At 34.8% G+C, this 62,558-nt stretch overlaps 5 protein-coding genes and 1 long non-coding RNA gene across 8 annotated transcripts; 4 read left to right on the top strand and 2 right to left on the bottom strand.

Moving 5' to 3' along the window:
- The first annotated feature begins 2,858 nt into the window (after nucleotides 1–2,858).
- Nucleotides 2,859–13,391, top strand: LOC110802691 (uncharacterized). 2 transcript variants are annotated; one of them, XM_022008142.2, is made up of 10 exons: nucleotides 2,859–3,101; nucleotides 3,306–3,472; nucleotides 3,575–3,677; nucleotides 9,685–9,785; nucleotides 10,219–10,287; nucleotides 11,371–11,486; nucleotides 11,569–11,623; nucleotides 12,473–12,593; nucleotides 12,778–12,920; nucleotides 13,013–13,391. In XM_022008142.2, exons 2-10 carry the CDS (start codon nucleotides 3,326–3,328, stop codon nucleotides 13,112–13,114), a joined length of 957 nt encoding a protein of 318 aa, XP_021863834.1. In that variant the 5' UTR covers nucleotides 2,859–3,101; nucleotides 3,306–3,325; the 3' UTR covers nucleotides 13,115–13,391. The 2 variants fall into 2 exon arrangements, with proteins under 2 accessions (XP_021863834.1, XP_021863830.1); XM_022008138.2 differs by having other exon boundaries at nucleotides 2,861–3,101; nucleotides 3,284–3,472.
- Nucleotides 13,392–16,083: 2,692 nt separating this feature from the next.
- LOC110802690 (protein DETOXIFICATION 24) lies at nucleotides 16,084–20,550 on the bottom strand. Its single transcript, XM_022008137.2, has 9 exons — nucleotides 20,414–20,550; nucleotides 19,448–19,797; nucleotides 18,711–19,252; nucleotides 17,990–18,076; nucleotides 17,854–17,910; nucleotides 17,530–17,768; nucleotides 16,896–17,014; nucleotides 16,428–16,514; nucleotides 16,084–16,334 (listed from the first exon to the last, which is right to left on the bottom strand). Exons 2-9 carry the CDS (start codon nucleotides 19,694–19,696, stop codon nucleotides 16,296–16,298), a joined length of 1,419 nt encoding a protein of 472 aa, XP_021863829.1. The 5' UTR covers nucleotides 19,697–19,797; nucleotides 20,414–20,550; the 3' UTR covers nucleotides 16,084–16,295.
- LOC110802692 (uncharacterized) lies at nucleotides 20,441–29,917 on the top strand. The gene is made up of 7 exons (XM_022008143.2): nucleotides 20,441–20,578; nucleotides 21,786–23,607; nucleotides 26,025–26,220; nucleotides 26,409–26,481; nucleotides 27,225–27,274; nucleotides 28,570–28,683; nucleotides 29,601–29,917. Exons 2-7 carry the CDS (start codon nucleotides 23,286–23,288, stop codon nucleotides 29,728–29,730), a joined length of 885 nt encoding a protein of 294 aa, XP_021863835.2. The 5' UTR covers nucleotides 20,441–20,578; nucleotides 21,786–23,285; the 3' UTR covers nucleotides 29,731–29,917.
- A 2,198-nt stretch (nucleotides 29,918–32,115) lies between these two features.
- On the top strand, nucleotides 32,116–39,257 carry LOC110802694 (lipoyl synthase, chloroplastic). The gene is made up of 8 exons (XM_022008146.2): nucleotides 32,116–32,600; nucleotides 33,976–34,389; nucleotides 34,742–34,905; nucleotides 36,643–36,733; nucleotides 36,866–37,023; nucleotides 38,099–38,270; nucleotides 38,441–38,551; nucleotides 38,958–39,257. The coding sequence occupies exons 2-8, from the start codon at nucleotides 34,021–34,023 to the stop codon at nucleotides 39,042–39,044; spliced, it is 1,152 nt and encodes a 383-aa protein (XP_021863838.1). The 5' UTR covers nucleotides 32,116–32,600; nucleotides 33,976–34,020; the 3' UTR covers nucleotides 39,045–39,257.
- A 2,467-nt stretch (nucleotides 39,258–41,724) lies between these two features.
- On the top strand, nucleotides 41,725–55,063 carry LOC110802693 (importin beta-like SAD2). Of its 2 annotated transcripts, XM_022008145.2 has the most exons (23): nucleotides 41,725–42,116; nucleotides 42,367–42,502; nucleotides 42,606–42,693; nucleotides 42,785–42,934; nucleotides 43,748–43,910; nucleotides 44,098–44,282; nucleotides 44,414–44,587; nucleotides 45,557–45,702; nucleotides 45,824–45,947; nucleotides 46,056–46,236; nucleotides 46,844–47,003; nucleotides 47,110–47,151; nucleotides 47,231–47,349; nucleotides 47,439–47,640; nucleotides 49,204–49,335; nucleotides 50,809–50,912; nucleotides 51,096–51,275; nucleotides 51,587–51,726; nucleotides 51,858–51,997; nucleotides 52,498–52,655; nucleotides 54,054–54,180; nucleotides 54,272–54,443; nucleotides 54,534–55,063. In XM_022008145.2, exons 1-22 carry the CDS (start codon nucleotides 42,027–42,029, stop codon nucleotides 54,427–54,429), a joined length of 3,099 nt encoding a protein of 1,032 aa, XP_021863837.1. In that variant the 5' UTR covers nucleotides 41,725–42,026; the 3' UTR covers nucleotides 54,430–54,443; nucleotides 54,534–55,063. The 2 variants fall into 2 exon arrangements, with proteins under 2 accessions (XP_021863837.1, XP_021863836.1); XM_022008144.2 differs by having other exon boundaries at nucleotides 54,272–55,063.
- A 1,186-nt stretch (nucleotides 55,064–56,249) lies between these two features.
- LOC130460994 (uncharacterized) lies at nucleotides 56,250–59,068 on the bottom strand. The gene is made up of 3 exons (XR_008921276.1): nucleotides 58,603–59,068; nucleotides 57,542–58,514; nucleotides 56,250–56,588 (listed from the first exon to the last, which is right to left on the bottom strand). It is a non-coding gene; the product is annotated as an uncharacterized lncRNA (long non-coding RNA).
- Nucleotides 59,069–62,558: the final 3,490 nt, after the last annotated feature.

The following is a 62,558-nucleotide window of genomic DNA, read 5'->3' as shown; positions in this document are numbered from 1 at the left end:
TTCTTCCAACCAAGGAAGATAGAATTCCTTTCAAGTTTGAATCATCTTTTATCTCAAGAAAAACAATGTACATGTGAAGTAAAAATTATAAAAAGTTATAAAAAGTTGATATATTTTTTCGTAAGTATAAATCATAAAAGGAAGTTAAAGGAGTTTGTGTCAATAGTATCAAAAACTCAATTGTGTCATGTAAATAAATAAGAACGAAGGAAGTATTATTTTACAACCACTAGCCTCCCTACTACTAATATGGAACGTGATAAGTGCTTTTAAGAATAATGTTATTCATACCAGGAAGTACACCATGTAGGAAATACTACTAAAAAGTGCACTCCAAGAAGTACTATCTCCCAAAAACTACTATTACGATTAAGAGATGGTATAATATGTCATTGTCCAAACAATGCGACAACAACCTTGTTAAGACGAGCCTTCGGGTAAGGTAAATAATATACGGAGTATGACCAATTTTCATAGGACGCCATTTTAGTAATTATGTCAATTAGGGTCTACATTTCTAACGTTCGACGTTTTTTTAAACGACGACAACTTCTTTCCAAAAATGATTATCTTATTTCTTGTCTAGTATGACATAAAATATACTCCCTCCGTCCCAGAATACTCGAAACGCTTTCCTTATAAGGTCGTCCCGGATTACTTGCAACGTTTCTAAAAATGGAAACTTTTAGTAATATTGGAGTTGGAGTATCAATTTCTCACTTACCCAAGGATCCACTTACATCCCTACTCCCTAAAAAACATTAAAAAATTCCACTACCCCACCCCAACCCCCTACCCCTTTAAAAGTTGACACACATTCCGCTACCTATATTAAAACAATACTCCACTACCAACTATCATCTAATTAAATAATAAGTCAATTATAATGCATTAAACTTTGTGTCGATCAAACCGTTTCGAGTATTCCGGGACGGAGGGAGTATTATTTAGTTGACGATGCTAATGACCTTCATTTCCCCCTAAGACGTGCACCTCGTATCGACCGTTTGAGCATCCTGGCAATGTAATTTACCAATTTGCCAATAAAACGAAAGCGGCTAGAGGTTAATCAAGTCATGGTTAATCAAATTTATTTATTTATTTACAAAATCCTCCTACTAATCTATATTTCTTTCTTATAACATTGAGGTGCCCCGTATTTGCAATAGTCCTTTCTCACCCCTATAAATACTACCCATTTTTCTCACTTACAAACCCCCTCCAATCCTCTACTAATCCCCCTCTATTGCTCTCCCTCTCTAGTTTTCTACGTTTATGGATAAACATTTTAAATGGTCAAATGATTACCTTTATCCATTTTTAGTAATTTTTAAAAAATACTACTCCCTCCGTTTCTTTTTGTTTGTTACGTATTCCTTTTAAGGTGTTTCACAATGTTTGTTACGTGGGGAAATATTTCCTTTTATAAACTTATTATACTATCATTTTTTGTGCCATCTTTTAATTTTAATTGGTCCAATTTTTTCAACTCATTAAATATATGTGCAATTTCCCAAGTATGTTAAGTTAGCAATGTTTGAGCTTTTCCATTATTGGTTCATTTTAATAAATAAAACAATCTTATTGGTTGTTGTAATGATTAGTGGATTGAGATTTTACTTGGGTTTATTTTTTCATAAAAAAGAAAAAAAAATCTTTATTATACGTTAAAACGTGCAAAAGTCTAAACATAACAAACAAAAAGAAACGGAGGGAGTACTATACTTTTTATTAAGTGATACTCCCTCCGAATCTAAATGTTTTTCCCAATTTCTTTTGGCACACATGCCAATGCACATTTACATCGTTAATATCTCAAATTACATGTTATTAAAAATTATAAAATTTTCATATTATTAAAGTATTCGTTAAGACGAATCAAACAAGACCCCACATGACTATGTTTTTTTCTTATATATTGAACGTAATTTATAAGATTCTCTTCCATCGTGAATAATGTCAAGGTTCTAAATGGGAAAAACATTTAGATTCGAAGGGAGTAACATTTATCACTAAATTAGATAACTTTTATATTATACTGGGCTAACTTTTAAGTACTTTTTAGATTAAATATTTACCCATATATACAATACTAGTTTTTAGCCCGTGCGATGCACGAATCTATTAAATTGTTAAGTTCAAATAAAACTTCTCTATATATACTAACTGTTATATTTTATATATTATATTAGATTAGTTTTTGATTTTTGATTAAATTTCATTTTAGATTTATTTTTTTAATTATTAAAGTGTTTGATTTCGGATTAGTTGTATATACGTAATATTAGTAATTAATCAATAAAAATATATACGTGGCACTCGACTTTTTTATTCAAAAACAATTTTGAAATCTTATTTTTCATTGGCCGAAACCATTAGTGTTTCTACGTGGTGCTCTGATATTGAATTAGTGTTTGATTTTGGATTTAATTTGTTTTAGATTAGTGTTTAACTTTGGATGAATTTTATTTTTTAGATTAGTGTTTTATTTTTGGATGAATTTTATTTTAGATTTATTTTTTAATTATTAGAGTGTTTGATTTCGAAAGGAATTATACATATTAATTAGTAATTAATTAATTAAAATATCTACGTGACACCTAATTAATTATCTACGTGGCACTTGATTTTTTAAAATCAAAAATAAATTAAAAATCTTATTTTACATTAGCCGAAACCAATAGTAATCCCAGGTGGCGCTTTAATATTTCAGCAAATATGCCTCCTTTATTTATATAATATATATTAGATTAGATTTTATTGTCATCACGGATAAATACATTGGAAAAAGAGACCGTGTTTTCATTGGAAAATGAGTAAATAAAATGACCAGTCAGCTCTTAAAACTAAACTACAAGAAAGTAACACAAATAAAAATTTAATGAAGAAATTACATCGTCAACTCCAATTTGAAAAGTACTTAACAATTTGAGCAAAAACGTCAGTTATCCAATTACAATTTCAGAATCCCCAATAGTCGAGCTTCCGATTTATTCAAACACTTAATCATTCAATCACCTTCTTCCTACCTCTTTGCTTGCTTCTGAAGATTTTCAATTATTTGCGTTATTTAAAGGAAACTGGAAATCAAGCCAAGCAAGGTATAAGATACTGTTTCAGAAATTCATTTTTATTTTTTTTGCGAATCCTTTATTTTTAGGTAATTTTCATTTTTGAAACTACAATTTTTTGTTTCTGATCATGGGGTTTTTAGGAGATTTTTCTTGATTAGTTAATTTTCATTAGAATTGATGATTTTCATGCCCAATTTGACGCAATTTAGGTCTATTTGATTGCAAGAGAAGAATTTGGAGTTAATTTGGTTATGTCACCGTCGACTACTTTGAGGAGAAGGCTTCATCATGGGGATGTTGATGGTAGAAGGCGTGAGCATTACGATTCATCGGATTTCGGGAGTTTAGGGGAGCCATTGCTTGGGAATCATCGTGAGTATGGTGATAGACATAGTGAGGTGAATTGTTTTCTTCTTGTAAAACGTTATTCGTATTGCTTTCTGGGATTTTTGGTGAATGATGATTATGGTTTGATCTCTAAATGTTGTATTAAATTTTAGCAATATTCATTGGAAGAGCTACTGGATGATCAAGGGAGGAAGGTCAATCTTCATTGGTCGTTTATATTTTCGCAGCTGCTCGCGCAGTGGGCTCAGTGGCTAGGTACTTCATGTGCAACTCATTAACCTTTTTGTTTACGTATTGCCACTTAAGATGAATTAATTAATTTGTGCAAAGCAAGTGTTTCTTTACTGCATTGAACTGATTGTGGAACTTTCTATTGCAATTTCAATCACATCACATGTGACTATGTGAGTAGTTAGAATCTGATGCACATATAAAACCTGCCACAATGTAGGAGGTAGACAAGGATGTTTCTTTTTCGGGAATTAAGAGGGGTGCGAAGCATAGATAATCAACAACTACAACAAAGCAGATAAATAAATTTGAAGTTACTGCTATTTTCCTTCGATTGGCATTATTCAAATGCTTCACCTAAGCTATAAAACTAAAAACACAACAATGATATTCCTATGAAATCTTAAGTATACAAGTGACGAATTATGTAGAACTTAAGGTGACCTTGGTAGGTAAAATGGCCTTCAGAATGGTATAGTTTTGTGTTTATATTTTCTATACTATGTGTCAGTGCCGATATCCACCAACTCTTTGAATATCTTCACCTAGGTCTATTATGTCAATATCTACTAACTCTTTGATTCTCTTCACCTAGATCTATTAATCATTATCCAAGCTTTTTTCAACTGATTTTAACAAATAGCCCCGAACTTTACTTATTTAAACTTATTACGGCTTATCTAAACTTATCTGAAATATAACTTATTGTAGTTGTGAAGTGAACCTGGGGAGCTCTTATTTTCCCTGAACCAATGTATAAAAAGCTCAATGTGCATGTAGGCACGCCTGGTTGAAGTGAGGCACACTTGGTAAATATTAAAAACAAAATGGTGTAAAAAAAGAAAAGTTGCACCTCGTGCGTGGTGCGCCTTTTTGAAGCCACTTCACCTTGTACTTAACTTATTTGAAATATCTAAACTTGTGGCCTTGAACTGAACTTCTAAGCTTGTTTCTCCTGAAACAAGTGGAAATCAAGTGAGGTGAAAAAGGCCTGAAGGTCAAGTATATAGGTGTGCAAGATCATGTACAATTTCTCCTTCTTGCTTCGCCAAGGATCAAACCTAGTAAGGAGTATGGTGTGCTAGACTGTGAGTTATTGTTTCCTTTAGGTTTTTTTTCTTGCCCTAATACTTCCTATTCTATAGTTGACAACTTCCTTCTATTAAGTTTATCTCACTAAAGCACCAGGGCTTATCTTTTTTGTGTCATAATAACCACTCAAATATCCCTGCTGCATCTTACCATTTTAGCTGTCATTGTGCATAACATGTATGATAACAACCTCTATTATTAGGCTTCAATTGAAGGTTGATATCATGGATGTTGTAGTTACAATAGTGATGAATAGAATACTCGGTGAAAAGATTGTTATGGGTCTTCGTTTGACATGGTAGCTTCCATCCGTGGGCACAGATAGCCTGTAGGACCATTTTCAAGATTCTTGGATCTCTCAATTTCCGTATTATGTTGTCGTGGGCACGAACATTGGTCATCAATATGTTCAAACTCGAGTGGGGAAACATGTGAGAGAAGATTTGGTTGAGAAATACTTCCTAGAAGACACGCTAGATGATCTGCAGCAACAAAAAGTATCATCGTGATTTAGTAAAGGGGAGGTGTTCCATCAATGTGTGCCCCAGGCCCAACAAGACCTCATTAAACGGGGATACAAATGAAAAGAACTCAAGCCGAAAACTCGTGAAGATCTTGTCGATAATTATGCAAGTACGAAAACATGAGGTAAATTGAGTACAACTGTTGAATACAAATGTATAACAATTACTGCAAAATTCAGTCTCAATTTTCCTCAACTCTTTGATGTAAAACTCGGTTAAACCTGGATGTACAAAGTCCATGCTATTCTCTCTGCCTAATCAGAGAGTTTGTTAAGGTCACCACGTTTTCCTTTGTTTCTTGAACATAATAGTCAATCTATAGTATCAAATAAGACTTGAGTCTTTGAAATCTCAATAATTACACATGAAGTTCCTTCAACAGAACACGAGTTTGTAAATCTTGATCCCTTAATGTAATGTGAAGATGCAGAAGCAAAGATCATGATACCTTTGACTCTTGATTAGCTTGATCAACGTGCCAAAACACCATTACACTAGGACCTTTGGTTCCATGGAGTGATTTGCGTGGAACATCCTTGGATAACAAGCATCAGAATATTGTGATAAGTTTTACAAACAATGAATTACCTATTTATCCATACCATAATCACGCCCTGCATATAACATTGTTTCGTAGCATCGGCTACATAAACAATATTCTGGTTGATAATGGATCATCAATCAACATAAGTTTACGAAACTACATATGGTCTAAGTTATGAAGCAGATGAAATAAGCCAATATTCGGGGTTTTCTTTTGGTTTTGATAATACTTCAAGGGAGATAACTGTGACTATAGTTCTGAGTTTGAAATATAGGTCAATCAAGTACAAGGTGAAGTCTTATGTGATAAACTGTGGGACTTCATATAATCTCCTCCTAGGACGACCATGACTACCTAAGAATCAGGTGGTTGCATCAATATTACATCAAAAAGCCAAAGGAATATTGGTGTTTCCATGAGACGTGTACACGATTCCCGAAGATGTTCATGGAACATCACAATATGCCAATGTAAATCAGTTCGAAGAGATTAATCTCACAGAAAATAAAGAAGATTACTTGTATGATAACGAGATCACAACATGGTAGACTTCGGTTATGAAACAAACATGCATCCATTGGTCTATTTCTGAATCAGAAGGTGACCAAACAAACTGGATCCCAGATTAGATTAAGGCGCAAAGGTTGCGCAAACGACTTGAATGACTCTACTGAGAGGAACACCATGTCCATTGTGAAAGAATATTGACATCCGCTAATGAGGTGGTTTCTTTCCATTCTATTATGGAGCCCCATATCTTCTTAGGCAAAATTGATCTGGTTACACTAGCTTCATGTCAAGTAGTGTGCAAAGCATGGGCATCATGACTCCTGGATCGAGAAGACAACCTGTTGTACGTTGTCAAGCGCAAAAAAGATTGGGAACAACGCATAGGAAAATTTGTTATGCGCATCATGACTCCTGGATCGAAAAGTCAACTCGGTGTATGTTGCCAAGCGCAAAGAAGATTGGAAACAACATAGGGAGATTGTGGAATTTGTTACTTGGTGTTACGATTAATGAACACATTCATGACCCGGAGACCGGGGAGTTTGTTACTTGCCGTTAGGATTAATGATAGTGCACTCCCTCTTCTTTGCGCTTGGCAACATACAACTGGTTGTCTTCTCGATCCAAGAGTCATGATGTCCATGCTTTGCACACTACGTGACATGAGGCTAGTGTTACCGGATTAATTTCGCATAAAGATGTGAGGCTCCATAATGGAGTGGATATAAACCACCTCATTAGCAGCTGTCAATATTCTTTCACAATGGACATGGTGTTCCTCTCAGTAGAGTCATTCAAGCCGTTTGCGCAACCTTTGCGCCTTGATCTTATCTGGGATCCAGTTTGGTTGGTTTCGTTCTGATTCAGACATAGGCCAACACATGCGTGTTTGTTTCATCACCGGAGTCGGCCATGTTGTGATCTCGTTGTCATAAAAGTAATCTTCTTTATTTTCTATGAGATTAAACTCTTCGAATTGATTTACTTTGGCATATTGCGATGTTCCATGAACATCCCCGTAAATCGTGTATACGCCCGATGGAAACGCCAACATTCCTTTGGCTTTTTGATGTAACGTTGATGCAACCACCTAATTCTCACGTAGCCATGGTCGTCCTAGGAGGAGATTGTATGAAGTCTCACATATTATCACATAAGATTTCACCTTGTACTTGATTGGCGCATACTTCAAACTCATAACTATAATCACAATTATCTCCCTTGGAGTATTATCAAAACCAAAAGAAACCCCGAGTAATGGCTTATTTGATCTGCTTCATAACGTAGATCATAAAGGTAGTTCCGTGAACTTATGTTAATTGATGATCCAACCAGAATATTGTTTATGTAGCCGCGGCTATGAAACAATGTTATATGCAGGGCATGATTATGGTATGGATAAATAGGTAATTCATCGTTTGTGAAGCTTATCCCAATATTCCGATGCCTGTTATCCAGGGATGTTCTACGCAGATCACTCCATGGAACCGTAGATCTTAATGTAGTGGTGTTTTGGCAGGGTATGTGTCGGCTAAATAAGTAAACTCATCTTCACATGGCATTAAGGGATCAAGATTTGTAAACTCATGTTCTGTCGAAAGAACTTCATATAGTTAAGATTTCAAAGACTTAAGTCTTATTTGATATTATAGAATGACTATTATTTTCAGGAAACATAGAATAACATGGTGACCTTAATAAACTCCATGGACTTTGAACATCCAAGTTTGATCGAGTTTTACATCAAAGAGTTAGGGAAAATTGAGGACTGAATTTTGTAGTAATTGTATACCTTTGTGTTCAACAGTAATACTCAATTTACCCCATGTTTTCGACTTGCATAATCATCGCCAAGATCTTCACGAGTTGTCGGCTTGAGTTCTTCTCTTTTGTATCCCCATTTAATGAAGGTCTTGTTGAGACACACATTGATGGAACACCCTCCCTTTACTAAAACACGATGATACTTTTCGTTGTTGCAGATCATAAAAATGATTTAATGTGTCTTCTAGGAAGTCTTTCTCAACCAAATCTTCTCTGACATGTTTCTTTACTCGAGTTTGATCATTTTATGTTGTCGTGACCGGTGTATGAAAAGTTGGCGTGCCTATGCAATAGGGGAAAGCGTTTTCTTAGTTCTAGGCGAAGCACATTCAAAGATGTAGCACACGTGAGGTGCATAAAACTCACTTAAAGCGCAAGTTCTCAGCCAAGAGGCGCACTTCAGTGAGATTTTTTGAACTTATACAATGCCGTTCACTTCAATGAAGCATGCCCAAGGCGCTTCTAGGTACAACAAGCTCCCTGATGACTTTGAGCTTTTCTATACACTGGTCGTGACTAAGCCCATGTTTTGGATCACGTCTCTTTTATGATGGTTTGTAAAGAAATTGGGAAATAAGCCATCATTAGCGATTCACCTACTCCTCCCAGAAAGTGATATAATTTATTTTGGATAATCTCTTATGTTGATGTACTTTTATGATCTTGTGACCAAATACTCGTGGTTGTATCCTTTTCATCATAATGCAAATTATCCACATATGGCAATGTTTGGAATTCTTGGAGCTAAAGATGTGCTCAGCTTATACGTTAATCAGTCTTCGTGATGGAACGAATACTTTATCCAAATATCAAAATGGACAAAGTACCGGTATTGTGCTCCCTCCGTTCCCTTTTCTTCTCTCCGGTTGGAATCGGGGAAGGAATTAAGAAAGTTGGAATCTGTAATGATTGGGTGTAAGAAAAAATATTAAAGAAATAAGATTATACTTTATGAATAAAGGAAAGAGAGAGAAATGAATAAACTAAGTAAGTGGAGATATTTGATGAAAAAAATCAGAAAATAAGGTGGTGAATGAATTGGCTCATTGGGGGGAGGGGGGGGGGGGGTGAATGAATTAAATAAGATGGGTGGGGAAATCAATGGGAATAATTGGGTAGGTGAATGGAATAAAGGTAAAATATGGTAGGATATTAAATCGTAAAATGAGGGTATTTTTTGGGGAAAAAAGTTTCCCAAAAAAAAAAAGATTCATAGTGGAGAAGAACAAAAAGGAACGCCAATTAACAGGAAGAACTTTCATTAACGGAGGGAATAGCATTCTTTTTTGCTTTGTTCTAAAAGGGGCATGAGTTGATTGTAGTCTATTATGAATTTATGATATTTTATGAAGTGATAATCGATTAATTGTGTCTTTCTTGAATGAGTTGTCAACTAAAAGCTTGACATTGTGAAATTTTGGGAATGTAGGAAGCTTGATCAGAGCAGGATATGTTATACCATTGTTATCATATGGCAGTTGTCTCTGTCCTTTATGGCTTTATCTAATGTATGTTTAAAATTGTTATTGCCATCCAGCAAATATCATCCTTGGTTCGAGGTCACTTCTTGGACGTCTTGTGGGTCCTGCATTCACATCGCAGACACCTATCCTTGCACCAGCTCTTACATCTTTACAGGTATAGTCAGTGTTCAGGATGCTTTACTTTTCCTCAGTTGACCTATGTTTTCTTGATTTTACGAAGTAGAGAATGGCATTCCTGTAACAAATTGAATCAATTTCGAACCTCTAATGTTTTTTGTGAAGTGTTTCCTTTTCCAATCTAAGAGTATCCAATATTCTCATAAATAACTGGCATTTCATCTGCATTAGGGGGGCTACTTTTTTTAGTACACTTTGTTTTCCTGAAGGTGCGTGCCTTTTCTTCCTTTTGACACATTTTACATGACACCGATCTTTTATTTCTATTCACGGAATGCAAGGAGAATAAAGGAAATGGGGAGGGGGTGTGAGAAATGGTTTTATTTCTACCATTATTTTTCACTTGCTTTTACTTTGATTCAAATTTTCTTAAATTGCATAATTGATGCGCTGTCATGTTGCTGTTTTAGGAAGAAAGACTCAGACAGCTTCAAAGCAGGTTGAAAGTTCCTTTTGATGGAAGCCGGATAGAGCATCAGGTTGATCTTCATTTCATGGTCATTTAGACAGTTTTATTGCATGGTCTATGAAAGTATGAAACAATGCAATTTTGTGAAATTTTGATTAGCAGCAGTATCACTGCAGTGAAAATTGCATTGACATGTTATTCCTTCAAGACACCGAGGGAAGATCATGAGATATATTTCATGGTCGGGTAAACCTAGTGAAAACATTAAGATTCAATAAGATCCACACTAGTAGGATGTTTGGTTTAACTTATCGAACAGGTTGGGTTTTCTCAAATTCAACCCCCCCCCCCCAACCAAATGCTGCTAACATAAACGCTAATTTATTTGCTGCCGTTCTGATAGATGTAATAGTCAGCAATGCTATGAACCGCATGGAAATCCCCCTCGTCTATAACTTAGCATACGGTCTGAAAAAAACATTAAGATTCTGATAAGCTGTAGACTAGTAGGAATATCTAGGTTTAACTTATTAAACAGCTTTTTTGTTCTTTTTTTTTTTTACAAATGCTGCCAACATACAGCTAATTTCGTTCCTGCCTTTTTAATATATAAGTAGTTGTCAACAATGCTCTGTTATTGAGTTGCATGTGTGTCATGTCATGTCGATACCTGACTGTTCGTTTTGGAGAGTTTTGCTTCAAAGTTTATGATTTGTAGTTGTTAATGCTTATTGTGTTTGCTGTATACTTGTATTTCAGCAATTTCCTGAGCTTTACATTGCTAACGATTGGACATTTATATTTAATTCTACACGGACTGCATTTGATTATTACTATACAGTATACACCCATATTAATATTAGAAACAATTCAATTGATTTTCTGGATGAGCAGCTGATGATGATCAGAATCTAGAATTTATTCACGCTGTGATTTCCATTTCTTCACACCTTCTCTAGTCTCTAAGTGATGATGGAAAGCTCATTACTCAGGCACTTCTTTCCCTTATAATTGTTAGTTTGTTACATAATTTCTAAATGGATTATCGTATTTCTAGTGCGCGAGTGTGTGTGTGTTTTAAAGTTGGATCTTTTTATGTATATTAATGCATATATTCTAGTATCAAATTGGGAAAGAAAATATTTTGTTCCAGGATGCTCTTAAGCAGCTTTGGAGGTTGGCTTTTCCCAACAGGGAGCTCCCACCTCTTAAATCAGAACTATGGAAGGAAATGGGCTGGCAAGGAACCGATCCCTCAACAGATTTTAGGTATGAATTTCTGTTCGACACTACACCTTACATAAAAAACCATCCTACATCTTCCCAGAATTTGATTATCTTTTTATGCTAGGGGTGGCGGATACATATCACTTGAGAATCTCATATATTTTGCTGAGAAATATCCGGTACGTATCCAACTATCTAATATTTTAATTTTTTTTTTTAACTCTTGACCACTTTGCTTTCAAATGTGTGACTAATTTGATAAATTTGAACATTCTTTTTCACTCGCATTTCTTTCCCTAATCTGCCTGACAATGAAATCGACGAGATGTTTATTTTAGAAAACAATTTTTAAAATCTAACAGTGGTTGTGTGTGTGATATGTGATAATGCAAGATCTGCTGATCCATTTTCGGCACCAGAGGAACATTTTTGTCAATTATTTCTCACTGCCTATCCTGATACTTCCATCAGCACTCTTGCAGTGTTGCTGTATTACATCTGCCCACTCCTTTACATCTCCATATGTCATCCTAGCAGCAGCATGTTCACTGCCTATCCGGATTCTTCCATCAAACTTGACACGAGCTTTCTTCTCATTCCATGCACGAAACATTAACTGCATTAAAATTGTCTGTATCTTATTGGACTGTTGCAATCTGACACGTGGACCTGTCACCATTAAGGCTAACACAATCCAAATAGCTTTTCCATACCTCTTTCCTTTGCTTTTGGCGTTCATGGCTGTAACTCTGCTGCTCCTCATTTTTTATGGTCCACTTTTATTTGATGTCGATGCAGTAGAAGTTTCCTGTTCCACTTATGTTTTTGCACATGACTTTCTCAGCATGTCACTGTATTCTTTTAATAGTTGGCGGTCTTTGTAAAATTGAGACATTATGGTGAGGAGCATTTATTATCTATTGTAGCCTTGTAGGTACAGAAATTTTTGTACAATTTTGATAATGTGGAACGTTTTGGTCAAGATGGAGTTGAAACGTACGAACTGATGAATCTTCTCACTTTTCCAGGATTCTTTCCAGTGTTTGTTGCACAAGAAAGATGGACAGAGGGCTGAGTGGGAATATCCTTTTGCTGTAGCTGGCATCAACATTTCGTTCATGTTGGCACAAATGCTGGATCTCCAATCTGGTTAGTGACTCAATAATTTTTCTTGTACCTTGTCAAATTTGGAAAACATGGCAACTCTCATTAAATGCCTTCATTCCCTAGTCCCTGGAGAAGGCTGAGGAAGAAGAAACGTAAGATAACATGTACTCCGTAGTAGCTTAAAGCAAAATTATAACAAGCAGCGGAGTCCAAATTTTTAATGCAGGAAAGCCAACTTCTAGAGCAGGGGCACGATTTCTAGAATTACTTGCACAGGATGAGATGGCATTTGACAATCTGTATTGTATAGCCTTTTTGATGATGGACGCGCAATGGCTTGCCAAACGTGCATCATATATGGAGTTTAATGTAAGCCCTTATTCTTCCCTTGTCTTTTATCTGTGGGATAAGAAACAGTTGACGTTCCTTTTGAGTAATTTTGTGTGAGAATAATTTATCAGGATGTTCTGAAATCTACGAGAACTCAACTAGAACGGGAGCTTGGGTTGGAAGATGTCTGCAGCGTAAAAGATTTGCCTGCATACAACCTATTGAGAAGATAAGCCCTGAGGTGACCAAATTTTACGTCGTCAACAACTATTTGGGTTTTACGTAAAATGTCAACAGTGTAGTTATTTTACTATATGTCAATAGGAACTGGATCATGCACAAAGATGTACAATTTTATGTTAGAATTTGTACTTTATGAGCATAGTGATCGTGAACCTTGTGCCTAGAGACTACAGTAAATAAATTTAGTTCAAAAGTTCATATAATGTATACAGTGTTTGTTACGATAAGGAGCTTGTTTCTGGATAGAAATTTCGGATTTTTTTTAAATCTGTGTGTTTTAACTTTTAAGTTGGTTTGCAGACATGGTGATGCAATAATTAAGAGTGATGTTTTAACTGAACAAAGACTCAACATCATAAATAATTAAATACCTTAATGCAGTTGATAGAGTTGCACTACTAAGTTTTAAAGCAGAAGGTAACTCTCTTGTAGCCTTGTAGGACATATGCCTATAAATACATTGGAGCTAAATTGTGTGTTCTCAAATCTCAACAACCTATGTAGGATTTGAACCTACATTCATGCGCAATGGCACATTGCTCTACCACTTTAGCTAATAGGTTTTAAATAAATATTCAAGAAAATAATGCATGTCGTACTATCTATAGAAAATACAACAATTAGAACATATGCATCAATAATTAGAACATACGCAACGATAATTAGAACATACGCAATGAGGATAAATTTAGTATCTGCATTGGATTCAGGCATCATGAAACACAAAATTTATACGAGTTGCAGTATTGTGAAATCAAGTTGCATCCCCTGTAACTCAAGAATGAGATACTTTTGTCAATTACTCACTGAATCAGTAAGATTATAACTCACTGACAAGAGAAACTGCTTCACATAGTAGTCAAACTCAATTGCTATGCACGTAGTATAAGAAATGACAATGGAGGTTGTTAATAATAAAAGATCAGTATTCATACTGTGCATGCACTTTGATTGTACTCAATATAATGTGCTCAACAATTAAATGGTAAGTTCGTACTTTCAGCAAAATCAATTGTTTTAGTTTCCACACTTTCTAGACTATGACCCATCTTCAGACTCTAGAACGCCATGGAAATTGGCAAATTGATCATCCCAGTAGCAGTCAAAAACACCTCTTAGAATACAAAAACTTCTTTTAATCAACAAATATTCTCAAATGTGAAATTAACTAAAACAATCTTATCTAATAGTATTATCACATTGTTTTGCAAAAATGAGATTCCAAAATAAAATGCAAGAAAATACAAACTTTTACATATCTAACAGATGGTTTTCGCAATGTTCCCCTATTTAGACCATAAGCGACACTGATTTAGAACATAAGCAAGGGTGATTTAGAACCTAACACACTTGGCGCGAATTTAATTGAATCTAAGGTCTTTTTCAACAAAATTTTCTTCCTTTATTTTCAGAAACTTATAAAAAAAATAACAAAAGAAACTCAATGAATTTTCAGATCATGAAAAACAAATTAACAGTGAAATTAATTGTTAAGTTTTTGTATTCTAAGTAGCAGTAAAAAACAACTCTTATAATACAAAAACTTATTTTAATCAACAAATATTCTCAAAGGTGAAATTAACTAAAATAATCTTATCTAATAGTATTATCACATTGTTTTGCAAAAATGAGATTCCAAAATAAAATGCAAGAAAAATACAAACCTTTACATATCTAACAGATGATTTTCGCAATGTTCCCTATTTAGAACATAAGCAACATTGATTTAGAACATAATACACTTGGCACGAATTTAATTAAATCTACATGTCTTTTTCAACAAATGTTCCCTATGTTTGTATTCGTTTTTTCCACTGTTCCCTATGGTGGAGAATGTGTTGATATGTTACTCGGTGTGAGTAATATTATTTTTAGTTTTTCCAACTTTACTCTCTAGGTGGTTGACTATTAACCTTGTTATATTGCTAGAATACGATCAAATACTAACATTTTTTCGTCACATAAGACAATGTTTTCAAATCAAAACCCCACAACGTTATGAATTCTACATTTCTACACTAAATCATATCGTGTGTTTGCTATTCGAATCTTCATTTTAAAAAACTAAATTCTTTGATGCAGAATCTTGAATCTTTAGTACCACAATACGTGCTATGTTTTTTCTATTTTTATATTTAGTAGTTCGTATATAATCTTGCAACCCCATTTCGTTGGCAGTATGTGCTCTATTCTTTTTTTTTTATTCTTTTTTTAATTTTAATATACTCCTGCAACCCTAACTTTTATGAAATTTTTGGTTCTTCAATTTCTGAAGTTTCTTATGAGGTTCCTAAATCGAGTAAAATGAAACTTGTTTGTCGTCAGTGATCCGAGGACTCTCTCATAATACAAGAGATTGACGGCCAACATCTACTTGAAGTGATGCCAACGACTTTTCCAAATGATATGAGTTTTGATGTTCTTGATACCTCACTGGATGTTAATACTGTGGAGATGAAAATAGAATCTGGCTTGGCTGCTAATGATAGTGTGGTGACAAAAAAATTGTGAAAATAGAATCTGAATTGGCTGCTAATGATAGTGTGGTGACAAAAATTGTGAAAATAGAATCTGGCTTGGCTGCTAATGATAGTGTGGTGACAAAAATTGCTGAGTACTTTTGATAGTAGATGAGTTGTTCTGTTTCTTTCCTTTATCTCTCTGAAGTTTGAACCACAAACTAAGAGGAGAGAGAACATGAGACTTGACTTTTTAGCACATGGACGAAAAAGGCTTATTTTAAATTACCTTACTTTCAGCTCTTTTGATGCACCTGAACCACAATCCATTGCTGGTTATTTTCCTCTATTTAGCCATGGTCAATTAAAAACATTTATTGAATCAGATGTTTGTTGTGGATTCTTACACTGATTTGGAATGAAAGTGTATAGGATGGATAAAGAATGGGGGAAGTGGGTTCATGTCGAACACTGATAAATCGAGTTTATATTGTTGGGAATGCTACGAACCTGTGTCATTTGATATCAGCAGTAAAACCCAGGCCTTACTCTTGTAAGTTTGTGAAATTGACCTTTTTATTCTTTGTAAACGAGAAACACTGAACCAAAACTACATACACAGAATACAGCCTTTCTTTCTGCAAGCCCCCTGCTCTACAATGTAACAATGAGTCGGTGAGCTGCTTGCACTGACAGTATTCATAATGGTCTTTCAGGAAAGATGATACAGACGTTTTGATGCCTTTTTAACCTGTAAGTTGAGAAGATACATGTTGATAAATCAGCTAAATATGATTACGACCTAAGGAACCTTACTTCATACGAGTAATAAAATTGGCGTTACCTCATCCGCCCAATCAATTTTCCATGTAAGGTATAGAAGTGCCACTGTTTGTGTCACCATTCCACACATCATTCCTATCCAAATTCCCTATAACACAAGGTAAGAACAGGTTAATGAAATAAAGAAATATATCATCCTGTCTCTAGTTAATATTTTAGTCGCGAGTACTATTTCTGAATTTCAGAAATGGTAATCTGTAAGTCTGTAGAAATGGCCATTCCAAAGACAAGTCAAGGTGAAATGTTGTAATGCCAAATGTTTCAGACATTTCAGGAAATGTCCACAGTAATATTGAACTTTTAGTTGAAAACTAAAAGCTGCTTTCTGTTTATAAGCAGAGCTATTGCACTCTATTCTCGGTCCTCTCTTTAAGTCAGAGAAGCAGCAAAAATATTTCAGTCTCAGACAGAATCGATCAGAAACTGTGTCGAATGTTATCAGTTATTGGTAGAGTCTAGAGATTCTTACCTTAACCTCCATATGACCAGCATATGCCAGTAAAACTCCAATTGGTATCCCGATTACATAATATGAACACACATTAACAATCGCTACCACTCCTTGGGATCCACAGCCAATTGCTACCCCTGTATGGAAAGAAATGTCATAAAACAATTAGGAAAACTTCATCTTTGCTTTTGCCAAGTGACAAGATCAAACAATGAACAACAATCCTGAAAAGTTCTAGTTCACAGTGTAATTTCACTGCACCTGTCAGAAAAAAACAATGTAATTTCACTACAGTTTGAAACGAGACAACCAAAAACAGTAAAGTTAAGACAATCTAAGTTCGGACTCTTCATTGCAGCTCATGCACACATGTTGGAAGGTTAATAGTCCAACTGGGTATGGAAACTTCATTTTTTTGCCATAAACAACTTTCCTACTCGTAATACATAACAAGGATAGTATACATGATTCTGTATCATATTGCCTACAAAATAAGAACTTTTGCATTATAGTCTTTGACCGTACCTGATTATGACTGTCGAATATTTTGTCTAAGCATTATAACAGGCCACAATGATAGAAGAAAATAAAATCTTTACAAAAACATAAGCAAAATAGGCAACTCTTTGTCACGGGAGAATAACAGTATTACCTGATAGAACTGGTCCAACATTATTTAACAGGATTGAGAACGCAAGTGGGACAGAAAGGTCAGACACAGCCTTCGCAACTTGCTCACTACTTGTAAACAGGTAAGAAATTTGATGGCCAAATGCCAAACATAAAATCCAAAAGAATATGCCAATTATAACCGAAGTGTATAAGATCACTTCAACTGAAAATTTTGCTGCCTTGCCATTTCCTCTTCCTAGTTCATTTGAAACACGGACACTACAGAGAAAATTTATCCAGTGAGTAATGCTCCTCCTAAAACATAAGCATAAGCTAAGTAAAATGTAAATAGTAAGAGGCTTACCATACAGAACCTAGAAAGCCAAGGCATATCATGAGTTCCCATGTACTCACATTTAGGCTGAAGATAAGTTATCGTCAGTAAGATTAAAAAGCAAAATTACCAGAAGAAAAGAGATGATTCTGCCAAAAACCCTTACCAAATTGAGAAGGCGGAAATGGCAACTGTTGCGTACTTCATGTATCCTGCTAATATAACTAGAATAGCATTGTACCACACCTGGATGCTATGGAAGGTATTGGAAAAAAGTAACCAATTAGTAAAATTAGATGAAAACTCATCAATGAGAATCCCCCTAGAGGAAAGGGTAGTGGGAGAGCAGAGGGAAAAAAATAAAAGCGAGATCTTCTATTGTCTGTCAACTTTAAGGATAAGCAATTTCTTTTATTATATGTTGAATTGCATTATACTTTGATGAATTTGTATAGTTACTATCTCAAATAAGAAAGAACTTGAAATTCGTGAAAGTATATACAAACAACATGCTTCACATAATAATCTAAATGAGCTTTATCTGAACTGACATTATGACAACTAAATTAAGACAGAGAGTCGGAGTAAGTTTAACTATAATGACTATACAAGGGATCTGTATACAGAAAATGGTCAAATTTGTCGCTATTTTTTGAAGATGCCAGATTATTGAAAGAGGAAATAAGTTAGCAGTTGTAACACATTTTAACCATTCATAATCAAGCACCAATTCCACTACAGTAAGATGATCACATTTCTTTGTCATTTTTATTATGAAAGCTTGAAATGCTGTGGTATATGTCAAAACAATCTTATTCCTTACTAAAATTTGGTTGATTGCACGCAGAAACTGTTCCGCAGTTAGTGTAAAGAGAGTGAAATTTTACCAGAGCATTACGCCTGAAGAAGTGGAGGACTTGAGGACAGGCATAAGACCAGTGAAAGCAGCTCTATCAAATCCTCTCCATGTAAGTGGACACCAACCTCCAAAAATGTAAACAGCCTCACCGAGCACCTTCACTCCAAATGCTATGATGAGTGCAATCATTACCCCAGGTAGCCCCCAATCCATTATGTAGACAAAAATCCATGACAGTATGGCATGTACGAAAAACAATATCGCAAATAACCATGTAACCACCATGTTCTTATTTTGTGCTTGCAAATACATTTGCATAGTCATGCCATAAACATTTAGATACATAATGGGAATGAACCACAAAGATATGTTTCCAGCAGCCACAGCAATGTCTTCCTCTTGTCCTAGAAGTCTAAGGAAAGGTGTGGCGTAAACATAGAATGGCACCATCAGGGTTGCTACAGCAGTATTTACAATCCATGATCTTTGTAAGTGCACTCCCATCATCTCATATTGTTTGGCTCCATAAGATTCTCCACAATAAGTCTCTGTTACACTTGCCATCCCTAGCTGAAAAGTAACTAAATCATAAACATATTGCCTATACTATACCTTTTCCATAAATGCTATGTTATTTTGTCTGAAATAAGTCAAAATAAGGCTAACAGAACAAACCCAAAGCATCAAATTGCGTAAAGATTATAATTTGCAGAAGAATACTTGTAGAATATGCAAAGTAATATTAATGGCAAGGAGATTACTTACCAAGATACCATTGGCAAAACGCACTAGTATAGTTTGAACAAGAGCATAGGCAGCAAGATCTACTTCTCTTATATGCCCAAATGAAGCTTGTGAAACTACATAAGCTCCATAAGTGGTTACACGACACACCATTGCAGGAAATGCAATCGCCCATACCTTTTTTGATTCTTCCCAAACTCTTTGCTTAAAGTGATCAACATTTTCATCTTGGCGTACAATGAGCCTGGTTTCTGGACTTGAGTCCTCCATCTTCTTCTACAAACAGATTTTGTTTACTAACTCAAAACATTCATATTCCTTTCCCTTTTTGTTTACTTGTAAATACACCTGTTGGCTCCTTCAACGACAAACTACAGAAGCAGTCTCTCATTAGCCCGTTTAGACAATGATATTATATGCAGTTTTGTGAAGGAAGTCTTATGATAATAGACATCAATCCCCAACATGTATTTATTTTTATTTTTTTTTTATAATCTCCGGTTGTCCGTCGCCACTTCATACTGGTTCCAGTGTGGTAACAGATGGTAATGAAAATTTACGAAGAAAGCCCACATATTTGGAAATAAACAATTTCATTTCTGACAATCAAATCAATCATAGACAACAAAAAAAACAATAGAATTAGATCTGAAAACGTGATTGAGTAAAGCTGAAACTGTCAAGTTGACATAGATTCGTGTAAATTAGTTTGATATTACGGAGTATGAATTAATAAATCGATTGGAGTATAAAACACAAGTCAAAGATGAACACTGCACTCGATGAGCTAACATAATACTCCGTACTTGGTATATTTAAAAATGACCATAAAAGGAAACAAACGCACGCACTGACGCATACCATTACCAAATACCAACTAAACATGCCTTTTAAACAACTTGAAAAGACAATATCTGAATGAAAATGAACTTCCTCCAAAAAGGGTATGAAACTGTCTCCATGATTTGAGATATGAAATTGTCTTACCGTTGTTTAGTGGAAATCCCATAATTAAGTACGGAGTATGAAGCAGATACATGCGGATGTTTGGCGCCACAAATGTCCACTGCATTGCTACTCGATAATTAAAAAAAAAACAAGAAAATACTTGGCCCTGTTTGGTGAGCTTTTAGATATTGGGCATTGTTAAAGGTTTGATTTCTAAACCCGCTAATTTCAGATTGGCTTCGGCATTGTTTAGTGTTTGGTTGGAAATTGGAAGCGGTTCAAGACACAAACCCGCTAATTTTAGAAACGCTGGATATAGGGATGTTTCGTGTTTGGTTAACGAGGTTTGGAGGAAAAAAGATTATTTTATAATTAAAGGTTTGAGAAAGTAAAAGTAATGATTCTTTTGTCATAATATTGCACAAAACTATACCAAGGTTAGCACCTCATGGATTACATTATTTTCTTCCTAAAAACATTACTCTCGCCTCCTTCTTCCTTTCACCCCTTTTGCTACTCATTTCTTGTTGGAGTATATTTTATATTAGTATTTTGAAGCACTTGAAAACTATTGCAAATTTGTAATCATGCTTGTAACATCATTCAATTAAGAATAATTTTTTAAAAAAATATATTTTATTTTCTTTAAGGGAAAATAAATTTGTTTTATTCAATGTTTATTCAAAAAAATTAGCATAATAAACTATTTGTCTAATATTAATGAGAAATACCCTTCAAAATATATATATATATATATATATATATATATTAATAAGAAACAAACAATTAACATCTTATTTACCAAACACTTTTACGCAAGTAGTAAATTCGAGAGCTACTCAAACCATCTAACATCTAACAAAAAGGCAAACCAGTTGTCCTCTATAAGGAAATCACCACCAACAGTTGAAATGGAAACTAGAAAGCATTGGTAATATATTCTTCGGCACGCTAGCACCTACCAGGTGTTGTGAGCTAAGTCTTATCAGCACTCAAGACCACAGAAGAAGAATTTACTACCTTTATTACCATGTTTCTAAGTTGGTTTCTAAATGGACCTAGTAGTTTAGTTTGTTTTAGTTTGTTGGTGTAATAAGTGAACTTTGTTTAAATTAATGCAAATTGAGCTTATGTAAAAATAGAAAATAAACATAAAAGTAAACTTAGTTGTGTTTGAATTAGTAAAACTACATGATTTATAACTCACATTATAACTTAATTTAGAAATTAAACCCTAAATAAATAAATAGAAAATTCTAAAATTTAATCATTATACTTAACTGAATTGGAAAATATAGAAAATTGATTGCATTATTTAATACTATGTACATGTGTTGATTGCAATTGAATTTTTTCGTTGGGTTGGCGTAATGACATTACAATTATTGTTGTTGACTCTTGAGTGTTTCAGGATGAAGACGAAGAAGTTCAGAAACCAAAAGTACAAAGTTGAAAAAGCATGACAAATATTATATTGAGGATTTGGGTTTTATTTTTAATTTCTTTTTAATAAGGTTGGATTTAGTATTTAGGAGATATTGAACAAGGGAGTCATGTGATTCATCTGACCTCTACGTTTTCATTTTAGGGGGGGGGGGGGGGACCAATCATATTTTGTTTTCTTTTTCCTCAATTGTCACTGGGTTGGGGTTACTTTTCTTAGTTTTGCCAAATTTAGTTGGCAGAGACCATGGGTCCCCCCATTTTCGGTGATAAATTTATACTTCGTAATACACTAGAGAAGACGCAAATTTAGAGGGATCGGTGAGGGTCAGAAGTACATAAGATTACCCTAGAACCCTACAATAATATAAAACCTTATTTCTCAAAAAGATACGTCACTTATACAAAAGCATGGGAGAGAATATCTACTTTTGACTCTTGAGACATCACAAAGAAGTCCAATGTATCTTCATGAATATTAAAATAACAAACTAACACGGACAAGCATGTAACAAAAAGGATGAAGCATCGTTAGGCCATAAAAGACCATAATTTCACATTGTACATAAACTCAAGCTAGAAGATAAGAACCAACATTTTGGGAATTAGCAACAACATATTCAACCAAGCATAAATCAACATAGTCGGGTGACCAGATTGCAGACTTGTAGAAGAAAAATACGCGAGAATTGTTTTTTGATACTTATTCTTAACTAGAATAACAAAATTTGTTAGGCACTCTAATATATGTGGACTCATTGGGTGTGGATGGTGATTTTGAAAGAAAACTCATGACACAAATCTTATGAAATTAGCAAAGCAAGTTAAAATAACATCTAAATTACAAGAACCACTTAACAAATGGATTTTTATAGCCAACCATGACCAACAACTACTTTTCAAACACAAAAACAACCGTTGAAACATCAGAATAACTATATTTAAGTTCCCGTCAAAAAAAAAAAAAAAACTATATTTAAGTTTGGAGCATTTTGGTGAAATATGTTTCAGAATAAAGGCATTTGGTGAAATAAGTTTCAAAATAGGGGCATTTGGGTGAATTGGAAACTTGGTTAACAGCGGATTAACGATCCATTATTAGTAAGGATATTTTGGGTATTTATATGAACGGTGAGGGGGTATTTTGGGTATTTATATGAACTGTGAGGGGTATTTTATGAATTATTGAAATTTGATGGATGTTTGATGAATTATGGCAAAATTTGAGGACGTAGAAAAAAAAATACTATAATTTTGGAACAGAAAGAGTAGTCGCTGAACCAAAGAATTGAAGGAGGCCAAAATATTTTCCAAACCTCTTATTCACCCCAAATCTCTTTTTCGTTCGAACCTCGAACCCTTATGTTGGCGTAAAACCCTGCTCAGACACAGGCCGCAAATGCTTAAACCCTTGTACTCCTAAAACAACCCACACTAAAAAGCTATCAGCAACAACATACAAACAACAATGGCGCCCGGCAAAGCTGCTAGAGGAGGCAAGAACAAACCCTCAAAATATGGCAAGAAACACCCAAATTCATTTGCACCCAGAAAACCCAATACCAAAAAACCCAAAACTAAAAATGCCAAAACTAAAAATCCCAAGAAGAATAAAATTGAATTGAAGGATAACCACCCAGTTGAAAAGGATTTGAAGGTTGAAAAACCCATCAAAACTGTTGTTACTTCCCAAATTCTATCACCCACTGAGCGTCGCAAGTTTTTTGTTGATCAATTTCAATCTGCAAATGGCATCAAACTCTCTTCCCTCGAGTTGGAATCCTTTAAAGGTTGTTTTTCTTTCCCCCCTTTATTTTATATATTTTTCATAATTACCTATGTTTAATTTGTATATGCTACTTCTATCCACGTTTAATTGAATGGGTGAAGTTTGATTTCTTTTGTTTGGGCCAACTCCATTTAGTGAAGTTATGGGTTCTGTTTAGGTGGTGTAATTTGTGTTTTCCGTTGCGTTATGCTACTGACGAGGAGGTTGCTGCGAATTTGTTATTGAGTCTTGATCACTTAATTTAGGGAAGACTCAGACTCAGACGCGTTATTGATGTGGATTATTTAGTTTCTAGCTGCTTTGATTCGAATTAGAAAGCGTCCGAATTAGTATTATGATTAGTTTTCTACTCTATCCTTTTTACTTAAAAAAGTCGGAAACTGGAACGATTAGTTAAGAAATTAAAGCATTTCTAAAGCAAAAGCGGTCATGATCCGTGTTACCTTATTCGTTAATCCCCCGGAAGGTTCGAATTAATACAGTGGAACGCTTTTGGATCAATTTTACAGGATTAGGTCGCACTGCAAATTAGGTAACACTAGTCATGATAGTGGAAGCTTGACAATCTTAGACTAGTAGAGCATCTGCAGCGCGTCTGTTTATAACACATTTCAAAGAAAGTTCTCAGAATGTCCAAAATTCCTAATTAGCAGACAAGTTTGAAGTAAACATTTTATTTAATTATCTGGAAGTGGAGGCTAGAAGGGAATAGCTTGTTTCATAAATTAGTACTTGCTAACCAAGTTCACACGTGTCATGCATAAATTATATTAAGTAGTATATTAGCTGCAACATTGCCTTTGATCGGGATTTGATAGCTTGGAATCTTGAATAATTTAGGTGAACCTTCATTTTTATCGTTGTCTATTGTGAAATGCTAATAGCACGATGGGCAGGTAATCTAATGTTGTCAAAGTGTTCAAGTCAGGACGATGCAACTTAGGACTGTTAGTTAATATGTTAAACTTGGGTATATATGTTGGAGGTGAAAATAATATTGAAAACTGATTTAGAAGACTAGCGTAACAAGACTTTCCTCGTGGAAAACAGTCCATCAGCAGGCAGTAGGCACTAGGTTTTTGTTGTAACTTTGATGAAGTGCCTAGGCCTTTGATTGTGGAAATTTATTGTATATGTATGTTATACCTTAAGTTAGTGTTTGGAAACTTGGATTTCATTTGAAAAACATGAATTGAAATCTGGAAATTGAAATTCTGAATTTGAATTCCAAATCAAGTGTTTGGAAAACATTATTAATTTCAATTCTAGAATTTTAATTACACTATAATGTTTGGGAAGAAAGTGGAATTTCATTATTAAAGATATACTACTATATACGGAGTACTTTGTACTTCAAAATGCAAGATCGAGTGTTATTGGCATTTTAACAAAATTGAAGGTGTTCAATACTCTGTAAAATCCAACAACATGCACTTTAAAATCAAATAAAAATAAGTTAATTCATGGAATTATTTAATTAATCAATAACTGACTACAAAAAATTAGAACCAGCTTCAAATTTGGGGGAAATCTAAGCACTAACTTTTCAAATTTGGATAAAAACTAAACCCTAACTCTTTGAATTTGGGGAAAACTAAACCCTAACTCTTTGAATTTGGGAAAACATTTAACTCATTGAATTTTCCTTGAGAAGAGAGGAATGTTGATCGAATATCCAAAAACTTCAGTCGGCACTGGAGGCAACAATCAAATTGAAGAAGGTTGAGAGGAGGAGAGAGTCTATCGAGATCTGAGACGAGAAAGCTAAGGTTAACAATGGTGGATGAGGAGAGAGAAGGGAGGAGAGGATACTTTGAAGAAGATGAGCATTCACGGTGGATTTCAAATGCCAGCCATTCACTATGGATTTCAAATTCTGAAACTGGGCCTGTTTTAGTGTTTGGAATTGGGTCAAATCCAAATTATTTTAGTTTCCAAACAGGTTATTTGAGCCAATTCCATCATTTGAAATGAAATGATAGTTTCCAAACAGGCCATAAAAAGAAAAGGAATTCTTCGGTATGATCCTCGTTAGATAGACAAGCTTGACGTATCCGAGTCAGATACTTCTTCTTGTAATATAGGTTCGTTTGACTCTTCCTTTTTCAAGTGCTCCTCTCCCTCCCTCTCCCTTTCTCTGCCGATCATACCTTCTCTTTTACTACACCTTGTAACATTTTGTTATTAACACTTATGTCCAGACAAATGCATTTATATTCAATGACTTTCAAGGATGATTTATGTGTACCACGACCAAGGATCATCTTAGAAAGTTAGAAACTGTCGAAGTATGTCCATGACTGGAACTTTGTGTTGACTAGGAAAAAGTTTATTAATTTGTTTGCCACATTATGCACTTGGACTGCAAACCCACAGCTGTGTCATATTAACCTCTTATCTCGGGTCCATATATTACAGATTCATACTTTCCAAAGTTGTCAGAGAGTATCAGTCAAGAAACTGACAATTTAGGGAAACATATCAAAGATGTGTTTGGATCATCATGGAAAGAAGTGCTTTGTGAACCGCAGCTTGTAGAGGGAAAAGTGGATCCAGGGAGCCCAGCTGTCCTGGTTATTAGCGCTTCTGCTATAAAATCATTGGAAATGCTGAGGTTTGAGCTTACCCTTTGTTCGTATCAGTTTCACTTCAGAAACATATGTTCTTTGCAGCAACCCTTTTTAATTTCACTGATACTGATTGCAGCTTCAACCTTAACGAATATTTAATAATGGCTATGTCTTGTGCATTGTTTTGACATTGAATATCTTTTTTTTTCCCTTCATCACACCACATCTGTAGGGGGTTGCGGATATTGACTAAAGATTGCCAAGCTTTGAAGCTTTTCTCAAAGCATTTGAAAATTGATGAGCAGGTTACATTTTGTATCTTCGCCCTTCTTCACAACTAGATGGATGAAAAGATGCTTGGCAACCTTGTATTTTTGTATAAATCATAATGTTTTCTGGGGTAAGGGTGTTATCTGCCCAATTACCTCAAGAGATTTTTTTAATAAATGCATGGTTTAACAAATTCAGAAACCTCTTTGTGATCACAGGGATGGGAGTAATAGGACTGTATACATTATATCCCCTCTAGCCTGATCAATTTGGGGACTTCTTTAGAGGCGTTGAGGGTAATGTTGGTGTTAAAGTTGACTTTATGAAATAAACTTAACATGAAACAGAAACCTTTTGTAACTATACATTCTGCCAGGTCAATTTTGTTTAATTCTGTTGCTAGTTGCTACATCTTTCCTCGTGTATGTTTGGTTCTCGGTGTGTGTGTGAAAATGTTTCATATCAACTTTCCACCTTGAAGCATGTATAGAAAATGTTTCATATCAACTTTTGCCTATTGTTTTCCATGTCATGAAGTTATATGATACATTGATACCTCTTTGTAATTCTAAAGTATATTATTGGCGTGAACTAAAAACTTTTAAATCCTATTTTTTTGCTGGGGCATGTTTTTACTTCAGTCTATGTGCATTTTATGTCCGTAATGGGGTGCAGCCGTGAAGGCCTTGAAATTTGTATTAGATTTTAAATTTGTTTTCATCTTACTCCTCTATAGTGAGCCACCGAATTGAAAACCGCATGTGTCTGATAATTGCAGGTAGCACTTCTAAAAAATCGTGTGAATATCGCTAGTGGTACACCAAGCAGGTAATTAACTTCATTGATTTGTCTTCAATTCTTTGTGTAGGAAATATGTTTGCTTATTGATTTGCTATTTTAGATATTAGTTAAACCAATCAATTAATTAAATTCAATTTCGGCTCCGTTTGTTTCAACGGAAAAGATTTTCAAAGGGAAACATTTTCAAGAGAAAACATCATGGGAAAATAGTTTTCCTTTGTTTGTTTCCTTACAAGAAAAACTATAGAGCAAAAAAGAAATAGAAGTGCAAAGAAATGATGGATAGTAGGAGAGAAAAAGAAATGTAAGGGAGAAGATAGGAAAATGTTACATTCCTTCTTTTCAAAAGGAAAGTTGTTTTCCCCTAGGGAAAGTTATTTTCCGCCTTTGGGGAAATAGTTTTCCACCCTTAGCAAAACAAACAAAGGAAAATGGGAAAATTGTTCTCCGGGAAAGTGTTTTCCGTCAAAACAAACGGAGTGTTCGTTTTGTAACTCTCCTCTGCACCATCAGATTTATGTTATTGTAAGACCTTGAAGGTTAGGAAAATTTTCTACCGAGTCTTAATACTAGCATATATTAGGACTAAGAAAAATGTAGAATCAAATATTATAATCCTTGTAAAAAGCCCTTTGCTTTTTGATTGATAATTATGACCCTTCTTTTTTGCTTGACCTCAGTAACCCAATTAGCAATTTTATTGGGTTACTTGGCAATTCTATAACAGACTTCTGATGTCACCTATTACCATTTGAATCCGTCAATTGTAAGCTCCTTAAAGCATATTGGTCACCACTATGACCTCTGTAGAAAGTTTCTGAAATCCTTGATCAAGTGGCCATAGTAGTCCATTTATGTTAGCCATAGCCTCAACTATCATTCATGGCAATTTCATAAGAGTAAGGAGAAGAAGTTGTTATGGCACAATGCGTTCATGGCTATTTTGTGGAACTCCCAGGTCTTTTCACATGTTTGTCTGTCTTCTGATTTTCTGTGGGACGAAGTCACTTTTTTGGCGTCGTTATGGGAAAAGGCATCGGGGGATTTTAAGGATTATTACGTTGGGGAAGTTCAAGGGAACTGGGTTTATTTGTAATATTTTGTTAGAGGACAGCTTTTTCTCTTTTGCTTGTACTCCGTTTCCAGAGGTGGTAATATAATACTTTTTTGGTACAAGTAGATGTCTTGCTTCAGACAATGTCAGTGCATGTCTTGTACAGGAGAGGATAAATTAAACAGAAAAAGTGAGTGTGAAGATGTTCTCTTGAATGGTTTCCTCATATGTTCCTCTTTGTCTCACAAGGCTTGTTATTTTGTTTCAGGATAAAGAAATTATGTGAAATGGAGGCTTTAGGACTTTCACGACTCGAAGTCGTCGTTCTTGATATGCATACTGATGTTAAAGGACTTTCATTATTTACCCTTCGACAAATCAGGTAGATTACCCCTTTAAAAAATTTGTTTTATATGTTTTTCTTTTGTTCACTATCTATCTCCTTTCAAGCTGGAGAGTTTGGTTGGCATGCCTGCAGCGCGCATGTGTGTGTGGATGTTGGAGAGTTCCTCTATCTCTCTTTGAAATTGCATGCTCAAGGAGCAGCCTTTAGCGGCATAAATAAATTTTATTTATGCTTAAAAGATGGATATGGAGGGGGGGAAAGAATGAAACATCTATTTTGTCTTGTTTGGATATGGAAAGGGCAAAAGGAAGGTAAGGGATGGATTCATAAACTGAATCCTTTCCACTGTTTAGGAAGATTCGTGCTAACCCAATCCTTCTTTCCCTTCCCCCCCCCCCCCCCCCCCCGAGGTGCATTAAGGCTCCGTTTGGTAGGGCGTAAAACGTTTTCATGGAAAACGATTTTCCCCTTTTCAATCATTTTACGTTGTTTGGTTGGATAAGGGATGGAAAACAATTTTCCATGACTCCCTCAAAGGTGGAAAACCCTTTTCCATTTGAAATAGAGGGAAACCACTTTTCCTTCTTTCTTCCTTACCTCCCTCTCCTTTCTTCCCCTCAATCTTCACCATCTTCTTCCATTTTCCTTTAAGTTACCAAACAAAGGAAAACTAGTTTGGAATTGTGTTTTCTCTTGAAAAATGTTTTTCATGGAAAATCATTTTACAATGAAAACATTTTACGCCCTACCAAACGGAGCCCAACTGGAAAAGTACCTATAATACAAGAACTTAATTTGTATGCAGATTTTTCTATGAACTGTCAGGATAATAACTCTATGTACTTCACCTCAGGAAATAGAAGTGAAGAACTGTAATGGCTTTATGCAAATCACTTTGTTTTCATTGATCTATCTGTTTGGCTATTCTGATACATGTCTGCATATTCTGATAGGGATGAATTTTGGGATTTATACAAGTGCTATTTCCACCAAAAAGTCCTTCAAGGCAGTCTACGTGTTTGCTTGTATGGTCCAATACCGATTCAATCTGGTCGGGGCGAGGATGAATCTGAAGAACAATAAGCCAAGTCATCTTTGGTTAGATTGTATTGGTCGTTAGAGTACTGGATTGTACTGTACTTGTCCATATTCTTTATAGCTACCATTTTCTTTTATTGTACCTGCCCATGTACTAGATTTATATTGGGAAAGCAATCTCAATCTGGTTAAACTTAGAAACGAGAAACAACTTGACAACTTGACTTTCTGAGGGCCTGTTCGGTATCCTTGTAATTTTTGATTTTTTTTGTTTTTGCAAAACTAGAAACAGATTTTAGTTTGGTTTTATAATAATTTCAAAACTAAAAGACGGTGTACTTAAACTTTACAAAATATATGAATTAAATGGTATATTTTTATTTAAAATAAAAATAAAACTTTTAATAACAAAATTATTTCCATAACTCCCAGTCTCCCACTAGCAACCGTTATTGTACCTTGGACCTTCATAATACCATTATTACTATCTTCCCCCTTTCTAAATTTTTTTATCACCACCACCACACCATCACTGATTCACTGGCGACATTTTATCCTCGCCACACCATCATTGACGACCGTATGCCTTTAATTGTGGAACCATCGATCTTCACCCAACTCCATAACCCCCTCTTCAATTTGTTGCATCTTGTTTTTATCTCCCCATGTCACTTGGTGATAGTTGGAGATTGCAACTTTAACCAAATCGGTGTCGCCCGATAGGGTTTTTCGGCGATTGTTATGGTTTTTTGCACAAACGATACCGTAGAAAAGCAATTAGTCGGAGCTTTACCGGGAACTTCTCTCAGAAATATCCAAACAGGTCGGAACAAGACTCAATGTCAGAACATTGTGGACAACATGATAAATAGGCTTGGCAAAAACTATGGTGTATGGCTAAATCTCAAACCACTGTAATCCATTTTCCAAAAACAAAACATAAAAAACCACTTTAAGTGGTTTCCCCTTTGCCCTTTTTATTTTCAAAAATCAATGCAAAAGTTGTTTTATAAAACGAAAATCCCGAACAGAATCGGTTTCGTTTTTCTGAAGTAAAAACAAAAAAACGCAAATTTTCAACGGTGCCGAACGCACCTTGAGTTAAGGGGTTAGGTTTTGAAAAACTAGTCGTTGCTTAATAGGGGTATATGATGAAAGTTTTAGATACCAGAGGGGCATATGGTGGAAACATTTATAACCGTCATTCAATGGTCACTTAACGGCAGGGTCACATTATGTAAGAAAATGAAAGCTCATTGGTATATGGTTATTACCTGAAACTACGAGGGTATTTGGTGAATAAAGTCAAACCTCGAGGGCATTTCATGTTTTTTTATTATGAAAACAAAAGTTGATAGATAAACATTTTAAAAGATTAAATGAATAATTTTATACATTTTTAGTGATATTGAAGAAATAATTTTAATTAAAAATAAAAATTATATCACTGGAAAATAGATAACTTTTACATATATAAGAGTAAATTTAAAGTTTTTTGAGTTAACTTTTGCTTCAATGTACAATATTTATTGTAAATAAAAATTTATGTTATACTTGTAAATAAAAATTTATGTTATCTATTACGTAGTAATCCTAGTTGGACGCAATTTAGAAAGTGGACCAATATTAAAATAGTCTTGACCCTTTATTTTATTAATGGACAAAGTTATTATAGGGTATTTGTATATATGGCTCTTACAGAATTACAGGGTATTAAAATATCCCAATAACTTTGAATAGAAAATACAAGGGTCAATGAACAGGGATATCTCTCCTCCTCTCCGATTCACAATACAACGATCTCTGCTTTCTATCTCCTCCTTACTCGCCAATCCACCGGCCTCCACCGTCTTACCATCAATCCTCATCCACTGGAGCCTCGCAAGACCCTGCAATCTTCGTTAATACTTTATTAGGTAAAATATCTTTCTCTCTCCTCTTAATCCTACATTCAATTTGCTCTAGTTTTATACCTCCTTTTGGATTTTAGTGTTTTGGTTTTTGAATTAATCAATTTGATTGAGGTGTGACATTATCTCTTTTTAACTCGACCAATTCTTTACCCCAATGGAGTTTCCAGTTACACATTGTGTTGCAGGCAATTGAAAAATCAATTCAAAATCTAAAAAGTACAATATTTTTCATAACTTGTAAGTTAAAATTTGATTGATTATTGTTTTATTATGTTCAATTCCAACAGCAAAATTGTTGTGGGGTGCGTGTATACACACTACTGACTGCAGTATGGTTAAACTGAAACATGCATGAAATATATATTGGTCGACCCTATTAGCTTTTAGCTATGACCCGACCCTGACCTACTTGTATGTTCATATGACCCGTCCCACTATTAACCCGACCCAGCCAATAACCACGCCTACTAGAAAATAGTCAAAATACTCCATAGTTTTAGTAAAATCTTTTGAAAATCGCAATGGATAATACCAATACTGCAAACTACCCCAAGTCCGCAACCCGTCACGGCGTCACTCACACAATAAAATAACAAAAAAATCCCCAACTATTTTCTGTTTTAGCGGGTGAACAACAAATCTCCAACTACTCTTTGTTTACTCCGCCATTTTACCTTCTCCCTCAAAACCTCATACGGAGTAATTCCTTCATTATTATTTATTTCCAAATCCCTGTTAACAATCATCATAATTCAATCAAGACTAATTATATCAGAGTTGCTACTAATTCTTGTAATGCGGAATGTTTTGATCTCAATTTCGTTGTAATACAGTGTCGATCTCCTTTCTCCTCCAGAGTTCTGGTTTAAAATCCTCCAACAATACCACCATACTGTCAGTTGTGAGTTGTATCACCACCCCTAGTCGGCGGCGCCTCTGCCATTGTGGATTTTCAATTTGGGCTACTTCCAACCATCTCTCCTCTGCCGCTCCTATTTTCGGGTTTAGCTTCTTTTCCTTTCTATTTTTTTTTTTGGATTTTTCTGTTGATTTTGTCATGGATTTTTGTTGTTATTTGGATTTTTCTGTTGATTTTGTGATGGATTTTTTGTTGTTAAATATATTCTGTTGGCCTTGTTAAATAGCATATACCTAGTTTAAAATTGTATTTGACAATCCTATAATTCATTATTCATTTTGTTTTTGACTAAATTATACTATGTCTTGGGGGTTGATTTGTTTTTTTCTTCAAGGAGGGAGCATAGTGAAAAGACAGATGATTTAAGGGCATACTAATGTTTAGTTTGATTGAATTAATTTCTGAGTTTGACCGAATAAGAATTTAGGCAAATTTTTTTTTTTTTGGAATATTGGAGCGTGAAGAAATGTAGGTGGTGGTGGTTCTGTTCATGAGAAGATAGGTTAGGTCAAAACCCCCCTTGGGTTTCTTGTCTTCCTGATTCATGAGGTTTATTTACTTCTCCTTTGCTTTGAAAATATCTAAACGTAGATTGATTAATATGTTTGTTACTTTTGATATATAATTTACAATTTGGACATATGGGATTTAAATTTAAATCATCAATTTCATCAGTCTTATGACTAGACCCACTTAGGGGTGCAAATGAGCCGACCCGGTCAATAAACTACTCGGGCTCGGGCTCGTTTAAAGCTCGTTCATGTTCATTCATTTATTATACGAGCCGAGCTTGAACAACTTTTGAATCTCGCTTAATAAACGAGCTTAAACATGAATATAGGTATGCTCGTTCATTTAAGTTCATGAACAACTCGTTCATTTATGTTCATGAACAACTCGTTCATTTATGTTCGTGAACAAGTTCGTCTAGTTATGTTGTGTATCATATTTTACCATATATACGTTTTTCAAATATAAATAAAAATCATATTTTAACTTTTGAAGTCTATAATAGAATAAAAATATTTTGAAATAAAATTTTAATTGCTAAATTAGTGCTCTTTGACTCTTTCTAAATTATTAGTTTGTTTATCAAATAAAGTAATGTACTTTAATCTTTATTATTAGATATGATTATAATTTGTTAGATTTTCAAGTGGTTTTACTCTAAATCTCGTTTAAGAAAGGTCGTTCATGAAAAAAGCTCGTTTATAAACTCGTCTCGACTAATAAATGAGCCGTTCACGAACAGTTCGCTAACACAAAATCTTTTTAAACGAACCGAGCTTGAACAGATTTTTGAGCTCGGTTAAAAGCTCGGGGCTCAGGCTCGAGCTCGCATAAGTTAAATGAACATGAACATGAACAGCGTAAAGCTCGGCTCGGCTCGTTTGCACCCCTAGACCCACTGCATAAAATTATTGGATACCCCTTAATAACAATTTCACATTTTTTCAGGTTTCTGAACCTTACGAATACTGAAATTACTCAACTGCACAAAAAATGAGCCAAACTATGATCAAGCCTCCAATGTCGATGCCAATACCAAAACAAGCAATACCCAAGTTCCATTACCTGAATCGCTGTTATCCACCACGTAACATAAGGTGCAAAATTGCTTCGATGGTGGATTCTTCATCAGGAATGGAGAATGTGGACTTGTTGGAATCAAAGGAGAAGACAGAGATAAAAGTGGGTCCATACCCAGGAGGAATTGGTCCGCACACGGGAAGGGACCCAAATGTACAGAAACCAAAATGGCTGAGGCAGAAAGCTCCTCAGGGGAAAAAATTTGAGGAGGTGAAGGAGTCTCTTTCTCGCTTGAATCTCCACACTGTTTGTGAAGAAGCCCAGTGCCCCAACATTGGAGAGGTGTTTCTCTTATTTCTGTTTTGGGTCATATTCATTTGATGAATATTTGTGGCTAAGCTTGACTGTATAAATAGTTTTTGAGAAGGATAAGGTTTGGTGATGTATAGGTATCGTTGTGTCTTGTTAAGTGTCTGTTGTTGCATTTGATCATTTATATAATTATACATGTGTGGCATACTAAAAACTTTGATGAATAGTAATCCTAGTATATTTATTTCAAACAGAAAATAAATGTTGTTTAGGGCATGATAAGAGTAAGTTAGAATTACAATACTTAATAAGCTTTTCAATGTGTTTGTTTGCACGGGAAGTATACAGATCATTTACCATCTACCTGGAATTTACATGGCAGTGTTGGAATGGAGGTGGGGATGGAATTGCAACAGCCACGATTATGGTTCTTGGTGATACATGCACTCGCGGTTGCAGATTTTGTGCTGTTAAAACGAGTAGAAACCCTGCACCACCTGATCCAATGGAACCAGAGAATACAGCCAATGCTGTCGTAAGTTGGGGGTATGTATAATGCACGATTTGGTAGATTTCTTCTTATTTTACTCCCCCTCTTCGCTTTCTTTTTGCATTAAAGATGCTTTTTGATTGGTATATAAGCACTAAACATTGTTAGTGTGCCATTTATTAACTGTTTTGAGTTAAAGGTAAACATTTCTCTTCCTAGTTAGTCCCTTTTCTATTTGGAAATCCAAACCTAGAAAGTAAAAACTGTAGAGAGAGATCAGGGAATACCCCCGCAAACTCTAACTAGTTCTAGTTAACATTTATAATTTGAGAAAAGTACATAATATCAATGTTAGACTGACTTAGAATATTAAACTTTCTAATATAGTCTAAGTGTATTCGAATTTCGGATACAGGAAAATATTTGAAGTACTAATATCTATTCTCTGTACGCTTAGTACTCTACTATGCCTAAGAAAGGAAGAATAAGATGATGATTTATCCTCTGAACTTGCTCGTCAATAGTATGTACGGTGCGGTGCACTATTTTTTTTTGTTACAACCTACATGTTCAATATTGTTGGACTTCACCTGCCAATCGGGTTTAGTTGGGTTTTTTGTATGCGTGTGTGAGTCTATGACAAAGTGTAACTATTTGATTATAATTAAAACATTGATGAGAATAGGTCAACCTTTGGGCCATTCGCAAAAAATAAGTCAACATCTTGATTTTCCTGTCAAATAAAAGCAAAATATTCATTCCCAAACAAAACTAAACACATGGTATTACTCCCTCCCGACCCTCAGACTCTAAAAAATAGTCCGTATTTCCTTTTTGGGGTATCCCTTTAAGTGTAACTATTAAGAATCAAGATTCTACTCGACACCACTCTAACCCATATCACTATGCAAACCAACCGCCTCCTTGAGGTTTTGCTTCTTTCAACCTAAAGTTTCAATATGATACTAGCATCAATTAGTAAAGTAGTAGTTGGATATGACCCAAAAAATTGTTAATCAACAAGAAGCAGCATTTTGTCAATAAAAAATTCTGATGCGTTTTTTGGTAGTATTTGAAAAAATCAGCCTTTTTAATGTAATAACGTGTCTGAACAAATTGGATTAGTTAGAATATTAGATGATTTTTTTTTTGTAGACATGTTGATGTGCATAGTGCATTGGTGTTCACTTGGAATTCTGGAATATTGGTTTTCTGGTAAAAATGAAGAATTGAGGCAAGAGAACATAGTGAAGGGTTTGTAACCACTAGCAAGAAGTCAAAGGCGGGAAATTTTAGGGGGAAGTCATGATTTTACTGTTTTAGTTCATTAAATCAAGCAGTTAGTTCCTACTTGGCACCTAATGGCTGAATAATGTCTCGGTAATTGGTTTTAACAAAACTTAGGGTCACTTTGTAAACTCGAGTTTTTTTCCCACCATCTAGAATTTCACAACACCAAGGGTCCGCCACCTAGAATTTCCGAATTCAAATTTGTTTAGTAAGGTCCCCCAGCTCTGTGTCTATAGTTTATACTGCATGATTTCTTAGGTCAAATTAGTGCTTTGCCCTGGATTATTGGAGAATAGGATCATTGGTTATCTATACTTTTGTTAAGAACTTAAGAATATAGCCTATTCTACACTAGTCATTCAGGAAAGCTGGTAATTCTTTGGTTAAGAGTATGCTCTATTTTAGAAAAATTGGTTTCTGATTGCTGATTAAAGTTATATTCTTATCTGAGTGGTAAATGTATCGACTTATAATCTGATATCATTTGGGAATTTATTTTGCAGTGTTGATTACATTGTTTTAACAAGTGTTGATCGGGATGATTTGCCTGATGGTGGAAGCGGCCATTTTGCTCAAACAGTCAAAGCCATGAAGGTAGGTGGTACTTTTTGTGGTATAATTATAAATCATTTTTTTCAGTTTTCTTGTACTCTAGCTGTGTCATTTTACTTTCTTTTCTTTTAAAAAGAGAAAAGATGTTTGACGAGGAAACATTTGATCATGCAGACACTCAAGCCTGAAATCATGGTTGAATGCTTAACTTCTGATTTTAGAGGAGACTTGAAGGCTGTAGATACTCTGGTGCACTCGGGCTTAGATGTTTTTGCTCACAACATTGAAACTGTCAAGCGGCTTCAGCGTATAGTGAGAGATCCTCGGGCAGGGTCAGTTTTTTGTTGTTAGCATCAACATTGTGAAAACTGCCTGTCTTCTAAATGCATATATTTCACATCTTGCAGAATTTAAATGGGTGATCGGGGGGCTTCTTATATGAGTATATAGAGCCTTTGAAATCAATATATTGGGGATCTACGCCGTATATTAACAGATTACGGGTTCGAGGGAACTGGACCCTACAAGTTACAGACCTGCTACAGGTACAGGAGCCATGGCTTGTCTTGTCCGATTATGTGATAAGACCAAACATGATTTTTTAAGCAGTCAAACTTTGAAAATCTCAGAACTAGAAGGGATCCATGTCTAGGAAAAACCAGTCTCTGCCAGACTGCCACACAGGAGAAGGGTTAGAGATGAGAGCCAGAGAATGAGATCGAGTGCACATTAAACTAGAGACTGAATGAAAGAGAAAGAAGAGGACATAGTTGATAAAAGAACTTTATTATCTTTTGGGCATCAGACAAGTTGTTAATTGAAGTTGTATGAATAACTAACTGCGTAGCAACTTAGACAACTACACTTCTATATTAGCATATGAGTCTCATACTGCATTTAAAGGAAGCATGTATGTTGCTGAATGGTTCATCTATCCCAACGATCTGACCTTTGGCCTTGTTTGTCTTCCTGGTTACTTAACAGTTCAAATTAGGGAGTTTTCACCATGTACTTGTATACTCTCTGGTAATGCACTTTATATGGAACATGCCATGGCCCACAGGAAAACACGACTTTAGTTTTATTGGGTGGGTACACCAGGGAGTTTAAATGTCATGAAAAATCAATGATGTTCTATAGCCAACTTTGAAGGATGTTCTGCACTTTTGCTGGATTCAGATTAATGGGGTTCTTATAACCAACCAACTTTAGAACTTGCCTCTTCTAGGAGAGCAAGACATTGTGGCCTTCTGAATCTACTTCGTGAATTGTTGTGATTCCTAACAGCAACTTCTCTGTATCTTAAACATTGAAAAGTTACCCTATTCCAACATGCAGTTTGGGATGGGATGTTAATGTTCAAGACACATATATACAGTGCGATAGTGATTCTAGTCGCTGATGCAGGTATGAGCAGAGCATGTCTGTACTGAAGCATGCAAAAAATACCAAGCGTGGGATGATTACAAAAACTTCTATCATGCTAGGGCTTGGGGAAACAGATGATGAATTGATGGAAGCCATGACTGATCTTCGGGCTATTGATGTTGATATTCTAACACTTGGACAGTATTTACAGGTCTAACTTTATCTTGACCCCCAATCCACCAAACCCTTTCTTTTTGTGAGGGGAGGGGATTATTGAGATTTTATTTTCTATTCTGATTCAATTCATGAAGGACTTCAGCTTAAGGAACTAGTAATTAGATCAAACTAACCCCAAACTCTTTATTTTTTGTCTTCTTGCAGCCAACACCATTGCACCTCACAGTAAAAGAGTATGTTACTCCTGAAAAATTTGCTTTCTGGAAGGAGTATGGAGAAGCTATAGGTTTTCGCTATGTTGCCAGTGGACCTCTCGTAAGCACATGCCCTTCTTTATTTGAATATTAAGATGATACTTCTTAGTTGTGTTTCATGTATGGCTAAAAAACCCCCCAAAGAGTGGACTGTTAAATTAGCAAATCAGCACTGGTCAAGCTAGTCACACGCCTCTACAACTACATTGAACTTTTCTGAACGTCCTTTGAAGCTCAAAACAATCATGTTTCCATCATTATACTTCATTACTTACATTTCCTATGTAACAAAAGGAAAAAAAAAATCAAAATTGCTTACAATTCCTAGGTCAAACATGCTTCATCCAGTGGTGTAATTGTAAGTACTTATATGGTCTGACCTATTTATCTTGTTACTCTGCTGATACTGTGTTATGTGGAAATTATTACTGAGTAAATGGATTTTGCTTTTCTTTCCGCCTTTGTAGGTACGTTCGTCATACCGAGCTGGAGAGCTCTTTGTGCAGACTATGGTGAAGGAAAGAACTAAAGGCACCTCAGGCTCAGAGTTATAGCTCATACGCTCAAGTTAGGAGTCACCCATATTCAGCTGGTTTTCTCATAGATGTTTCAAGTGTTATTACATCATACGCCACTATAATTAGAATTTATTGTATTTTTTTTATGTAGTTATAGTTATTCATTTGGTTACTTATGTTCTTATTTGTTGTAATAGATTTGTTGAATAGTCCACTTCAAGTAAATTATATGGAGGGTTATTTCCTGTAGTACTACTTGCAAGTTTAATAAATTCTACTAGGGGATAGTGCAAGGACACCACAGAAGGTTACACTATCACCTTGCGCTTATCTTGATGATTGTGATACTTTAGATGCAATGAGTATTCTTCATAAAATTAAACGGCTAAAACAATTTGAATGGATCGGAAGCAGTCTTTAGTTAAACATTTCGATCACTTGATCTTACTGAATTATGTGTAATTAACCTGAATTGCTTTTACTAAACAACCACATGACCTATATCTTTCATTATGGGTTTGTGATTAATGACATTACGAAGAGTAAGGAAGAGAGAGATTGATTTCTATCTATGTGTCACTCGCTTGTGTATGCTTTGAATATATTAGATGACCATTTTTTTGGAGTAGGGACTTTATAAATGCATCTAAAAAAAGTAAAAGTATATTCTCTCCCTCTATTATATGTTGTCCCTAAACTTATACTCCATATATTCCGTCTTGTTTTTACTCGGCCTAAAACCTCGAGATTCCAATGTTTGTCCCCAAAACTCCAACTTACTTTCCAATCATTTTTTGGTTTCATCAATCAACCCAATATCATCTGCAAAAAGACAGGGGCTAAGTGCGGGACCTTGATGCACTCCAATCGTAATGGGGAATTCTTCAGTCTTACCAACACTAGTTCGCACACTCGTGCTAACTCCATCATACATGTCCTTGATGATATCAACATACTTCCTCGGAATTCCTTTCCTACTTAATGCCCACCAAAGAATTTCCCTCGGTTCCATCCATCTTATTTTATTATATTCACCCATCTTTTTACACATTCTTTCTCTTTTGTCTTAGTACAAATAGTAAATATTGAGATCGTTACGAAACTGAGGTATTATTATAATAGATAGTGTGAGTATTCTAATGTGCGAGATGTGTATTGAAGTCAAAATAAAACAAAGTATATATATGATTAATTAAACCTATAACTGAATTATTAAGGATAAAATTGGATTGTCCATTGCAAAATTATATGACGATTAACTTAAACTAAACAAAGCACATAAACTTAACGAAAAATATATGTCCTTTGAAATTGTAAAATGTGTTTTAAATTGAAAAAAAATGTGCTTTTAATCCGGTCATATACAAACAATTGAACCTTCTAATTTGTGAGGTGAATGGATAAACATGTAGAGGGGGGGTCATTAGTTAGAGCATAATAGGACAGATGTGAAATTTTAAGACCTTTTGTGGAAAATTAAGGCGTTATTTAACAATTCACAAAAATAAAAAGAAGATGAAGTATCAAGTAACATAGAACACGAGGTAGGCTACGACGCTGTCCATCAGCGGATTTTTACCCCATACCCACCCCCTACAAAAAAAGTAAAAGAAAAGAAATTGGAAAAGATGGTCCACCCTTAAATAAATGTGTAAAAATGTTGCTAACTTGTTATATATTGTCAACGGTAATATAAGTATTATCATTGTTGTATATGTACTGTAATTGTCGTATTAAAATACTGTCAATCACCCAAAAAAAGGAAATGAAATGAAATAGAAAAAGTAAAGGGACTACTTAAATGTATAGTAAAAGTGTTGCATATTAAATGAATGAGTAAAAGTATGTATACACAATGTTATATAAGTATTATCATCGTTTGTATAAATACTGTCATTATTGTATTAAAATACTATCATTGTTGTATAATTATTGTCATTGTTGCGGATACTTAATACTTTGTTTTTTATTCGAAATCTCACTTATCAGATTCCATGGATTTGACTTTTTACGCAATAAAAAATAGTATTTTACCCCTAAGAGCATCCACAATAGTAAGCTAATTTGACAATTAGCTTATTATGCCACATAAGATTTCAAGCTATTTTATTGTCTAGCTAATTTGTGCCCCAATGGCTATCAACTAGCTTGTTATTTAAATTTATTCCACTTGTCCACTTGTCAATTAATTATTTGGCAATTTTAAGAGCTAACAAGCTAATTTGCTTGGCAAAGCTAATTTGTTATTTTCATTCCAATGGTCTAGCTATTAGCTTGAAACTTTTATAAATTTCAAGCTAGTTCCTAACTACAACCATTGGAGATGCTCTAAATATGGGGTAAAAACCCGCTAGTAGACAACGGATCTAAGGGCAAAAACCCGCTGGTAGACAACGGTGTAGCATTCCTCCATAGAACACAGCAGAAATAGCAAAGGACAACAACAGTTGGTATGAGTTGGCCAGATTATTACAATTTCATCATGTGCCGCAACAAATTCACTACTCCAACCGCACGTGCGGCATCTTTACACAAAACAATGTCCACCAAAATGAATAGAAACCCGAAACCCATCCCCACAAATCTTGGAAAAATCTTTAAATTCACCATTCTCCTCGCTTTAAACGACGTAGCTTCGAATATTTATCACTCCAATCCAACTTAATTAAAAAAAATTAAGAATAAATTTACAAAGACCTCAAAATCCTAAAACCCTAATCATTTATATACCCACCGCTTTCTCTCTCTCTCCGCAACCTTCGTGCTCTTCGTCTGCCTTTGCGCACTTCCTTTTCCGCCATTAAAGTCCTACACTCATTTTCTCTCTCCTCTAAACCCCTAGAGCCTTTGTAGCTCTAGGGTTTAGATTTTTTCCGATAATTTTCTCAATTTTTATTTTTTTTATTTTTTTATTTTATCAATTTTTTTCCGGATTGAGTTCAGCTTGGTGGTACTGTACTATTGCATTTCCGATTTTTCGATCATTTTTTTTTGGTAGGGGTTTTTGAGGATTGAATTATGGATCTTCCGAGCCTGGCTCTGATTCTTCGTGCTGCTCTTAGTCCTAATCCCGATGAACGCAAAGCTGCTGAAGATAGCCTTAATCAGGTTAACCATTTTTGTTTGAATTGTTGGAATTTTTGATCATTTTATTTTTCGTTGTTTGATCATGAGCTGGATTTTATTTGTCTAATCGCGCCACTTCTGGTGATCCGATTGTTGAATTTATTCATTTCTGTAGCTTGATCATATGCTATTTGACTGTAATCTAGGTTTTTTTTTGTAATGTTGTTTGCAATTTCGCATATTAAACAGTGTGATTTGATTGGTGTTTTGTGGTACTTTTATATGATGGCAGATTCAATTTACGCCCCAGCATACGGTCCGGCTATTACAGATTATAGTCGATGGGAATTGCGATATGGCAGTGAGGCAGGTTGCCAGTATTCATTTCAAGAACTTTATTGCTAAAAATTGGTCGCCTCATGACCCTGGTTCGTTACCTTTCATGTGTTGTTTGGAACTTTGACTTGAATTTTTGTAGACTGTCCGCACCATATTTATAATGTATGCTATTTATGTGGTTTTGATATTTAGAGGAGCATTCGAAGATCTCACCAGCTGATAAAGCCTTAGTGAGGGAGAATATCCTTGTGTTTGTGGTTCAAGTTCCACCTCTTTTAAGGTATGGTGCTTGTCATGCTATTATTTTAATTTTAATTTTAATGTGAACCCGAAACTCCATCATTTGATGTTGTTGTGGTTGCCATTTGCAGAGTGCAATTGGGTGAGTGCCTCAAAACAATTATTCATGCTGATTACCCCGAGCAATGGCCTGGCCTTCTTCATTGGGTGAAGCATAATTTGCAAGATCAACAGATCTATGGTGCTCTGTTTGTTTTGCGGATTCTTGCTAGAAAATATGAGTAAGTACATTATTTCTTTATCCTGACATATGCTTGTAATAGTGGGTCGGTTATGTTATGGTAATTGTCTAGTTAGTTCCAAACCATCTTCTCAATTATTATGTATAACTGTAGGTATCGTGGTGATAAACATAGTGAATAGTAATCTATGTTGTTTTATCTTTTTAATCCCGGCTTGTTCTTTTCTAGTCTTTTGGAATCCTTGGTTTTACCTTTTATTTCATTCAAACTGCATTGTGGTAATAAAGTAGTTATCTTACCACTTCTAAGGAAGTTTAGCTTCTCATTAAATAGATGAGATTCTCCTAAAGATAATAAATTTTCTGAGGAAGTTCTGCTTCCCATTAGGTAGACGAAGTTACCTATCTATCCCTCTACTGTATAGTCAGAGGGCGAAGGAGGGAGGAAGGGGGAAGAGAGGGCCAGCCTGCATTGGTGACCTTTACGTAGGTTGGAGTCATCAGTTATCACCATGGAAATTTTATTTTATGGAGGGAGGGGTCAGCCTGCATCTGTGACCTTTACGTAGGTTGGAGTCATCAGTTATCACCAAGGAATTTTTATTTTATTGTACGAGAGTAGTCTAAAGGATAAACCATGAGGAAGGAAGCACCTAACATAACTAGCAGTTACACCATTGGAATCATCTTTAGCTCCATTGACCTTCTTACTTGGGTTTTATGTGTTTGCAGAAATCTTTTTTTCTTTTTATTTTACCAATTTGTCAACTTTTCAGTCCAAGGAATGTAGGCTTTATCTGGTCCATTAGTTAAGCAATAAGTGGTTTCCCCCCTGCTGTTGTATTTTTTGCAGGTTCAAGTCAGATGATGAGAGGACACCTGTGCATCAAATTGTCGAGGAGACGTTTCCTCCTTTGCTCAATATATTCAACAAGCTTGTCCAGATTCCCAATCCTTCAATTGATGTGGCAGAACTCATAAAGCTTATATGTAAAATATTTTGGTCATCTATCTATGTATGTTTCCTGCTCTGAGAAGGATAGCATTCCTTTGGTCATCTACCATGTGTTTTCTGTTGGACCTTCTTGTTCTGTTCCTTTTTGTTGTTGTGGATGACATGTTTTCTTGTCTTATATCAATTAAGATTTCAATATCATCAACTTTCATTTGGAATTCACAAGAGTTTACTTGTTGCCTTCTCAGTTGGAGATACCCAAACAGCTTTTTGAACCCAGTTTGTTCAATGCTTGGATGCTCCTTTTCTTAAACATTTTAGAGCGGCCTGTTCCAATAGAAGGCCAGCCTGCTGATCCTGATCAAAGAAAATCCTGGGGTTGGTGGAAGGTAAAAAAATGGACAGTTCACATCTTGAATCGGCTGTACACAAGGTCAGTGTGTATGTTATTTGCATACTCGTTTGTCTTAGACAGTTTTGGAAATAGTTGCCTACTTTGGTGTCCATACAAGCAGGCATTTGATTTGTAGAATTAATGATTTTTGTGTAATTTGATGTCAACAGATTCGGAGATATGAGACTCCAAAACCCTGAGAACAAGGCTTTCGCCTTGATGTTTCAGAAGAATTATGCAGGGAAGATTTTGGAGTGCCATTTGAATCTGTTAAACGTGATCCGTGCTGGTGGCTACTTACCTGACAGAGTTATCAATCTTGTTCTCCAATATCTAAGCAACAGGTTTGTGTAGTCTTTTTGTCATGTCAATTTAAAATATTTGAGAAGGTTCCTGCTTACATAATTATTATTCCTTTGATGCCAATATATATAGTTGAGTTGTCCTTCCTACACCTATTTTAGTGTTGTTGACAAACTGAGTTTATTAACAATGTAAATACTGTCACTGAACTAAGCTTGAGATGTGAGCTGGTGGGGTGGTACAGTTGGTAAGATGGTGTGGTCCCATATTTTGTTATAACTTATTATTCCATTTGATTGCTGGAAACAAGTACTCTAGGCCTGTCTGTTAGTTATCTGTGACAAAAGTTTCAGTCAGGAATCTAGGTTTTCATGTTTACTGTTTATGTAATTATTCAATGTTGGGCTTGGAGAGAAGGGGAAGAGTGGTTACACGGTATTGTTTCATATGTTGATATGAGGATGGGTTTAGATCTCCCTTTGCTTATCAAATCTCAACCCATTCTAATTGGGCCAAGTGGATGAAATGTGACTTACACACTAGCTATAAGGAGTCAACCAAGGGGAGTCACTTGCTTTTGGATTGAACTCAAGGGAAGCAAGTTTAGCTGCGGAAATAAGGTTGAAATAATCTTTTGATGGAGACTATTGATTTGTTCGAGTAGGACATGTGTCTTGAAAATGTTGTAGCTATCTATATATTTTGATGTGATGGTTGAAATCTGACCCCCCCCCCCCCCCAACCTCTCTGCAATTGCAGGGGTAAGGTTGCGTACATCCGACTCCCCCTTACCCCGCTTCTTGCGGGAGCCTCTTTGAGGCAATGGGGTAATGATAATGTTAATGGTGATGAATGGTTGAAGTCTGAGAAAGAACATGTATATCTGTGAAATGATGGTGTAAATCTGAGGCAGAATTTGCAATTTTACTTTGCTGGCTACTACAGCCAGAAATCTACAGCCTTTTCTATAAATATAACGATTATTCGAACTGTTAATTTCTTTGTGGCAGTGTCTCAAAGTCCAGTATGTATCAACTGTTGCAACCACGACTCGATGTTCTCCTTTTTGAAATAATTTTCCCCCTGATGTGCTTTAACGACAACGATCAAAGGCTTTGGGATGAGGACCCTCATGAGTATGTAAGAAAAGGCTATGGTGAGTTGTATGGGTTTTCTGCAGTTCTAGAAAGCCTGTTTTCCATTTTAAAGTAATTTCAATTTCATTTATTGGTGGTTGCCGAAATTAGATGAATTTATGTATTTTTTATGCTGAGCAGATATTATAGAGGATCTATATAGTCCAAGGACTGCAGCGATGGACTTTGTCAGCGAGTTGGTCAGAAAACGTGGAAAAGAAAACCTGCAGAAGTTCATTCAGTTTGTTGTTGAGATTCTAAAGAGGTATACTTTTCGTTCCTTTTTGTTTTCTTGGGTTCAACACTTCAACATATGCTCTGTTTGCTGGTTATATTTATTGTATAGTTGTTCTCATAATCCTACCACCTCTAGGTATGATGACTACCCATTGGAACACAAACCCTATCGGCAGAAAGATGGTGCTCTTCTTGCTATTGGTGCTCTTTGTGATAAGTTAAAACAAACTGCACCATACAAATCTGAGTTGGAGCGCATGTTAGTGCAATACGTATTTTCTGAGTTTAATAGCCCTGCTGGTCACCTAAGAGCCAAGGTTTGCCGATTTTTTCTTCATTCTTCCTTGTGCGATGTAGTTGTTTTTTTTGTTACCGACACTTTTATTTTTTCCAAGGGACAGTGTAAAGGCGTTACACACTGATTACTTTCTCCTCTCAGTCCTTTACGTGCTTTGTACTATAATTTTCATCTTTTATTTTATTTTTCTTCTTGTATGGCTCAAGCTATTGGTCATCATCCCCTGGGGATGGGGGTGTTATGCTCAGTGTACCTTTCCTTTATTTTTTTTAACTAACATAAACTAATCCACATTTGATTAAAGGTCATTTGGAGAAGAATTGGACCATTATTATCCTACTCTATACACAGTATATACTTCTTCACCATGCCACTAGGTATTCTATTAGTTAGAGACGGAGGGGTTGGACATGTTGTAACTTGTAAGTTTAACAAACTAAATTTGGAGAGTGGACTGTAATTGTGGGAAAATCTAAAATAGAAATGTTGTCTATTAGTTAGAGCCGGAGGTTGTAGTATCTTTTTTCCTGGTTTATATTTGAGTTGTAATGTTCCAACCATGTTGCTTTTCATGGTGTCACAAATTTTCAAATTTATTTATTTTTCTCTTTGTCATGTAATATCAGGCGGCATGGGTTGCTGGCCAATATGCGCACATTAACTTCTCTGACCAGAACAATTTCCGAAAAGCACTTCACAGTGTGGTGGCTGGGCTGCGTGATCCAGAGCTTCCTGTTCGTGTTGATTCAGTCTTTGCACTGCGTTCTTTTGTTGAAGCTTGCAAAGGTTCCTGTTACCGAGTTCTTGAAAACTGTTTTCTAAATCCGTGTTTGTTTTTGTTTTGTATCATATCAAGAACTATCTTTCTTATTTAAATTCAATTTGTTGGCAGATTTGGGAGAGATACGACCCATTCTTCCACAACTACTTGATGGTATGTAAATTAGATACCTGGTTCAATTTGCCAATATTGTTCTTGTGCATTTTCTTCTCATAAGCTTTTATTCTCCCAGAATTTTTCAAACTGATGAATGAGGTTGAAAACGAAGACCTTGTATTCACCCTGGAGACTATTGTTGACAAGTTTGGGGAAGAGATGGCACCCTATGCTTTTGGATTATGCCAGAATTTGGTAATGAGTTTCTTAATATGCTTTGATAGTCATGTAGTCAAGTGTAATAGTTGGTCAGTGTCCATGATACTTCCTCCTTGCTTGATCAGGCTGCTGCATTCTGGAAGTGTATGAGTACTGCTGAAGCTGATGAAGAGGGTGATGATCCAGGTGGTGCATTGGCGGCTGTTGGTTGTTTACGAGCTATTAGCACAATTCTTGAATCCGTCAGCAGGCTTCCTCATCTCTTTTCCCAAATTGAGCCTACCCTTCTGCCTATAATGCGGAGGATGTTGACTACTGATGGCCAAGGTATGCCTTTCGTTGAGTTTCGCTGAATTTGTTTCATTCATGCTTTTACATTTATTTAATTTTTGGGTTAGGGAAGGGGAGGGTGGATGTATGTTTTTTTTAAATGAGTGATCTTATGATCCATCTGCAAATTATCAGTAGAACTGTAGAAGACTATAAATCCTCATTATTCGATGAACTAGCCGTTTGATCCCATACACACACTATCAAGGAGTACCGGATTATGGGCAAAATAGATACAAACACAAGCTGTGCATACTGTAGAAGGATCCTTTTATTTTTTTGAGGATACGGTGAGTGATGTTTGAAACAAATGTATATTTTCCCAAATTTTTAATACTAAGTATAGTGTTTTTTTTCTCCAAGTAAAACGTTCAGAATATTTCGAACTTTTAAGATACCCTATTTACTTGTGTAACATATAAAGAGCTTGGATGCTCCATTTCCATTTCTTAATAGGCTTCCCAACACTTTTGGCATATAGTTTTTGTAGACTCACTGAAAAACAAAATTAGTGGTAGTTTATTCTTTCAAATGGAGGAGAGAGAAATTGAAGACCACATAAGGAATGAAAGGGAGTTGAGAACTCTTTTTTAGTGAAAGGATTTTTTTTATTGGTGGATCCATACCAAGGAATAAAATGGGACTTTTATTTGAGATTGACCAAAATGGAAATAGTAGGGACTATCAATTCGATGGAGGGAGTATATTTAGTTGTCTCTTTCGATCTTAGTTCCCGTCTTCCCGAGCTATACGTATACCTTTCAGCATTTACTGTACTATGAAGAGCACACGATATGAGTAACCTGAGGTATAAAGAAGCAACTACCAATTCCTTCTAAACTAATGTCTTGGGAAATTGTTGTTTTTACTCCTTACAGCAGGTGTGCTGATGTAGCAAAATTTTGAGTTGAATTCTTTCGAGTAAATTTGTTATGGTCTATGATTCTGTTTACGGTATACAATACCGTGGGGCCAACTTCTGTGGGAGATGGAAGACTGCAAAAAATGAAAACATTGCAAGGGGGGGGGGGGGGGTGTTTGGGTTTGTCAGTTTCAGAAAGGGGAAAGTTTGTTTTGGCTTTTCCAGTTTCTAATAGGGGAAAGATTTTATCAGTTTGAAAAACAAACATAAGAGTATTTGACAAGTGTTCATCACAAGTGTGTTACTTGAGCACATCATCCAAAATCATATTTAATGAACTCAAAGATTGAAGCATCCAATGCAAGGACAGTGAAGGTTCTTTTCCGATGGTTTGCAGATATTGTTTATGTGCAGTACCACTTTGGTTTCCGGATGCCAGCTTGGATTGATCTGGTATACATATGAATTGATCTTAAGGGCAGGGATCAACTTCTCGAAATGTAGCCTAGTGATGGAATATTGATCAAAATTTTATAGAATCTGCCTATTTAATAGGGGTGTAATGGATAGCTTGCAGGCATGGTGTTTTATGTTGTAAATTAGTTACCTGTCTGAGTTAAAAAAAATTTATCTGTTGCAATCTGTCTGGAATTGTTTAAGCATTTTCCAATTTCTGATTTTCTGCTCTGTCTTTGCAGAGGTCTTCGAAGAAGTTTTGGAGATTGTGTCCTATATGACATTCTTTTCTCCTACAATTTCTCTGGATATGTGGAGTCTTTGGCCTTTGATGATGGAGGCACTGTCAGATTGGGCTATTGATTTTTTTCCAAGTAAGTAGTCTGCCTCTCTATTCACACCCTTTTAGCTTGTTTAGAAGTATCTCTCCTTTAAAGGGTCAACGGAAGAACATGTCATTACCGTTTGTCTCACAACTTAACCAGCATAATAGAATCGGAAGACTAGTCCAATATGCTTGAGTTTAGAGTTAAATTTCCGGTGATAAATAATCTGTGTTGTTTGTTATTTTCTCTATCCTTTTTTTATTCAACCCTGCTATTTCCTTACCGAAAGTGGTGGTGGTGGTGGGGGGGGGGGGGGGGGGGTAGACGTACGCCTCAAGGCTCATGCGATCCTAACTATTCATTGAGATGGTGGCTTTGAGGTTCTTTTGACTTTAGTTTGATTATATGAGATAGGTCAGCACTCAGGAACAAAGTCATTCACTTGTTAAAAATATGGTTGGATGGTGGATTAGCCCTTGCAGAACTGTAGTATCCACGCATGGAACCCCCGGCCCAGCACTTTCTAGAAGTCACCTGACAAGCGTTTCAATGTGAAACGATACAAGAACGTTTTTTTGGGGCCTTACAATTAATTAAACTCCTTGAAGGGATCAATATAGGGAATGTGATATATATTATAAGAAATAGCTTGTCTTAGGAATTCAGATTCTGTTGCAAACTTGCCAAGGTCAATGAAGATAATAAGGTATAAGAACATGTCTGTGGGCCTTATGTTCCTTCAGAAAACTTGGCTTGGCGGTTGGCGGTTGGCCTTACTGTACTAAATTACTTATGCCTTGGCGGTTGTCTGCGTCTTGAAAATCAAATCACCTTAATCCTGGTTGTGCTGTGGTTGCACTTTGTTGATTGAATTTACTGCCTGTGATCTATTGTAGGCTGACTTTCTTGGGCTGCGGCAAACTATTTAGATTTAGGTTGCCACTGTCTAGGTTTCCTAAAAAAATACGTCCTTTGCAAGGATGCTCTTGAGCCTGTTGCTGGATGAATACTACTAAATATAATTTGTAATTATGTCTAGTATCAGACATTTTGTTCCCAAGGCTTGTTGATTAAGAAGCAGAGCTAAGAGAGATGTCAAATTTTGGGACTACTGAAGGATGTAAAGTTGGACAGCAAGTTCAAATAGTAGGAGACATCATCTATATATTTTTAATACATTGCCTTTCCTCCCTGTGATTTGAATTTCAGTTCTATTATCGATGAATTTTATTAGAAAAAAGATTTGAGAAATTAGAAGTTACTATATTTGACAGGAATAATTTTCATCCAGTTTGTGGATTTGTGCTTTCCCTAAAATACATAATTGATTATCTTGGTTAAAATCACCTTGTGGTTTTCTCAAGTGGCGCTGAGGAGGCTGCTGGTTTATCTTGGGCTTCTGTAGTTTTCCTTTCACTGTTCTAGGAACAGGCATGCTTTATTTTTTGACAACTTATTAAAATTTCGGTGATTTAATTAGAGGTGTTAGTAATTCTTTTTGCAATGGATGATTTGATGCAGACATCTTGGTACCACTGGACAATTATATTTCCCGCAGCACTGCTCATTTTCTAACTTGCAAAGATCCAGACTACCAACAAAGTCTATGGAAAATGATTTCCTGTGTAAGTTTCTAATTCCCAACAAATTGTCACTTTGATCTAAGCTAATGAAAGAGCCATTATTTGTTGATTTGAAATTATTCATTTCTTCACCTTCCATATGAAGTCATCAAATCATCCTTGTTATGCTTTATATATGCACCATTTTTGTGCTGGTAGCTGATGGTTGAATGATTTTGTTTACAGATAATGGCTGATAACAATCTTGAAGATGGCGATATTGAGCCTGCGCCAAAGCTCATTGAAGTCGTATTCCAAAATTGCAAGGGCCAAGTTGACCAATGGATCGAGCCTTACTTAAGGATCACTGTTGAGCGACTGCGTAGAGCTGAGAAACCATATTTCAAATGCCTTCTGATGCAAGTGGTATGCTAGTAGCTTCTAACCGTTTATTTGCTTCGCTATTAGTCTACACTCTGCACCATAGTCCATAGACTACTTTCTTGTATGGAAGTTTAGAAACCGTTTGTAAATCATGCCTCATTCAGTTAGGAAAAAACCAATACTATCTGCTTTTTGTCTTCTTATATAAGCATGTCTGAAGTTGCAAAGTGTTCAAATTGTATATTGTGGATGAGCTCACCATTTTGCTTGATATATGTGCTCCCCATTTTGTCTGGGCTTTGCTGCTACAATTTACTTCTAATCTTGAAATTCTATGTTCATTCTTCCTGCAGATTGCTAATGCCCTTTATTACAATCCAAGTTTAGCATTGAGTGTGTTGCATCAGTTAGGTGTCTCCGCAGAGATATTCACTCTTTGGTTCCAAATGATACAGCAAGTGAAAAGAAGCGGTGTGCGTACTAACTTTAAAAGGTAGTTTTTCCTTCTCAATTGTATTCCATCCAAATTTATTTTGCTTTTGACTTGGGAGCAAAAGTTATCTAGGTGTCATTTTTTTTGGAATCTGTGTTGAGGACTAGAATGATATCTATTTCATTTTGTAGGGAGCATGATAAGAAAGTGTGCTGTCTGGGATTGACGTCGCTGTTGTCACTTCCTGCTGACCAACTACCAGTGGAAGCCCTAGGACGTGTTTTCAGGGTTACACTTGAGCTGCTTGCTGCGTACAAGGAGCAGGTTGCAGGTATGTCTGCTCTCATGTTTTCGTACTTCGCATGTTTGGTTCAGAAAGATGTGAAATCTCTGTTGCTCGTTTGATCATTTTGATACACTAGGCGCACGATCCCCCAAGGTATACAAAATTATTTTTGTAAAAATGTTACTTAAAAGCTAGGAACTTACAATTTATGGTAAATGCTAGAAATGATATGTTAAAGTTAGATGTTCGATTTACATGTAACAGGAAATAGAAACCATATGCGTTTTAATTGATAGTTGGAAGGTACAATGTATAGGAAATTATACCCATTTTGTATAGCAATGGAAGGGTGAAATCGTAAATGCTCTATTGTTAAGATTAAGACAATAAAACAAAGAAGGAAGTGAGGGGCATGCACGTAAATGCACTATTGGGTGAATAGTAATCAAAGTATGAAGCTTTATAAGTGTTAGGATTATATTATTTTGTTTGGGTGTATACAGCAATTAATTATAATTTTATTTTATTTGTTATTCATGTGACAGAAGCTGCAAAGGAGGATGAGGCTGAAGATGATGATGAGATGGATGGTTTTGATTCAGACGGTGAAGATGAAGGTGAGGGCTCTGACAAAGAAATGGGAGTTGATGAGGATGAAGGGGATGATGCTGATAGCAATCATCTGAGTCGATTAGCCGCACGGGTGAGTGATTGTTGTTGATCTTTAAATAGTTTATGTTATGGAATAACTAGACAGTCATTTTGTGCTTACGGTAAGTAATAGCCGGATGCTCAGAGATCCTTATATTGCATGCTTTCGAAGCTAGATACTTCCTCCTGTTTTATTAGTTGACACGTTTTGACTTTTGACACTATTCACATACATTAATTTGACTATCTTTTGTGAATTATACTCGAGATAAAATATAGCCATGTGGTATCTTGTTAGATTCGTGTCATTACATATTTTCAAAATATCAATTTTGTTAGATTCATGTCATTACGTATTTTCAAGATACTCTGTACTATTATTGATTGAAGTTTTGCGTTGGCAAACGTGATAAAATAAACGTGTCAACTAAGAATGGAGAAAGTATCATTAATAAAAAAATGTGGTTTTTGCAATATGTTTAGAAATTTTGTTACCAACAGAGAGCAGTTCAACACAAGATTGCTTTGAAAGTGTTACGAAAAACCTTTTGATTCCGTGAACACACTTGTCAAGAAAAAAAGTTATTGATTCTGCTGCATAACGTTGGTGGTTCCCTTGAGAACTTAAAACTCATATGTAGCTATTCACCTATTCCCACCACATATAGAGAAACAACCTATATTTAATAATTTGAGCTACATATCCTGAAGTTCAAAGTAGTGCTTAGTTGCTCTTGTGGAGTATTTGAGTTCTCAAGGGGACTTTACACTACTCCAATGCCCGTCAACATGCTTGTATTAGTGCATGCTTTTCCGTTCTTTTTTAGTTGACACACTTTCTTTTGGCATACATATTAAGAAAATGTGATAAAGGAAGGTAATAGACAATAATATCCCTATCCACTAACACACTAACGTACCCACATATTTATGTAAGGGTGAAAAAGTGATATTACATTACAAAACTTGCCAAAATAAGAAGTGTGTCAACTAAAACAAACTTTCCTTCTAAAAAAGAATGGCGGGAGTAAGATTGGAAGCACGTATAGATTTTTCTTTCCAATGTATAAGAAGAAATGCTGTATATTTTCTCTATATGCTTTATTCAGACCATTTTCTGTTGAGCAGCATAGCCTGCCTTGTTGTGGGTGTAGTAGGATTACCTTGTGTAATGATATTTTGCAGTTATAGAGAAAATCTTCTGCCTAGTGGTGTTTATTTGTCTTTTCCCTTTTTATGCAATTGACCTGGATTTTCTTGTTTCGTTTTGTGTTCTTGTTCTGTATATATTTTACCAAACAGGAGATGAGGTATGGTAATTTTGTATATTTGTAGCATGAAAGTATTGCAATCGTTTTTCTGCACAGGGTTTTGTTCCATTTTGTTTCTATTGTGTTATTTCTGTGGTTGGATGGTGGATATTTGATTGATATTAATTTTGCACGTGCAGGCTAAAGCTTTCAGACCTACTGACGAGGATGATGACGAATCTGATGATGATTACAGTGATGATGAAGAATTGCAATCTCCAATTGATGAGGTTGATCCTTTCATATTGTTTGTTGATACAGTCAAAGGTCAGTGGACACATTTTAATCAATTATTCTTTCATGCTTAGTTTATATAGTTATCTTTGTCACTGACTTTTGAATTAATTGATTGTTGAAGTCATGCAAGCTTCCGATCCATTAAGGTTCCAAAATTTAAGTCAAACTCTTGAATTCCAATATCAAGCACTGGCCAACGGAGTTGCCCAGCATGCTGACCAAAGACGGGTGGAGATTGAGAAGGAGAAAATGGAAAAGGCAGCAGCTGCTTCCTCATGATTTCATTATTGTGGGTAAGCAAACAAGTGTTACACACTTACACTTACACCACACCACTTGGTTTTCTTTAAGAATTTCCGATTGTCCATTTGTGATGCAACCAGTATCCAAGATTGTGGCAGTAAAGAAGTTGAAGGGGTATTTGTCTGGAAAGAGATTGAGAAAGTTGGAAGGGTCTCGGTCTCACACATTACCCCTAGGATAACTTCCTGGTCGAAAGATGCCTGGTGTTGTCTTGCATGAGCTACAAATGTCTACTTCTCTTGGTTTGCAACATCCCTTTCGGGGTTTGTAGGGTTTAGGAAACATATGATCTACTTTTATGGATAGAAGTGGAGATATGCGTGCAGGGTGTATAATACGCATTCTTTATGTATTTATTTAGGCATCACCTAGGGTGTCCAAGGTTGTATTCACAATTTTGTGTCTAGTATTGGTCCTTTTTATGCATTCTCAACTATATTGGTTGGTTGGGCCTTTTTTTCATCTTTCTTGTGAGGGATGGGTTTCAATTTTGGCTACGATGCAGCAGGTTAAGGTGACTTGCTGGTCTATGTAAGACTTGTTGATTATTTTTTTGTATCATACCCATATACGCTTAAGAGTTAAATTTTGCGGCGTTACATCCCTCTAATGTGTCTCTGTAAATATTGATTCATGCCTTTGTTGTGGAAAGTTAATTGCCATTGTATTGTTGTCGCTGTACTCGACTCGAGGGCTGTTGTTTAAGCATTTCACAACTTTAACTTAAACTTAAACTTCCAATTGAATCTGTAGTTCCATAATCGGTTTAGCTATCCACATTGATGTTAGGCATTTGCCATCTGTTACTGCTATCAATTCGATTATTCATCTAATCGTACATTTTAATCTCTTTACTACAACTTCTGGAATCCTGGTACGGATTGTGAAATTCCGATTCTCAAATCCAGGAAGAGAGCTTCAATTGAGTTGTAAAATAATGGAGATTTGATTTGATAGGAATCATTTATATATTGATCTTGGAGATTATAAGTTATGGAATCCAGATTAGATCAATACGAGATCACGGAGCAGATTGGTTGATGCTTTCGGAGCCAAATGCTACAATTCTAGATAGCATGATACCACAGTAGAGAGAGAGAAAGTGTAAGCGTCATAAGAAAGCTACTCCGTATGAACTAAATAATTAACAATTCCACTTGCATGGACCCGGTCCACCATAAGATTACCATGGACCAGGGTAATTAGGTAATTTTAACAGTGAGTAAATTATAGAAACTGTAGGTTCTGTAAAGTAACTATATCTCCAGAATAATAACTATGAACATAATAATGATAAGAATAACTATTCTATCCAAAGAGTAACTATATCATATAGAAAAATAATTTTAACTGTAAAACAATTACTACTACATATTCATTCTTGCAGACAAAAGAGTAAATTATAGAAACTATAGGTTCTGTAAAGTAACTATATTTTCAGAATAGTAACTATGAAATAAATAATAATAATATAGTAATTTCGATGAGAACAATTATTCTATCCAAAGATTAACTATATTATATAGAAAAATAACTTTAACTGTAAAACAATTACTATATTATAAAAATAAACAATATGATATAGATGGTTTAGAGGTCATATAGTAATTTTTTCTATTATATATCACATAATTACTGAAATATAAAAGAGTAATTATATCAAAAGTAACAGTAATTATAACTCTTGAACAATAATAAAGAAAACATTAACTACTTGGTTAGTTGTTTTAGCTACGACATTCTAATTCTTTGCATCTATTAAATAAACCATGTTAAACTCAAGTGTTTTTTTGTAACACCCCGACAATTCTCTCTTTTCTAAAATAACCTTTTAATATAAAATATAGAGAATTATCAAGGCATTATCGCCCGTGTGAAAACGTAACGGCTTATTCAGAATTTTGCAGCGGAAAACATAAAACTAATTTGAGGTTTATAGGCAATTGATTACAGGTTTAATCCCAAAACCAATAAACGAAAATAAGGAAATATAAATAGTACGACAAATTTCAAATCCAAGTTAACAAATTAAATCACTTAATTAAACAAATAGAACTATAAGCTCTCTAATCCCGATCCCAATGATGCATCATCTTCAAACCTGTAGATGGGCAACGCTTATTGATCCTTAGAGACTGCTCACCAAAGATGGGTCATCACAGGATCAATAGGCATAGCCATGATCAACACACACAAACAAAACACGTAATCAGCAAAGCTGAGTACTACATACTAAAGCAATAATAATCCTAACATGATACTATTAAACATAATTAAGGGCAGATAAAGCATGATAATCTGACGACCACACTTAACTAGACTAGGCTAGACTGGACTAGACCTTTATAACAATAATATTATTTTAATTGAAATAGGCAATGGACCGAGTTTTCTAGCTAGACGAGGTACGGGCGCGACTCCGTAACCTCAGTGACCTGCGATATCGAGGAACGTTTGACTGAAAATAGGACGCGGTGATCAATCCGGTCCAAATGAAAGGCCATGGGCTACCACCATGAACCCCAACTCCTGTTTGTCCGTCACTTTAGACGTGCACAGTCTAAAGCTATTGCTACTCAGTTTCACTTTACATGATTTACAAATTGACACCCTGTTATGACTCAACAATCACATAAGGCATGCAACTCACATTTATTTATAACTGTTTTTATCTTGGAATTGAGTAAGTGATCACAAGGCATCAAACAAGACTCATTCCAATTAACTCCAATCTTTTCTTTAATACTGATCAACCCCTGAATATGGGTATAAGGTTTCAACTTACTAAATAAGGTCCTCCGCCCTCATAAAGTAGTGAAAAGCTAAAAGGGAACAACAATTAACTGATCTGAATTATATACTAAATAATCTAGTGTTCCCAATCAAACATGTTTGCATCAATCTTCCATACTAACATGTTATAATCCTCAAAATGCAATAAAGGTTTAATATGTCCATCCAACAGTATCAAACATGCAATTTCAACCTGACTAAGTTCATCAATAACATTAACATAACCAAGTTCACCAACAATTCAACATGGTTTCAACAATTAGCACACATTCCAAGCACACAGGTATGTACGTACCTTGTGTAAACAAACTGATAGGCCACTTTAACACTTTCAAAAGTCGCCTAAAGAGAATTCTCCGCCTAAAACAACCAACAAGTAATCCCAATCAACTTCTAGTCATTGGCAACCATAATTAAAGCATTCTAAACGTATCCTAAACATATTTAGAGCTTTCCCCAATATCAAAACTTAAACATTTGCTTTCCTAGCATCATAATTATTGAACTAGTGATTGAAATTCGTTGAAAACTTTTGCAAACATCGTACTTTAAATTTTCAGCAATATAAATTCATTTAAAAGCTTCCCCAAGGTCAACCTACGTTCCTAGTATCTCAAAACAATCAATTCAATAATCCATACTCAACCTATCATGATTAATAATTATAAAAACCTTGAATTTCATACTTTAAACAATCAAAAACCAATATTTCGATGTAATTAGATAATCTGAAAATTAATAACTTTATTATAAAATTCATATAATCTCAAATTTATAATTTAAATCACAAAACCCATAACTTTAATTCAAGAAAACATAATTTAAGTTAATAAATTATGATTAAGCCCTAATCTTAATTTTAATTAATCAAAACTGAAAATTAATTCGTTTTTAATCTCAACATCAAATCTGAAAATCACATTTACCCTAAAAATTATAAATTTAATTTAAGAATATAATCTAAATTAACAAACTTTAATTTAAAATAATTAGTTACTTAGGGTTTAAGAAATAACCAAATCAAGAAGAGAGTGAAGAGCAAGGGCGCCGGCTGGGCAGGGAGCGACGGCGGCCACGGCGGTGCAGCACAAGCGCAGGAGTGCGGTGCGGCACGACTGTCAGGTGGCAGCGACGGTGGTGGTTGTGCTGATGGTGAAGCAAGAAAAGAAGAAAGGGGAAGCTTGTTGCGTGCGTGGAGGAGAAAGGAGGGAGACCGCCGGAGGTTGGGAGTGACAGGCGGCGGCAAGGCTAGCGGCGTGTGGTGGTGGCTGCCGAGCAAACAAAACCAACAAAATAAAGATATTGAAAAAACGAACGAGAGGGAGGACGAAGCAAGAGAAGAAAAGAAGGAGTTACCGATCGACGGAGGAGGTGGTGGCCTAGCAACGACGGCGGCCAGGCGGTGGCTGGTGCGGCGGCTGTGCGACGCTGAAGGAGGTGAGGGCTGCAGGTTCACGTGAAGGAGGAAGCAAGGTTTGAGGGTTTTGGTGTTTTTGGTTTCACGTGAAATAGAAAGAGGAGGGAGTAAAGAATTTGAGTTTTTGTTATTTGGGCTTTATCAATTTGGGCTAGAACTAGGATTGAGTTTAAGTATTTGAATCCAAAACCAATTAGGATTGTTTTCCAACTTCAAACGGTTTTCGTAATTCGATTTCTTTTCAACAAAAGTTCTAAAATTATTTTAATTTCATAAATCGTTGAAATATTTAAAACGTATAAAAAATAAATATTCGTTACTTAAATATTTATTTCAAAATTCGTAAATTCTATTTTAATATAATTACTTATACGTTAAAATATATTAATAAAATGTATAAAATTACGGGGGATTACATTTTTGAACTAAAAAATACTAATCGACACGTCCACGTGGACCACGTCTCTTTTTTCCACCAACACATCATGTCCTTCCTCTACCACTTTCTTGGTTTCCATTGTTGTCAGGATTTTCTTTTTCTCCTCCTGCTTTTGTTTTCCTTGTAGAATTTATTCTTTGCACGATTTCAATTCTGGGTGCATCATCTTTGTATTTCTGAATCAATAATATTTAAACTAAGTTAATAATTTAACATTTAAATATGAAAAAATAACATAGTAACTATGTAAAACGTGTAGTTTCTATTATGCATCATATAATAACTCTTACTATTAACGATGGTAAAATACTTGCAGAATTGCATATATAGTTATTGTTATTGTTATAGTCATATAGTTACTGTCAAAATAATATAGACACTTTTATTAATAATAACATGGAGTACAAAGAAAGATCATAAAAAGAACATAATGATAAGATAATAACTATTAAAAATATATAATTACTATTATACATGATATAGTAACTCTTAATATTAATGATAGTCATATACGAGCAAGTTTGTAGATATAGTTATTGTTATGATCATATAGTTGTTGTGATCATAACATAGTAACTCTTATTACTAATAACATAGAAGACAACAAAGAACATAAAAAGAACATTATAATATACATAAATAACTATACCAAACATATAGTTACTATAATACAAGATATAATACCTATAAATATTATTGATGGTCATTTAGTCACAGAGTTGCAGACATAGTTGATGTGATAATAATATAGTAACTCTATCCATAATACAGTAACTATATCATTAAAAATATAGAATAACATAAAAACATGCACATAACATAATAAACTAACATAGTACCTATTTCAAAAATATAGTAACTATATAAAACGTACAATAACTATTAAAGAAAATAAACATATGGTAACAAGTCATGATAAAATAAACAGAATATCTATTTCAAACATATAGTAACTATATAAATAATATAGTAACTATATAAATAATATAGTAACTATTGAAGAAAATAAACATATGGTAACAAATCATGATAAAATAAACATAGTACCTATTCCAAACATATAGTAACTATATAAGACAAAGTAACTAATATAATAATATAATAACTATTGTACACATATAGTAACCATTATAATCACACAACAACTAGCTTAACATATAGTAACTATTGTAAAAATATAGTAACCATTATAATCATATAGTCACTATCTAAGAAGCAGACAAAAATATACTCGAAATAACATAGTACGGAGTACATAATGTAATCGTATAGTAACTATTATTTATCAAAAAGTCACTATAAACTGTTCTTAACATAGTAACTATCTTAAACATATAGTTATTGTTTTAAATTTATAATAACTTTCTAAAAAATATAGTAACTATTTTAAACACATAGTTACTGTTTTAAAGTTATAGTAACTTTTTTAAAAATATAGTTACTCTAAAAACTACTACTAACATAAACACAACGAATATTCCAATGACTATTAAAAACATTATTTCCCAACATAAATTAAAGGTAACTATATCATTTATATACTAACTATATGAAACACTAACCCTAATTTCACCCAAACAACAAACACTATTTCTACCTCTTGTGCTTTGCTGCATCAATTCTTAAAGTTCACAGCCCTTGTCTCTTTTTTCTAAATTTAAGGCATTATTTCTTCTTATACAAATGATATTGTAAAGTATTTTTGGAGATTCATCACTAGATAGTGCAACTTTAAGACCTGAAATAACATGTGATTGATACTTCGTATTATTTTCTTATACAAATATCAAATATATAGTAACTATATAAACCATATAGTAACTATATAAAATATATAGTGACTATTATTAAAATATAGTAACTATTGAACACATATAGTAACCATTATAATCATATAGTCACTATCTAAGAAGCGGACAAATACATACTCTAAATAACATAGTACATAATGTAATCGTATAGTAACTATTATTTATCAAAAAGTCACTATAAACTGTTCATAACATAATAACTATCTTAAACACATAGTTATTGTTTTAAACTTATAATAACTTTCTAAAAATATAGTGACTATTTTAAACACATAGTTACTGTTTTAAAGTTATAGTAACTTTTAAAAAAAATATAGTTACTCTAAAAACTACTACTAACATAAACACAACGAACATTCCAGTGACTATTAAAAATAATATTTCGCAACATAAATTAAAGGTGACTATATCATTTATATACTAACTATGTGAAACACTAACCCTAATTTCAACAAAACAACAAACATTTCGAATCACTCAACAAAATAATAACTATTGTACACATATAGTAACTGTTGTACACATATAGTAACCATTAAAATAATATAGTTACTATTGTACACATATAGTAACCATTAAAATTACATAGTACATCTTTAAATCATATAGTTACTGTATTACTCATATAGTTACTATTTAAAATTGTGAAGTCACTGATCGAATTCGCGAAGTGAAAACGATACTTCGGTAAAACACAAACATTAATTTCTTCAAAACAACAAATATTTTCAATTTTAAATAAAAATAGACTTAAAATTCTTTAAAAAACAACAAACCGAGATGTGATCTCTAAAAATTCTTGCGAAGATTTGTAGGCGAGCGCAAATTCTTCGATTCGATTTCGGCAACGACGAACCTCCTTCTTGATCTACTACTTCCGGCCTCCAATTTTTCCTCATCTAATAGATCCAATCATAAGAATTGTAAGATAATTACGAAGAAAATCGAACAAAACCTAGAAATTTGGGCTAAATTTGAAAAGCATAGAGAGAAAATGAAGAGAGAGAAAATGAAAGAGAATGAACAGAATGTAGATCTGAAATTTTGAAAAATAAAAAAGTTTAAAACGTATATAAAGTGGGTTAGACAAAAATCGCATTAAAACTCTTCAAAACACATAGTAACTCTTTAAAACACATAGTTACTGTAATACGCATATAGTTAATATTTAAAATTACAAAATAACTGTCACGTGACAGTTACATATGTTACCCATACAAATTACTCCATTGCCCTGGTCCACGCTAAGTTAGCATGGACCAGGTTTATATTAGTGTATACAAATAATTATATACAATGAAGAAAAACTAACACAGAATCTTTTTTTTCATTTTTTGCGTCATTGTTTCATTTTTTTGTATTATTGTTTCTTATTTATCATTGTTTATATTTTTTTACCATTATTTCATTTTTTGGTGTCCATAATCAGTATAAAAAGTAATCATAAAATATTATTAAAAAAAATAGTCATAAAAGTTCAATATATTTACAGAATTAACTGTTATGAAAAAAAGACTCTTTAACAAATACACCTCATGCTTTTAAATATTTATAGTCAGTTCCTGGTCATATGGTTTCAATAAAAGTAAATGGGATGTAAATATCGTTAATTACTCCATAAATTTCAAAAAAGAGTTGAATAAAC

The sequence above is a fragment of the Spinacia oleracea genome, chromosome 5, assembly GCF_020520425.1.
Source record: "Spinacia oleracea cultivar Varoflay chromosome 5, BTI_SOV_V1, whole genome shotgun sequence".
NCBI lineage: Eukaryota > Viridiplantae > Streptophyta > Magnoliopsida > Caryophyllales > Amaranthaceae > Spinacia > Spinacia oleracea.
Note: the sequence above shows the minus strand (reverse complement) of the source record. Positions and strands in the feature narration are given on the sequence as shown.

Bases quoted from the DNA above. Each gene is read 5' to 3' on its own strand.
- LOC110802691 (XM_022008142.2), top strand. From the start codon at position 3,326: ATGTCACCGTCGACTACTTTGAGGAGAAGGCTTCATCATGGGGATGTT. The intron at 10,288-11,370 runs GTTGATCTTCAT...ATTTTGTTCCAG, and splicing joins GAAGCCGGATAGAGCATCAG to GATGCTCTTAAGCAGCTTTG. The intron at 11,487-11,568 runs GTATGAATTTCT...TTTTTATGCTAG, and splicing joins GATCCCTCAACAGATTTTAG to GGGTGGCGGATACATATCAC.
- LOC110802690 (XM_022008137.2), bottom strand. From the start codon at position 19,696: ATGGAGGACTCAAGTCCAGAAACCAGGCTCATTGTACGCCAAGATGAA. The intron at 19,253-19,447 runs GTAAGTAATCTC...GTTACTTTTCAG, and splicing joins GTTTTGCCAATGGTATCTTG to CTAGGGATGGCAAGTGTAAC. The intron at 16,335-16,427 runs GTAACGCCAATT...CTCAACTTACAG, and splicing joins AAATTGATTGGGCGGATGAG to GTTAAAAAGGCATCAAAACG.
- LOC110802692 (XM_022008143.2), top strand. From the start codon at position 23,286: ATGGCGCCCGGCAAAGCTGCTAGAGGAGGCAAGAACAAACCCTCAAAA. The intron at 26,482-27,224 runs GTTACATTTTGT...TGATAATTGCAG, and splicing joins ATTTGAAAATTGATGAGCAG to GTAGCACTTCTAAAAAATCG. The intron at 27,275-28,569 runs GTAATTAACTTC...ATTTTGTTTCAG, and splicing joins GCTAGTGGTACACCAAGCAG to GATAAAGAAATTATGTGAAA.
- LOC110802694 (XM_022008146.2), top strand. From the start codon at position 34,021: ATGAGCCAAACTATGATCAAGCCTCCAATGTCGATGCCAATACCAAAA. The intron at 34,390-34,741 runs GTGTTTCTCTTA...TTTACATGGCAG, and splicing joins AGTGCCCCAACATTGGAGAG to TGTTGGAATGGAGGTGGGGA. The intron at 34,906-36,642 runs GTATGTATAATG...TTTATTTTGCAG, and splicing joins AATGCTGTCGTAAGTTGGGG to TGTTGATTACATTGTTTTAA.
- LOC110802693 (XM_022008145.2), top strand. From the start codon at position 42,027: ATGGATCTTCCGAGCCTGGCTCTGATTCTTCGTGCTGCTCTTAGTCCT. The intron at 45,948-46,055 runs GTATACTTTTCG...TACCACCTCTAG, and splicing joins GTTGTTGAGATTCTAAAGAG to GTATGATGACTACCCATTGG. The intron at 52,656-54,053 runs GTGAGTGATTGT...TTGCACGTGCAG, and splicing joins TGAGTCGATTAGCCGCACGG to GCTAAAGCTTTCAGACCTAC.